The following is a 72089-nucleotide window of genomic DNA, read 5'->3' on the forward strand; positions in this document are numbered from 1 at the left end:
CTGAAGGGGGAAACAGACAGGGAAGAGGGAGGCTTGCACAGCAGAGGTGAGAGGAGAACTAGAAGCCCGCGGCCCATACTAAACAGCAAAAACAGGGCAGAACAGGGCTTACTACGGACTGACACCACCGAGTAGACCTCACAAAGCTGCCTACAATCTATCCACTACACACTTCAACCACCCTCCCCAAAACAGTCTGCACGCACCTCCACAAGAGACCGCTGCATTTTCGGACCCCCACCTTTAACACCAGACCCTGCAGCCCACATCCTGAGAGGAGCGGGCCCAAACAGACACTAGAGAAAAAAGACCTGACCGCACCCCCTCTCCCTCTCTTACTTCCACCCTAAGAGAGCAGACACAGGGACAATATCTTGCAGTGCAACGATTTTCCCACAGGCATAGTCTGAATTTTCTCATTGGGCTCCGGTCACGGAGCCCCTACGAACTGCTTCTACTACTTTGCGCTTCTGGTGCCCCAGCAGCATTGCACTTGTACCACATCTGTGGCCCACAGTCACCCCCCTTGTAACTTCCAAAAGAAAGTAGCCACCATTAACAATTACTCCTCAGTGGCAGCACAGGGCCGCAGCTAATTAATGGCCCCCTAAAGAGGCACATCAGGGGACGGGCCTCATCGTATGACTAAAACCGAAAGCCAACTCCAATGCATTATGGGGAAAAAACAGAGACAGGAGCAGCGACACCCTGAGCACACCCCGACCAGCTAAGGGTCAATCTGATACGCAAAAATTCCTCAAAGAAAGGATGTCCAGATCCTGCACCCCTCTAGCAAGAGGTCACTGAATCTAAAAGACCCAACACCGCTCAGCTCAGAAAGGGATGAAGAGGTCTCATCGGAAGGAGAAGAAACTGAGCAGGTTTCTAGAAGCTTCATGAGGGACTTGATTACCAGAGCACTACGACCAATTGTGTCGGACCTCTCAGAGATCAAAGAAGAAATCAAATCCATGGGCAGAAGGGTCGAGACCCTAGAATCCTCTTCAACCAACCTTATCTCACATTCAACAGAGCTCGCACAGGTAGTCAGAGAACAGCACCACCAGCTAAATTGCACTCTGACCATGCAAGAAGACCTCGAAAATCACAACAGGGGAAATAATATAAGAATTAAAGGTCTTACAGAAACATGGGCGACGGAGGCCCTACCCAAGATTGCCACAGAACTGTTTGCCCTCCTCCTAGGCCAAGAAAGAGCCTTGCATGTCTCTATTGAATGCATCCACAGGTCCCTGAGACCCCCACCTGCCGGGTCGGACCCGCCACGAGACGTAATCTGTAAGCTCTTGGCGTTCCCAGATGCGCAAGCTATACTGGAGGCTTCAGGAAACAACAAAGAGCTACAGTACAATGGGGCATCAATATATCTCTTCCAAGATCTCGCCCCGACAACACTGGCCAAACGTCGCTTAATGAGGCCCTTATTCGAAGCTCTGAGAGCCAGGGATATCAAGTACTCTTTGCTCTTCCCTTTCGGGATAGGAATGAACTTCAGAGGCCGACGAATCAATATCCGCACACCGGAGGACTTGCAAAAATGCTGGCATACCTTAGAATGGAGCCGATTGACATCCCTTCCTGGCTCCCACTTCCTGATCTCCCTACACTCCCCTCGCTATTCCTGGCAGAAGTCGAGCAATCCTCAGTACTCCAGGTCCCCCAGAGGAAAGAAAAAGAAAATTAGAGATGGATCTTTACAAGAAGACACATGAGAAGTTAAAGGATCGGTGACCCCCTTCGAATTGAAAAACTGAAACCTTTGATAGAGGACCATATCATCCTCTTTTGTTTGCCTACCGAGTTGGCAATTTTGATTAATGCAATCATAAAGCTAGCATAAGTCGTTTCTGCGATGGGGCCTGACCTTCTGGGCCAGGCTTAACCAAATTGTTACTAAATCGTTAATAATTGTTTCTTTTTCCTGTTCTCCCTCAACTGAAGGACTACAGGGGCTCCTGTCGGACGCTTGCCGTGCCCATACCCCGGAGAAGGGGCCGTGCAGTCTGTGGCCTTCCGGACAACCCCTCAGTGTCCCTGACCTCTCTAAACTCTCTTCCCGTGTAACCTCGTACTCACCCTCCCATCTCTATCCCTACCCACACCTCCCTTTTAACCCACCTGCTCCCACTCTTCCCTATACCAAGTTCTCCAACTCAAAAACCTTAGTAATAGACCTGAACTCTCGTGCTCCTTGGAAACCAGATATCTCACTCTCTCTCTCTCCTCGTTTGAATTCATAGGTCTAGTGCCCTGCTCGCGAGATCGGAATCGTCATGACTCCTACACATCTCACATCGTTCAACATTCGAGGTCTAAACTCTCCCGGTAAGAGACATAATGTCGCACACCTTCTTAAAAAATGTAAGACCAAAATATTGCTGTTACAAGAGACACACTTTAAAAAAGACAAACACTTCCCCCTCCCAGGGCTAGACTTTCAACAGTATTTCCACAATACCCACCCAAATTCTGCCTCTAAAGGGGTAGCTATAATGTTCCACAAGTCAATTCCATTCAAACTGGATACACTTTTCCAGGACGGCGAGGGAACAGTACTCTTTCTTAGAGGCTCAATCAATAACATAAAATTGACAATTGCTAACCTATAAGCACCCAACTCAGACCAAATCCCTTGGCTAGTCAAACAGCTTGAGACTCTTAAGCAGTTCGCTGTAGGACACATTATATTGGGGGGGGGGACCTAAATGTCACTTTGAACCCATTACTTGACTCCTCAATAGGCCGCTCACAGATCTCCCAGACAAAACTAAAAAGACTATACCGTTCCATGCAGGAGTTGGGAGTCCTGGACGCTTGGTGTTTCTTGCACCCCTCCTCCAAAGACTTTTCCTATTTCTCTCAGGTGCACTCCTCTTTTCAAAGACTTGACTACTTCCTCACCTCGTCCGATCTCTTAACTCATCTGAAAAAGGCTAGCATAAACTCTATCACTGTCTTGGCCATGCTCCTATCTACGTCGATATTTGCCTGCCTCAGCCTGCCCTCATTAAATGGAGATGGCGCTTAAATGACTCCCTTCTAGACCCCCCAGAAGAAGGAGCCAACATAGGGAAGCTTCTGGAGGAATATTTCAAAAACAACTCTGATGGAAACGTCAAGCTGCCTTTGGTGTGGGAGGCTCATAAGGCCTATGTGAGAGGCCTACTGATAGCTCTCGTCTCGAGGGTAAAAAAACAAAATCAAAAGGAAATGGACAAATTACTAACCCAAATAGAAAAGTTAGAATACGTTGCAAAACTCTCACAGACAAAAAGCAACCTAGAAGAGCTAGCCTCCCTAAGACATCAACTCCGATGCCACCTTACGGGCAAATTCAACAAAAAGCACATGCACCTCAAACAGGTCTCCTATGCCCACGGTAACCGAGGCAGTAAACTTATGACCTCACACCTAAAAAAAGGCCAGGACCAGGAACGCGATCCTCAATAAAAAACACAGACGGGAATTTCGGTCTCCTCCACCTCCGAAATCGCTAATGAATTCCAATCTTTCTACTCTCAGCTATATAACTTGAAGGAAAAGGAGAACCCCCTATCTCAACAGAACACTAGTGAAAAAAAAATCGACACGTTCTTGAGATCCCTAAAATTGCCCGAATTGGATGCAACAGAGGCGTCCTCTTTACTAACCCAAATTACAGAAAAGGAAATAGAGGAGGTCTTGAACTCCTTTGCACAGGGTAAAAGCCCGGGACCTGATGACCTGTCGCTAACTTACTATAAAGCCTTCAAGGCACAACTAATTCCCCGACTAACTGAAATGTTCAACGCTCTATTGAATGGAGCCGACCTTCCTAAACAAGCGCAAGAAGCGGATATTACCCTTATTCTGAAAAAAAGTAAAGACAGGGAGCAGTGTAGCAGCTATAGGCCTATTTCGCTTCTAAATCAAGATGTAAAAATCTGCGCTAAACTCCTGGCCAGGAGAATGGGAGAGTTCATCCCAGTATTGATAGACCCGGAGCAAACAGGTTTCGTCAAAGGCAGAGAGGGAAGAGAAAGCTGTCTTAGATTACTCCACGCCGCGAATTACTCTCAGACCCACAAAATACCAATGGCCTTCGTAAGCACTGATGCTGAGAAGGCCTTCGATAGGGTGGACTGGATCTTTATGGAAAGAGTGCTTCTTAGATTTTTTAAATCCCCCCCCCCCCCGCTCTCATCTCAGCTATATTTTCTCTTTACTCAAAACCACAAGCTAGATTAAAAATCCACGAATCTCTCTCGCCTCCATTTGATATTCGAAATGGGACACGCCAGGGCTGCGCTCTCTCCCCCACGCTTTTCATCCTCACCATAGAACCCCTCCTTCAATGGGTAAGACAAGACCCGGTAATTAAGGGCTTGAACGTATTCGCACGCACATTGTCAACGGCCGCGTTCGCGGACGACATAATGTTCATAATCACCAAACCAGAGAGGAGCTTGCCCAGACTTGCCTCACTTCTGCCGGACTTTGGTACTCTCTCGAATTTTAAGGTAAACTTCGCCAAGTCCACGATCCTCAACATCTCAATCCCGAAAGCACGATGCATGCCGCTAAGATCCAGTTCACCCTTCACCTGGTCTGAGACGGTAGTAGACTAATTGGGGATAAAACTTACCAAAAGGCCTGAGGATTTATATTTCCACAACTTCCAACCTCTAACTCCCCTAATAAAATCCGTATTGCGATCATACGACCTTCCGCTCCTCTAATGGTTTAGGAGAAAAAAAACATTCTAAAATCCTACATACTCCCTATAGTCATATACAAACTACGTATGATCCCAATCAACCTCCCACTCTCTCTTTTTAAATCACTACGAATGCTCTTCACGGGCTTCGTGTGGAGGCAGAAGAGACCTAGACTTGCATATAGCTTAATGACGAGAAGGAGATCGGAGGGGGGGATGGATTTGCCAAGCGTCCAGGACTATTATCAAGCCATCCAACTCAGCTATTGGATGGATCTGACATACCCATCCAGAGACCCGCTGTTACAGAAACTCGTGGTGGCCTCACATAGTGACACTCTCCTGGAGGACCTGTGGTTCCCGGCGATGAGCCAGTATAGAGCGAGAGGCTTTAACCCACTACTCAGAGGTCCATATGAGACCTGGGACAAATTAAAAAAAAAAAGCTAGCTCCATCCCCCTCCCCGCTGACACCAATCCGAAGTCTATGCAGGCTGCTGGAGATCCACCCTGATCCTGGCTCCTTAAGCACATGGAAGCAATTTGGGAACAGTAGGGTGGGGAACATTCAGAACCAAGCCCATAAGACACCAGAGGATATCCTGACCTCATTAGCCCCCAGCAACCCCCTCTCCTTCTTACAACTAGCACACGTTAAAAAAGTCTTAAGCGAATTCTTAGCCAAGTTCGCATCCACCAGGCCTAAGACAAGCTTTGAAAACACCTTGGAAGTGAACACCCCAAACTCCAGAAAAATCTCTACTATACGGAAGGGCTTTATAGCCCCCCCCCCCCCCCCCCCATCTGCTAAGCCCACTTTCCTAATCTCTTGGGAAAAGGAGCTGGGGATCTCTTTGTCTACGGCAGACACCAAACTAATTCTAAAGTTGGCATACGGCCTATCCCCATGTGTTCTCATGCAAGAAAGCCACTACAAATTACTAGTCAGGTGGTACAAAACCCCCCAATGGCTTCATAACTATAAAATAGCACCCCACAACAGATGTTGGAGATGTGACACTGAAATAAAATCTTGCCTTCACATTTGGTGGGAGTGCCCGGGCATCGCTATGTACTGGAAGGAGGTGGAGAAGGACCTGAAGGCCCTCTCCCCTGACCTGTCAATTGCACCAGGCACGGTCTTTCTATGGAAACCGTCCGCAAACTTTCCCCCCTACAGGAACAAATTAATAGCCTACTTGATAAATGCAGCCAAAGCATTAATACCCGTGAATTGGCTCCTGCAAGCCCCACCCTCCCTAACCCAGTGGAGAGAAAAAGCTGACTTGATTTGTAACCTCGAAGAGCTAAAGAGCTAGTCAAGGGGCTCCCATGAAGAGTTCATCCTGACCCGGTACCCTTGGAGAGGAATGAGAAAGAAAAACTAGACGCTAGCGCCAACCTTCCCCTAATCCAGCTCAGGGAAGTAGATCGGGAACTCCCCCCCCCCTTTTTTCTTTCATTTGTCGTGTGTTGATGTCCCTTCCGGATGACCATAGGCGCTGGAGATCGGAGTGGACCTCGAGCGTTGAACATGGGAGCAGTACTTGTCTCAAACAAACAAGACTGAAGTGTACAGGGTAAGAGAGAGGGTGATCCATACAGAGTCAACACACAGCCTCACTTTTCCTCCCCTCCTTCCCCCAATCCCTTTACCCTTATCTTTATCTACATTCAATTGATAAATCATTATACCTTACAAGATTTACCCTATTGCAGTCTATGCATTTGCATATATGTTAATTATTGCCTGAGGAACCCCTCTTCCAACATACTGGCAAGTGCTGACTGACCAGCAGCAAGGAGACTATCCCTGTGCTATCGCTTACCCGTCTCTAAGTCTCCCTACTAGTGAGTGCCCACACCCACTCCTTGCCACCCATTGAGTGGAATGTATGGAGACCAGGGTGACCCGATGATCAGCGTGCGGAGAGACGGGTCCTACCTCACCAGTTGCTTGTTATATATTGACAGAAGTGCTTAACTTTTTCACTCAATGTAACCTGTAAATTAGCACGAAAAAATTTCAAAAATTCTATAAAAATGTAACTTAAAAAAAATATATATATATTCCACACTCTGCACAGGTGAATGCATAGCGTGAATAGGCAATTACAGAAAGCTCAGCAACAGCCAATATAGAAATTAGCTCAAGTATGCCCCTAGTTGTAGAGCATACAAATAATGAAAAGACTGCATGTAGCACTAAGAGTGAAGGCAAATGAGAGATGTTAGTGTAATTTCCTGTGAAACTGAGGTAGTTGCTAGTAGCAACCAAATGTCTTCTGGAACTGCAGATAATAAAAAGTGCAAAAGATAATAAAAGAAGACTGCTTTTCTTAAGACAGAAAATGTAGTCAGTGAAAAACATGAGGTCCAAAATGGAAAAGGTGAGCAGTGGCTCAGAGTTGAAGAGGAAGTTGTACAGATACCATCTTACGTGGATATTCTTTTTAAAGCCAAGATGATTGCAGAAGAAGGATGTCAAACTCCAAATAAAAGATATGATGCATAGTTGAAAAGGGAAGTTGCCAGCTTGCACCTACTTGCTGCTAAGAGACAGTCTAATGGCAGAAGAGGAAATAGGAAGGTTCCTGAATGAAAAGCTGTCTGCCATGAATAAAGTTGCACGGTTGAAGACAGTAACTGAGGTCATATTAAAGGACAATGAGCGCCTCAGAAGATTAGTCAAAGCTGATCACAGGTTGTTACTGGAAGAACAAACCCCCAGTGCAGGGAAGACTTGAAGAATTGAGAAGTGAGAAAAAGAAATATGAGGGATATCTTTCAGGGACCCATAATGAGATGCAAGATCTCATAATGCATATGAGAGCCCAGGAGTTAAAGGTAACCCAGATGAAGGAAAGCTCAGATGAGAAAGCTAAAGTGCATGAAGCTCAAGTCCAGGAGCGTAAAACAGAAACATGCCCAAGCTATGGAGGAACGGTCCAAAAAGCTAGAGCAAATCAACCAGGCTTTGGAAGGGGAGTGTAATGAGTTAAGCAATGAGATTAGGGTACTTCTGCAAGACAAGAATGACTCTGAACACAAGAGAAAAAGGAGTAGAGAGTCAACTTCAAGAGCTACAAGTAAAAATCACTGAAGGTGAAAGATTACAGGCAGAACTGTCTGAGAAGACGAACAGATTGCAGGTGGAATTGGAAGCTCACATTCAAGATTCTCTAAAATTGTTGCAAGAAGAAATTAGTCAGAAGCTTGACCTTAATACCAAGGTGAAACAAATGGAAGATGAGAGAATTGTGTTCCTTAAGCAACTAAAAGGAAGATGGAGAAACCAAGAAAATCTTATCAAAGCAGATTTCAACACTTCAGGCTCAGGTGTCAGATATGAAAAAGTAAATGGAGGAGAATACTGTGTCCTTGGACTCTGTTGAAGAGCAAAAGAGGAAAATTCAAGAAGTTAAGCACTACAAATCAATAGTATTAAGAAAAAACAGCTGCTTATGATAAATCTTGAGAAGACTAAAACTAGACTTCAGCATGAAGGAGAAGATATTAGTGTGGAGCTTGATCAATAATGTCATATTGTGTCCAAGTTGGAGAAAAAAACAGAAGTTTGATCAAACTGATAGGCTCCTTTGGTCCCAATCCAGACCAGTAGACCATGGCACTGCACCTGCAAGCCAATCAGGGACTTTTCCTTGTTACTTGAAGACTTGGCAACCAGATGTACACTGGCCTGTACCTTTGACACCTCCAGCAACGGTCTCTCTTGACAACCCCACTTGGCACTTTTAGTCCACAATCAAACACAGTCCTGTCCTCTGCTTGGATGGAAGAACAGAGTTTCTGCTAAACATGCCAACAAATGTGACTGTGTTGAAACGGAGGTGTGTAAAAAATAAACCAAAGTGCTCTCCTTGGTACGTAGCCTGGAAGAGGACCCTGTAATGAATGCTGAGGTAGAGCAGCTTAACAAGCAGGTGTACATGGAAATACAATGCTTAATTAGCACCAAGACAGATGCTGAAAATAGGTATGAGAAAAGTTCAAGAGCGTACTCCAACAGCCAGTAGAGAAATTGAAGACCCTGTTGGGGGATCTTAAAAATTAGTTACAAGCAACAACGCATGCCCAGTTGTGCTTAGAAGGTAGCCTGGGGGCTATAGATAAACAGTTTGTGGGAAAGGTCTTGAAGGAACAATGTGTGCAAAAATTAAATTAGGTCAAATCAACAGAAGAGGGTTCTGTCCTAGATAATGAAATCGTGCAGCTGAATATGCCTCTGTGTGGGATGTCACATGGACTGAAATAAGTGCACATGCAGTAACTGAAGTGCAGACTGAATACATATCTCTTGCAGCAATTGAACAGATGAATGATGTGCAATCTGAAGTCTCCAATGTGGAGTTACTGTTGCAATTAAGAGGCAAAATTATGGAAAAGCCAGTGCTGTGATAAGTGAGTAACATATTGAAGTTCCTACTGTGAATGATGCACACATGGAAAAAAATATTCTGCAGGTAGTTGAGAATGTGTAAGATAGAAAGTTGGTCAAAATGAGAGAGCTAGAAGAAAAGTGTAGTGGTCGACTGAAAAGAAGGCAGAGCGTGGCCATGGTCCCACAACACTGACAAATAAAAGCAAACATTCCGAGCATAGAGTTTTGACCCTGGAGGGTCAAGTGCCGTGATTAGGTCTATGGCCTTTATTAGAGGGGGATATGTGGCAAGGTAGTACACAGAATGGCCTGCAGAGGGCTTGACTTTATGCTAATCAGCAGGAACAGCTGTATGGCAATGTCTGGAGGAGCTAAAACCGCCAAACAAATTAGGTTATACCCTGCTGAGGCTGCTGCTGGAACTACAGACAGCTTAGAAGGAGCTGAGAGGGCTGCAAGCTTGGGGTCCAGTGCGGACCAAAGTAGTGCCACAAGTCTGACAGGGAAGGATGCCCCTAGACTGACACCCGGTTGGGTACGATAACAAGGACATTGCAGGTTGTAAACCCAGATGGAAAGTGTAGAAACTCTCAGGACATTAAACCCAGAGTGGTAAATGAATGGTGTTGATATGAGAACATTAATGCTATGACAGTACCAATGTACTGAGGGATGTATAATATATAGTCAGTGGTCAGCCAAACAGGTTTTGTGTTTCAGTGCATGTGCAGTTTGTAAATACTGTAAATTGGTGCTGTATGCAATAAAGCTGGCAGACGCCAGAGATTTAAAGAAGTCCGGTTGTCCAGTGTCTTTGCAAAAGGGACGCAATTCGTCTTAGGCTTTATTCACATGAGCGTAAATATGCGACCATTTACCTGCGTAAATACGTGGGGCCATCTGAATGAATGCATTAAATCCAATGCATTCTTTTTGATGGCTGGTGTATTAATGCGGGTAAATAGCTGCATATATACGCTCATGTGAATAAAGCCTTTAGGTGAAGAAGATGGCGATCCGCTGAAAATATAAATAAAAAAATCACCCACTGCCAATCAGAGATTATACAAATTATATATTTTGAAACGTCCAAAACAGACCTATTCCTGTACTTTAACATATAGGTTATCTTTAAAATAAAGAACTTTATATTAAACTTACTTTTTGTATTAAAAAAAAAAAAAAAAATGAAGAAAGCTGAAAACTTCAGTGAAAAAAGGTATTAAATGATAGCCCTATATGGGACCGAGAAAAAAGGTGGAAAATAATTTTGGCAGGCCAGGAAAGAAAAAAAGTTAAATAAAAAAATGGGGCCATTAAAGCACCATATCGGGTAGAGATGAGCGAACGCGTTCGTCCGAGCTTGATATTCGTGCGAATATTAGGGTGTTCGGGATGTTCGTTATTCGTAACGAACACCATGCGGTGTTCTGGTTACTTTCACTTCCTTCCCTGAGACGTTTGCGCGCTTTTCTGGCCAATTGAAAGACAGGGAAGGCATTACAACTTCCCCCTGCAACGTTTAAGCCCTATACCACCCCCCTGCTGTGAGTGGCTGGCGAGATCAGGTGTTCGCCTAATATAAAAGTCGGCCCCTCCCGCGGCTCGCCTCAGATGCGGTGTGAGTTAGATGAGGGACAGTGCTGTTTATACCGGAGCTGCTGTAGGGAAAGAATTGGTAGTTAGTGTAGGCTTCAAGACCCCCCAAAGGTCCTTATTAGGGCCACTGATAGCTGTGTGTTGGCTGCTGTTAGCAGTGGCATTTTTTTTTTTCTCAAAATCGCCTCTGCAGACCGTTGCACCTGGCATTAGGGACAGAAGTGCTGCATAGGCAGGGAGAGTGTTAGGAGTGAGTGTAGCCTTCAAGAACCTCAACGGTCCTTTCTAGGGCCATATTTATCCGTGTGCAGTACTGTCCAGGCTGCTGTTGGCTGTGCTGCATTTTTTTTGGGCTTCTCAAAATCGCCTCTGCAGAGCATTCCACCCTCCATTGATACTGCAGGGAAAGAATTGTATAGGCAGGGCCACAACACAGTTATTATTCATAGAATATACGCAGTGCTGCCTTTTGGTGGGAAAAAACTGAAAACAAATCAATTTGTCCAGCCTCTGTCCGTCCTAACGCCTGTGGACACGTGTGAGCTGCGTGAAAAACATTGCTAAATCATACGCACCCAGCTACGCTTTACTGCTGGCTTCGCCATTTGCTTTCCTTAATTGGGAAAAAAAATACCTGCTCTGCCAGAGTTATAATAACTCTGCTACCCTCACGTTCTGTGACACATAAGCAGGGACACAGCACAGTTATTAAACTTCTCATGTTCATTGAATATACGCAGTGCTGCCTTTTGGTGGGAAAAAACTGAAAACAAATCAATTTGTCCAGCCTCTGTCCGTCCTAACGCCTGTGGACACGTGTGAGCTGCGTGAAAAACATTGCTAAATCATACGCACCCAGCTACGCTTTACTGCTGGCTTCGCCATTTGCTTTCCTTAATTGGGAAAAAAAATACCTGCTCTGCCAGAGTTATAATAACTCTGCTACCCTCACGTTCTGTGACACATAAGCAGGGACACAGCACAGTTATTAAACTTCTCATGTTCATTGAATATACGCAGTGCTGCCTTTTGGTGGGAAAAAACTGAAAACAAATCAATTTGTCCAGCCTCTGTCCGTCCTTACGGGCGGTGGAGACGTGTGAGCTGCGTGAAGAACAGTGCTAAATCATACGCACCCAGCTACGCTTTACTGCTGGCTTCGCCATTTGCTTTCCTTAATTGGGAAAAAAAATACCTGCTCTGCCAGAGTTATAATAACTCTGCTACCCTCACGTTCTGTGACACATAAGCAGGGACACAGCACAGTTATTAAACTTCTCATGTTCATTGAATATACGCAGTGCTGCCTTTTGGTGGGAAAAAACTGAAAACAAATCAATTTGTCCAGCCTCTGTCCGTCCTTACGGGCGGTGGAGACGTGTGAGCTGCGTGAAGAACAGTGCTAAATCATACGCACCCAGCTACGCTTTACTGCTGGCTTCGCCATTTGCTTTCCTTAATTGGGAAAAAAAATACCTGCTCTGCCAGAGTTATAATAACTCTGCTACCCTCACGTTCTGTGACACATAAGCAGGGACACAGCACAGTTATTAAACTTCTCATGTTCATTGAATATACGCAGTGCTGCCTTTTGGTGGGAAAAAACTGAAAACAAATCAATTTGTCCAGCCTCTGTCCGTCCTTACGGGCGGTGGAGACGTGTGAGCTGCGTGAAGAACAGTGCTAAATCATACGCACCCAGCTACGCTTTACTGCTGGCTTCGCCATTTGCTTTCCTTAATTGGGAAAAAAAATACCTGCTCTGCCAGAGTTATAATAACTCTGCTACCCTCACGTTCTGTGACACATAAGCAGGGACACAGCACAGTTATTAAACTTCTCATGTTCATTGAATATACGCAGTGCTGCCTTTTGGTGGGAAAAAACTGAAAACAAATCAATTTGTCCAGCCTCTGTCCGTCCTTACGGGCGGTGGAGACGTGTGAGCTGCGTGAAGAACAGTGCTAAATCATACGCACCCAGCTACGCTTTACTGCTGGCTTCGCCATTTGCTTTCCTTAATTGGGAAAAAAAATACCTGCTCTGCCAGAGTTATAATAACTCTGCTACCCTCACGTTCTGTGACAAATAAGCAGGGACACAGCACAGTTATTAAACTTCTCATGTTCATTGAATATACGCAGTGCTGCCTTTTGGTGGGAAAAAACTGAAAACAAATCAATTTGTCCAGCCTCTGTCCGTCCTTACGGGCGGTGGAGACGTGTGAGCTGCGTGAAGAACAGTGCTAAATCATACGCACCCAGCTACGCTTTACTGCTGGCTTCGCCATTTGCTTTCCTTAATTGGGAAAAAAAATACCTGCTCTGCCAGAGTTATAATAACTCTGCTACCCTCACGTTCTGTGACACATAAGCAGGGACACAGCACAGTTATTAAACTTCTCATGTTCATTGAATATACGCAGTGCTGCCTTTTGGTGGGAAAAAACTGAAAACAAATCTATTTGTCCAGCCTCTGTCCGTCCTAACGCCTGTGGACACGTGTGAGCTGCGTGAAAAACATTGCTAAATCATACGCACCCAGCTACGCTTTACTGCTGGCTTCGCCATTTGCTTTCCTTAATTGGGAAAAAAAATACCTGCTCTGCCACAGTTATAATAACTCTGCTACCCTCACGTTCAGTGACACATTAGCAGGGACACAGCACAGTTATTAAACTTAGATTATTCATTCACTAAAGGCAGTGGGGCCGTTCGTTTTCCAAAAAGTGCAAAAATAATATTTGGCCTGCAGTCTTGCGCCAATTTATTTCCTGCCTGTGAAATCAAATCACTGGTAATACAGCATGCTGAGGGGTAGGGGTAGGCCTAGAGGACGTGGACGCGGCCGAGGACGCGGAGGGCCAAGTCAGGGTGTGGGCACAGGCCGAGCTCCGGATCCCGGTGTGTCGCAGCCGACTGCTGCGCGATTAGGAGAGAGGCACGTTTCTGGCGTCCCCACATTCATCGCCCAATTAATGGGTCCACGCGGGAGACGGTTATTAGAAAATGAGCAGTGTGAGCAGGTCCTGTCCTGGATGGCAGAAAGTGCTTCGAGCAACCTATCGTCAACACGCAGTTCTGCGCCGTCCACTGCTGCAAATCCGAATCCTCTGTCTGCTGCTCCTCCTTCCTCCCAGCCTCCTCACTCCACTACAATGACACCTGCTCAGGAGCGGGAACACTCCCAGGAACTGTTCTCGGGCCCCTGCTCAGATTGGGCAGCAGCGGTTCCTCTCCCACCAGAGGAGTTTATAGTCACTGATGCCCAACCATTCGAAAGTTCCCGGGGTCCGGGGGATGAGGCTGGGGACTTCCGCCAACTGTCTCAACAACTTTCTGTGGGTGAGGAGGACGATGACGATCAGACACAGTTGTCTTGCAGTGAGGTAGTAGTAAGGGCAGTAAGTCCGAGGGAGCAGCGCACAGAGGATTCGGAGGAAGAGCAGCAGGACGATGAGGTGACTGACCCCACCTGGTGTGCAACGCTTACTCAGGAGGACAGGTCTTCAGAGGGGGAGTCAAGGGCATCAGCAGGGCAGGTTGCAAGAGGCAGTGCGGTGGCCAGGGGTAGAGGCAGGGCCAGACCGAATAATCCACCAAGTGTTTCCCAAAGCGCCCCCTCGCGCCATGCCACCCTGCAGAGGCCGAGGTGCTCTAAGGTCTGGCAGTTTTTCACAGAGACGCCTGACGACCGACGAACTGTGGTGTGCAACCTTTGTCGCGCAAAGCTCAGCCGGGGAGCCAACACCAACAGCCTCACCACCACCACCATGCGCAGGCATATGATGGCCAAGCACCCCACAAGGTGGGACGAAGGCCGTTCACCGCCTCCGGTTTGCACCCCTGCCTCTCCCCCTGTGCCCCAACCTGCCACTGAGATGCAACCCCCCTCTCAGGACACAGGCACGACCGTCTCATGGCCTGCACCCACACCCTCACCTCCGCTGTCCTCGGCCCCATCCTCCAATGTCTCGCACCGCACAGTCCAGCCGTCGCTAGCGCAACTGTTGGAGCGCAAGCACAAGTACGCCGCCACGCACCCGCGCGCTCAAACGTTAACCGTCCGCATCGCAAAATTCATCAGCCTTGAGATGCTGCCGTATAGGGTTGTGGAAACGGAGTCCTTCAAAAGTATCATGGAGGCGGCGGCCCCGCGCTACTCAGTTCCCAGTCGCCACTACTTTTCCCGATGTGCCGTCCCAGCCCTGCACGACCACGTCTCCCGCAACATTGTACGCGCCCTCACCAACGCGGTTACTGCCACGGTCCACTTAACTACGGACACGTGGACAAGCACAGGCGGGCAGGGCCACTACATCTCCCTGACGGCACATTGGGTGAATTTAGTGGAGGCTGGGACAGAGTCAGAGCCTGGGACCGCTCACGTCCTACCCACCCCCAGAATTGCGGGCCCCAGCTCGGTGCTGGTATCTGCGGAGGTGTATGCTTCCTCCACTAAAGCACCCTCCTCCTCCTCCTCCTCCTCCTCTGTCTCGCAATCAAGATGTGTTAGCAGCAGCATGTCGCCAGCAGTCGGTGTCGCGCGGTGTGGCAGCACAGCGGTGGGCAAGCGTCAGCAGGCCGTGCTGAAACTACTCAGCTTAGGCGATAAGAGGCACACGGCCCACGAACTGCTGCAGGGTCTGACACAGCAGACCGACCGCTGGCTTGCGCCGCTGAGCCTCCAACCGGGCATGGTCGTGTGTGACAACGGCCGTAACCTGGTGGCGGCTCTGCAGCTCGGCAGCCTCACGCACGTGCCATGCCTGGCCCACGTCTTTAATTTGGTGGTTCAGCGCTTTCTGAAAAGCTACCCACGCTTGTCAGACCTGCTCGTAAAGGCGAGCCGGCTCTGCGCACATTTCCGCAAGTCCCACACGGACGCTGCCACCCTGCGCACCCTGCAACATCACTTTAAGCTGCCAGTGCACCGACTGCTGTGCGACGTGCCCACACGGTGGAACTCTACGCTCCACATGTTGGCCAGGCTCTATGAACAACGGAGAGCTATAGTCGAATACCAACTCCAACATGGGCGGCGCAGTGGGAGTCAGCCTCCTCAATTCCTTTCAGAAGAGTGGGCCTGGTTGGCAGACATCTGCCATGTCCTTGGTAATTTTGAGGAGTCTACCCAGGTGGTGAGCGGCGATGCTACAATCATTAGCGTCACCATTCCTCTGCTATGCATCTTGAGAAATTCCCTGCAAACAATAAAGGCAGCTGCTTTGCGCTCGGAAACGGGGGCGGGGGAAGACAGTATGCCGCTGGATAGTCAGGGCACCCTCCTGTCTATTTCTCAGCGCGTACAGGAGGAGGAGGAGGAGCATGAGGAGGATGAGGAGGAGGGGGAAGAGACAGCTTGGGCCGCTGCTGACGGTACACCGGCTGATTGCCTGTCATCCTTTCAGCGTGTATGGCCTGAGGAGGAGGAGGAGGAGGAGGAGGATCCTGAAAGTGATCTTCCTAGTGAGGACAGCCATGTGTTGCGTACTGGTACCCTGGCACACATGGCTGACTTCATGTTAGGATGCCTTTCTCGTGACCCTCGCGTTGCACGCATTCTGGCCACGACGGATTACTGGGTGTACACACTGCTCGATCCACGGTATAAGGAGAACCTGCCCACTCTGATTCCCGAAGAGGAAAGGGGTTCGAGAGTGTTGCTATACCACAGGACCCTTGCGGACAAGCTGATGGTAAAATTCCCAGCCGACAGCGCTAGTGGCAGAAGGCGCAGTACCGAGGGCAAGGTAGCAGGGGATGTGCGTAGATCGAGCAGCATGTACATCCCAGGCAGTGCAACAGTCTTTAAGGGCCTGGCCAGCTTTATGGCTCCCCACCAAGACTGTGTCACCGCTCCCCAGTCACGGCTGAGTCGGCGGGAGCACTGTAAAAGGATGGTGAGGGAGTACGTAGCGGATCGCACGACCATCCTTGGTGACGCCTCTGCCCCCTACAACTACTGGGTGTCGAAGCTGGACACGTGGCCTGAACTCGCGCTGTATGCCCTGGAGGTGCTTGCTTGTCCTGCGGCTAGCGTCTTGTCGGAAAGGGTGTTTAGTGCGGCTGGGGGAATCATCACAGATAAGCGTAGCCGCTTGTCAACCGACAGTGCCGACAGGCTAACACTCATCAAGATGAACAAAGGCTGGATTTCCCCAGACTTCTGTTCTCCACCAGTGGACAGCAGCGATACGTAAGCAATACGTAGGCTGCACCCGCGGATGGAAGCTACGTTCTCTCTCACCATCCAAAACGGGGACATTTCTGCTTCATCAATCTGTGTCTAATATTCCTCCTCCTCCTCCTCCTGCTCCTCCTCCTGAAACCTCACGTAATCACGCTGAACGGGCAATTTTTCTTAGGGCCACAAGGCTCAGTCAAATAATTTTTCAGAACAATTTTTAAAAGTTTCAATGCGCTTAAAAGCATTGGAACTTTAACTTGAACCAATTTTTCGTTACACTGGGCTGCCTCCAGGCCTAGTTACCACTTAAGCCACATTAACCAAAGCGATTAATGGGTTTCACCTGCCCTCTTGGCTGGCCATGGCCAATTTTTGGGATGTACATTAGTACTGTTGATACAGCAATTTTTGTGGGCCCTCGCCTACAGTGTAATCAAATTAATTTTTAGCCCACCTGCATTACAGCTGACGTAACCTCAGCTGTGTTGGGCAATGCAATGGGATATTTTTATGTACCGCCGGTGGGTTCCAGGGAGCCACCCATGCTGTAGGTGCACACGGAGTTTTTAATACATCTGTACACTTCCAAAGAACCCCAGTCTGACTGGGGCATGCAGTGTGGGCCGAAGCCCACCTGTATTACGCACAACATTACTACCTCAGCTGTGTTGGGCAATGCAATGGGATATTTCTATGTACCGCCGGTGGCTTCCTGGCACCCACCCAGGCAGTGGGTCCACAGGGAGTTTAACCTACATGTGTCCACTTGTAAAGAACCCCAGTCTGACTGGGGCATGCAGTGTGGGCCGAAGCCCACCTGTATTACGCACAACATTACTACCTCAGCTGTGTTGGGCAATGCAATGGGATATTTCTATGTACCGCCGGTGGCTTCCTGGCACCCACCCAGGCAGTGGGTCCACAGGGAGTTTAACCTACATGTGTCCACTTGTAAAGAACCCCAGTCTGACTGGGGCATGCAGTGTGGGCCGAAGCCCACCTGCATTAAGCACGACATTACTACCTCAGCTGTGTTGGGCAATGCAATGGGATATTTTTGTGTACCGCCGGTGGGTTCCAGGGAGCCACCCATGCTGTAGGTGCACACGGAGTTTTTAATACATCTGTACACTTCTAAAGAACCCCAGTCTGACTGGGGCATGCAGTGTGGGCCGAAGCCCACCTGTATTACGCACAACATTACTACCTCAGCTGTGTTGGGCAATGCAATGGGATATTTCTATGTACCGCCGGTGGCTTCCTGGCACCCACCCAGGCAGTGGGTCCACAGGGAATTATAAATGCATCTGTTTCCACTTATAAAGAAACCCAGTCTGACTGGGGCATGCAGTGTGGGCCGAAACCCACCTGCATTAACCCTTTCCAGTCCACTGTGTGACCTGTGAAGACATTAGGGTTTAAGGCTGTACAGCTCCGTTGTTGGTAGACGTCCGTCGGTGTTCTCTTACTGTATATTGCCAGCCTCTCTGCTGTCGGAGCCTATCCTACGTGTCAGCTCATGCAGTACTGGCTTTAGCCAGCATATAGCGCCGTTGTATAACGGCAGAAAAAGAGTAAGCCCCCTAGGAAAACCATATACAAATTGGATTGGAAAGGGTTAAGCACAACATTACTACCTCAGCTGTGTTGGGCAATGCAATGGGATATTTTTGTGTACCGCCGGTGGCTTCCTGGCACCCACCCATGCTGTAGGTGCACACGGAGTTTTTACTACATCTGTACACTTATAAAGAACCCCAGTCAGACTGGGGCATGCAGTGTGGGCCGAAGCCCACCTGCATTAAGCACGACATTACTACCTCAGCTGTGTTGGGCAATGCAATGGGATATTTCTGTGTACCGCCGGTGGGTTCCAGGGAGCCACCCATGCTGTGGGTCGACAGGGACTTCACAATAGGGAGTTGTACCTGCCTGTGTCTATGAATTAAAAAGCCCGGTCTGACTGGGGCATGCAGACACCTTGACAGAATGAATAGTGTGTGGCACATAGGTTCCCCATTGCTATGCCCACGTGTGCAGCTCCTGATGGCGGTGGCACAGGATTCTATTTCTCATTGCTTCTGTACAGCATTGTGGGCTATCGCTCCGCCACTTTTAAAGAGGGACGCTGCCTAGCCGTGCCAACCTCTGCAGTGTGTGCCTGCGGTCCCTCGTCATGGCTGACGCAATTCTAAATAGACATGAGCGTGGTGTGGCATGAGGGCAGCTGAAGGCTGCCCAGGGACACTTTGGTGTGCGCTGTGGGGGGGAGGGGGGGCGGTTGGTCAGCATGTAACCCAGGAGAAGTGTCAGTGGAGTGTCATGCAGGCAGTGATTGTGCTTTGTTGGAGGTAGTGTGGTGCTTAGCAAAGGTATGCCATGCTAATGAGGGCTTTTCAGAAGTAAAAGTTGTTGGGAGGGGGGGGGGGGCCCACTCTTGCCGGTATTGTGGCTTAATAGTGGGACCTGTGAACTTGAGATGCAGCCCAACATGTAGCCCCTCGCCTGCCCTATCCGTCACTGTGTCATTCCCATCACTTTCTTGAATTGCCCAGATTTTCACACATGAAAACCTTAGCGAGCATCGGCGAAATACAAAAATGTTCTGGTCGCCCATTGACTTCAATGGGGTTCGTTGTTCGAAACGAACCCTCGAGCATCACGGGAAGTTCGTTCCGAATAACGAACACCCGAACATTTTGGTGTTCGCTCATCTCTAATATCGGGTCAAAAAAAAAAAAAAAAAACACTCTACAAAAAGGGTCTGGTTCTTTAGGACTGAAACCCTCTGGTCTTTAAGGGGTTGAATATACCAAGGGGTGTACTATACCAGAGAATGTGGATGACTGAACGATTGTTGTTAACACGTAACGAGTTGTGAACAAGCTAACAATTTAATTTATGCAAGCATAAAAAATTATCGTTTGTAGTTCAATAGTCAGCCATGTTTACGCTGAATGATTGTCTTCCAAATTCGCGCAATACAACAATTTTTTTGACCGATAATGGTTCCGTGTAAACGGGCCCTTACTCAGCAGGAAGACATAAAAATGAAAAGGCAAAGCCCAAGATGGATGTGCAGCTGAAGACATAATGAGTATAGATTTTCTTATTGGTTAAAAGAATATAAAAATTTATTATCACGATATACATATAACACTTTTATAAATATTATATACAAACATGTTCTGCTGCATGGGAACAACCACCATCATGCTATAAGGTAAATTGTGACCATCATTTTTTGGAAATGAAAGTTAGAAAATACATGCAAGTGTCTCTGTAGCTGCTATGTAATACAATACTTAAGTTTCTTTACATTAGTTTCTAGAGAAATTCAGACTGTACCATGGAAAGAAACAGTTAACTATACAGTATAGTAGACGAAAGTGCTTAAAAGGAGTACCCACTATTTTTTAATCTACAGAATAGGCGATTCCAAGCATTTTTGTTATGTTTTATCAGCCTATTCTGTACATTTTTCTTTAAAAAGCCCTCTTCTACTATGCAGTTAAGTGAAGACAGGGCCAAGAAATCAGTCTTCGTCTAGCTGCTTAACACTAGAGGGCTTTTTTAAGAAAAATGCTTAGAATAGGCTGATAAAACATAGCAAAAATGCTTAGAATTGCTTATTCTGAACATTGAAGAAGAAGTGTGGGTACTCTAATAGTGACTTTGCAAAGAAATATCAAAATCTCATGAGTGATGTCTTCTGCTCAGATGTTACTCTTGAGTACGAAAGATTCAAATGTCCAGTTCTTGGAACCTTTATGTTCTTCTGAATTTGTTAATGATTAGAAGAACAACTCTTTTGTAACCATCACGAAATTGTCGGTTCATGGCCGCATACAATATGGGATTGATGCAGCTATTTAGCCATGTGAGATTTGCCGCGATCATGTGAAGAACTTGGGGTGCTGCGTTTTTGGCATCAAAAATGTTGAGCAGTAAGAAAGGAATATAACTGATCACAAAGAAGAGAAAAACCACAAAGCACATACGGGTGACCTTTTTGAAATCTGAACCAGAGTCCTTTGGTTGAGGCACTGTGGCGGGGGCTGATCTAATCTGATCAGTAGAATGGGAAGTCACTGTAGTTTTTGAAGAACTTAAATGTTCCGAGATGATCTCACTTGAAGCTGCCGTGTCTACACCACTGTCTTCCGCCTCATGAAATTTGTTGTTTAGACCGGAGTTAGTACTGGAAGCTTTTGTCTTTGTGGTTTTGGTGTTGGCAAGTTTGTACTGGTCCAAAGCCTTGGAGGCAGATTTAACTTTCAGATGGATGAGTAAATAGAAGACACCAACACAGCTTAGACCCACCACGAAGTAAAAGCCCATTAGAATGGTGGTATAAGGTCTTCCTTTTATACGATCAAAGCTGCATGTACAAACTTTAGGGACTAATACATAGACTGGCCAAAGTGGTGCAAAGCTAGCAAATCCTGCCACCCAGGTGGCCAGGAGAATTAATGTTGAACCCCACTTGCAAAAAATACGGTCAAAGAGTTTATTGTTGGTGATGAGAATGTAACGGCTGACGGCAATGAGGCACAGATTTATGATGGATACTGAATTAGAAACAAACAATAGCATCCCAAAGATGCGGCAGAAGAAAGCTCCACTCCTCCAATGAAGGTGTAGATAGGAGTCCACAGAGAATGGCTGTAGGAACGTACAGTACAAGATGTCCGCCACAGTTAGATTGATGATGAGTAGATTGAAACGGGTCTGCAGTTTTTTATCTAGTGCATAGGCAATTACTGTCAACACATTGCCAACTGTACCCACCAAAGATACGATTATACCCCATGTCACACCGAAGTAACGGTAATCCACAATAGATGGGTGATAGCAGGAGAAGGGATCTGTAGCATTTGTTATGGAATCATTCATGGTGATTTATGGACTCTCCAGAGCACTGGTTCTTTCTGAAGGGGTAAAAGAAAACAAACATTCAAATTATTTCATCATCACATCAACCCATTTTAGTTACAATTTTATACTATATTTATACTTTTTTTTTACATTCTTGATACATTGACAAATTATAACAACCTTTCTTTTAAGATACGACCCTCATTTCACATTTAAGACTATATTAGTTGTCGAAGTTAGGAACTGCCATGCCAATTATGAGTAGTAATAAGTTGAATAATCCATTTGTGTTGGTATCAGGCTGATTTCACAAAAATCATCATGAATCAGGATGGTCAATTGCGACTCCCATTAAAGTCAATGGGAGTACAAATTGGGTTCCCTAATTAACCCTCCAAAAGAGGTCCCCAATGCAGCGAAAGCATCAAATTACATGGATATGCAGTCACACATCTCCGGAACACTGTGCTCCTTCCACTAATTGGTCAAAATAGTGTACAGTGGTGTAGGGTTCAATCGTAGCACAGGGGTGTCACTGAAAGCAAAAAGGACCACATTGGGTGTCCTAGACCAAAAACGGCGCAAAGGGAGACAGCAGGAATGCTGCCTGCTTTAAAAGTGATTTCTAAAATTTTACAAGGATTCATTCTACCAGCCAAACTCAGGCCTTCTCCATGGAAAATCTGTAGAGCTACAGCTGTTTCTTGTGCTTTAGAAAATGTTCATTTTGGAAGGAGGATGAGGAGAATGGGACAGTCACAATTTACTTCATTTTCCCTAGTAGTGACTTTTCCAAAAAGTTCAGTTTGGTCTGGTTTAGTTAAATAAAACATTGTAGAACACTGTTGAAGAGCCATAAAAGCCCTGTATAACAATCTAAGTAATATCCAGGACTTCTATTGGCCCTAGGCTCCATTCACACAGGCGAGTACGATATTGGGCTCAGAAACTTGGCCCATATTACGCTTGGCGACGTGCGATTTTCACGTTGATGTGAAACGCTTTTGATTTTAAAATGGATCGAATTACTTCTGTGAAATTGCAATCCTCACACACATGCAAGGGGCGCAAGTGTTTCCCATTGACATCAATGGAAACATTGCATCGCACTTGCATGCACATTGCTTAGCACCATCTCTGAAAAGGCATTTTTTGGGGGTTGGGGGGGGGGGGTTGGTGTTGGAGTACAGTGGGCTGTAGCTTCACACATTGTTAAATTATATTGCCATTCACTTTCCCTTTGCAATTTTTAGTATCAGGAGAAGAGAAGAGGTTAATTTCACTTATTTTTATTTTCTTTGACATTCTATTAGTTTCTTAAGATTATTGCTCTCGGTGGGAAAAACTAATCTTGTAGATATGATACCTTTAACAAAACTTATTTTTACCAATTAGCATCCTGTTCATAATAACCACACACTGGGTATACAGGTCATAAATCCGATAAGATCTCAGGGACCTATTTATAATGTTGCGGCCTGTGTCTGTGCAAACGGAAGCACTAATCATAAAATGTAGACTTATCAATGCCTTTAAAGGTATTTATAGTGATGTCTTTAAGGTGTGGAATGCATTTCTACTTGTAATTGCATTCATTATGTCTGAGGAGGTGAATTTTCACAGTATCCTGTATGGCCGGTTGAAGCCTGTATTGTATTTCTCTTGCTGTGATGAAATAATATACTCAACAGAATAAAATTACAGAACACCTTAACCACGGCTGCATTCGTAATACATACATTGCTCAATATGTGGTCTAAAATTAACCATCATTAAAGCAATAGCTCCTGGTAAGTATACAATTAGATTGTGTGGGGAGTTTCTGCCTCCTTTGTCTTGCTGATCGGTGGATGCTTATAAGGTTGTATTATTCTTGATCACTCACTTATTGACCTATCCTAAGTTTTCCTGAAAATACACTTTAGAACTTCTTGCATAAACACCTTTTTGTAAACTTTTTTTTTTTCTTTTACCCAGAAAGATATTCAAAAAGTAGCATTTTCCTGGTACATGTATTTTTAACAAGCGTATTTTGGGTAGCAGTTTTTTTATTCAGACATTTTTTAACATGCTTTTTTTCTGGCATATTTAATGTCCAACAGAGAAGCCTATGCAAATGCCATTCAAAAAATAATAATAATCTTACAAACCAACAGCCTGCTGTAACCAGAAAGAAAGGCACAAATGAAAAATATGTCCCTAGGAAATGCACTGTAGCAAGTTTAATATTTCTCTATTGACTTCCAGCTAACATCTAACTGTGGTATCTTTTGAAATATCAAAACAGGGAAGAAGGTGGACCCAGGAAACTACAGGCCTGTGAGCCTGACTTCTATACCGGTAAAAATCTTTGAACAAAATATTAAAACAGCATGTATGCGAGTACTTGGATGAGAATGACGTAATTAACCAGAGTCAGCATGGGTTTGTAACAAACAAGTCATGCCAGACTGATCTAATTTTCTTCTATGACAGAGTCACCGACTGGGTTGATCAGGGAAATGCGGTGGATATAGTATATCTTGACTTCAGTGAAGCATTTGACAAAAGCATCTCATACCATCATTATTGAAAAAATTACCAAGTGCCAAATAAACAAGGCAAATGTTAGGTGGATTCACAACTAAGTGATTGTACTTAGGGCTCCTTCACACTCGCGATAAAAATCGAATGATTTTCGCATGATGCAAGAGTGAGTAAAAACGCACAATTAAAAAAAACCAATGATTTTCATTTCCATTTGTGACGTTTTCACTTATGCAATGTGGTGTGAAAAAAAAACCCATTGCATGTCCTATCTTACTGGGTTTCGCATTTTTTTCTAGTCCATATTTCCCTATTGAGCCTCCTTTTTATTGCATCACAACACACAAACTAGCGATTTTTGTGCAGTGCTTTTTTAACATTAGAAACTCCTATTCACTTTCATCCGAGTAAATCGAAGGTGGCAGCAGTGTGCGATTTTTCACAAGAAAAGCATCGCTGAGACAAAAAAAAAGTGGTCATAAATGGCTGCCCATCAAATTCAAAGAATTTGTCAACTGGGATACCACAAAGCTCTGTCCTGGGCCCAGTATTCAACATTTTTATAAATGATATAGAGGAGGGAACTGAGACAAAAACTGGTCAAATTAGCAGAAGACACAGAGGAGAAAAAGCCAACACTAGGGAAAAGAGAGTTCAAAAAGATCTAGACACGCTTGAACAGTGTACTGTAACTAACAGAATGGTATTTAACAGGGAGACATGCAAAGTCTTACATCTATGCAAGAAAAATAAAAAAAGCACATACAGAATGGGAGGAAGTGGGCTAAGCAGCAGAACGTATGAAAAAGACTTGGGTATACTAATAGATCATTGACTGAACATGAGTCAACAATGTGATGTAGAAACAAAAAGCAAACAATTTTGGGATGTATTAAGAGACAATTGGGTTCTAGATCACGTAAAGTAATTATCACTCCTCATCTGGAATACTGTGTCCAGTTCTGGGCACCCTGCTTTAAAAAAAAAAGACATAGACAAACTGGAGCAAGTTCACAGAAGAGTTAGCAAGATGGAGAGTGGTCTGCAAATCATGTCCTATGAGGAATGGTTAATGGATCTGGGAATGTTTAGCTTGCAAAAAAAAAGGCTGAGAGTAGCTGTCTACCAATATCTGAAGGACTGTCACAGTGCAGAGGGATCTACCCTATTCTCCTCTGCACAAGGAAAGACTAGAAGCAATGGGATGAAACTGAAAGGGAGGAGACACAGATTAGATATTAGACAGCGAGGGGGATCAATGAGTGGAACAGGTTACCACGGGAGGTGCTGAGTTCTCCTTCAATGGAAGTGTTCAAACAAAGGCTGGACAAATATCTGTCTGGGATGATTTAGTGAATCCTGCATTGAGCCCCGAGGGGTTGGACCTGATGACCCTGAAGGTCCTCTCCAACTGTACCATTCTATGATTGCACTTTTTATTGTACTAAATAGCATTTGCAGGGCTGTATCGGTGGTTCTCCCCAGCTGTATGGTTTCTTTTTAAACTGCAAAGAAAGTCGTGATTTTTACCAAAGACAATCGCCGATCTCGTTATGACTCAGTCTGTAAGTCTTAGCTTAATTATGCCCAATATGTTACATTTTTTCAGCTACATTGTACACTCTTTAGGTGAAGCTGTCTCTATGTGCCGACTAGGAAACCTCCCAATTTGAAGAGCTCTAGACAGCACTATCAGCTCTTGGCAATACTGTTTTAACAGGATTTATAAGGACCATGTTATCAGTAAAAGATAATATTCTTGGAGTGTAAAATTTCATTTCTTTATATAACCGGATCAGTGCAATAGAATGATAGACGCAATAGCACAACTGCAATACATTGTGTGAAATCTACCATATACTTACATGGGGTTTTGATATTCATAGAGTATATGGCAAGTAACTGCTCAGTACCAAGTAAATTAGATATTTTATTAAGAGAATGGTTTTCCATAAGTTCAACTACGGCACGTGGACATTACTGGTCTGGATCGCGCAACTCTGCAGTGCGATTTATTCACTCTTCTGAGATGCTGCATAATGGAAATAGTTTCTTTGCATTGACCTGGAAAATGAATTCTATGCTCATTGCATTGTAGTCTGTCTGATCTGACTTCTGAAGTTTCAATACACCAGAGTGTGTTTTAACCCTTTCCAATCCAATTTTGGATTCAGGGTTTCCTAAAAGGCTTTCTCTTTTTGCTGTTATACAACAGTGCCATCTGCTGGCTAAAGCCAGTGTGTGTGCGCCAGAGAGGCTCCGACAGCAGTGCTGGCAATAGACGGTAAGAATACCCTGTCGGATGTCTTCTGACATTGGAGCTGTACAAGCTTCAATCAGAATGTAGGAAGACGTCAGACAGTGGATTGGAAAGGGTTAAAGGTTTCTGAAATGTCCCTTCGTTACTTCATTACTGACAAGTTTTCATAACTTCAATTAATTATGCCTAATATCCATGGTAAAGTATTCCAGCTACATTTCATATATCCTTCAACCATTAGGTTAAGTTGTCTCTATGTGCCGACTAGGAAACATCCCAATTTGAAGAGCTCTAGACCACCTCATAAGCTCTTGGAGATCCTATTTTACCAGGATTTATAGGGAAACGTGTTATTAAGAGAAAGACTTGTTGTACAAATCAAATTTAAAATAAAACCTATTTTAAAAAAAAAAATCTTAAAATTCTTAATTTGCCATGTCACTGTCTAAATAATTTTTTTTTTAAAAATCCCAAAACTAAAATCCTGCAGTTTTTACACTGACCATTAAGCCTAATAATGATATGGCAGACAATTTTTTCATTAGAGTCATCTTACTATCATCACAGACAGGATTACAATAAAACATAATACCTATATATAGACAACACAGGATCCAACATTCAATTGGTGATAGTCACAGCTTACCTCCTTCCCCTTCCTGCACAATGACCTCAGCGCATCGCTCGGAGCTATAACAGTCTACTGTTATAGCTCAACTACTGCAACTCACTATTCAGTTGCCTTCCCCTACCAGACTTGCTCCACTCCAATCCATACTAAATGCAGCAGCTAGGCTCATTTTTTTATCCAGTCGTTACTCAGATGCCTCTGTATTATGCCAGTCGCTGCATTGGCTGCCCATCCAATGCAGAGCTAAATTTAAACTCCTCACCATCACCCATAAAGCTCTCCACGGCACCGCGCCAGCATACATCGCCTCTCTCCTGTCAGTACACCACCCAGCCTGCTCACTCCGATCCGCTAACACACTCAGACTAAACACCCCTGTAATACGAACCTCTCATGCTCGCCTACAGGACTTCACCAGAGCAGCACCCATCCTCTGGAACGCTCTACCCCGAGGCATCCGGACAATTCCTGATGCACAAAATTTCAGATGCACCTTAAAAACGCACCTCCTCAGGGAGGCATACCAAATCCCTTGACCTAGTCCCCCCGCCCCTCCCTATGCCTCCCCACACCTTCCACTCTGCTTAAAGGGGTTGTCCCACGAAAGCAAGTGGGTCTATACACTTCTGTATGGCCATATTAATGCACTTTGTAATATACATCGTGCATTAAATATGAGCCATACAGAAGTTATTCACTTACCTGTTCCGTTGCTGGCGTCCTCGTCTCCATGGTGCCGTCTAATTTCAGCGTCTAATCTCCCGATTAGACGCGCTTGCGCAGTCCGGTCTTCTCCCTTCTGAGTGGGGCCGCTCGTGCTGGAGAGCTGCTCCTCGTAGCTCCGCCCCGTCACGTGTGCCGATTCCAGCCAATCAGGAGGCTGGAATCGGCAATGGAACGCACAGAGCCCACGGTGCACCATGGGAGAAGACCTGCGGTCCACCGTGGGTGAAGATCCTGGCGGCCATCTTCGCAAGGTAAGTAAGAAGTCACCGGAGCGCGGGGATTCGGGTAAGTACTATGCGTTTTTTTTTTTTAAACCCCTGCATCGGGTTTGTCTCGCGCCGAACGGGGGGGCTATTGAAAAAAAAAACTACCCGTTTCGGCGCAGGACAACCCCTTTAATGCATACGACCTCTACCCCTGCACCTCCTTACCGCCCCACCCAGTTTGCTTCTTAATAATTGACTTCCACATGCAATTCCCATAGTGCCTGTGTCCTTGTGTCCCCCTCACCACCCTTGTACCTCCTGTATCACCCCCACTCTATTTGTTTCAAACTGATTGTACATCACATGTAATTGTTGTATTGTCTGTTTTTCTCCCGGGCTTGTAAGCGCTGCAGAATAAGTTGGTGCTATACAAATAAAGATATTATTATATTATTACTACTATAGAAATCTGTGGGTCAGCTCTTGTATATTAGGTGAATGGTCTATGATTTCTGCTGTAAAGTATTTCTAAATGCGGTTAACTGCAGCAGAGGTAAGATGGACTCCCCCATAATCATGTACAGAAAAAAAAAAATGAAAAAACTAAAAAGTGGAATGTTTTACTATCTAGTTTTAATTTGTACCAAAAAAACCCCCAACAACCCATAGGTGACGAATTCCCTTTTAAATTAATGTAGTAATACTAATTCTTCCCCTCGTCCCAGAGGTTTGCAGATTCGGCATCAGGAGTGGAAAAAGCTGGGTGACGACCTCTAATAGTGTGCATTCAAGAAGTGCTTTTTAATGCAAACACCTTGCAGATTTCACTTTTTTTTGCAGCAAATATGCTGTGGCCAGATGTTTGATGTGGATCAATAGGACATTAAAAAATGCACTACTAACATTTCTTATGGCATTTTCCTCACTCTTAACAGCTTTTTGTTTGTTTTTTTTGGTCCATAGAGTTTTTTTTTCAAAAATACAGCATACTCTACGAAAGATTTTTTTTTCATAGTAAGAGGAAAAGCCACCAAAAGAAGCTAATAAAAATACATGAAATCCTCAAACTGTGCGTGAAGGAAGCCTTAGGATAGTTTTACATACAGCATGACGACAAATTTAGATGGCATACTTTAGAGGGTTTTTAAAATCACCAATACTTTAAAGTGTCTTTTAGATTGTAAAGTTAACATATAATGCGTTTTAGTTTTTGCCATTTTGAAGCATTATTGAGGTCAGTGGCTTTTTCCACAACACAGTACACTCTGGTATAGCGTTACTCCATAGACGACCTTACAGAATTTCAAAGATGTCAAATTACAAACTAAAGCAAATATATAAAATGCTACCAATAACGCTAGTAAAAAGAAAGTTATATTTTTAAATGTGACTTAAAAATAAATAAAAAGGATATGTGAAGATGCCCCAAGAGTTATGGTGGTCATTAGTGGTTTTGAAAAGAAAGAATAAGCTACAGTAACAACTAAGAGCAGAAGAATTATATTTACCGGTCAGCTTTAGTTTTAGCAATTCAGTTTATGTATCAGGCTCATGCAAAACAGCATCAGTCTCTGTCAGTTCTGGTACAGTCAGCTTCATTATTAGTAAAAAAATTGGATGATGGATGAACAATATGATGGAAATCTTAAAGGTGGTTTCATATCTGCGTTGGGGATTCCGCTTTCCTGCTCCGTACGAGCTGCAAAGGGGAATCCCTGCATGGCGGAACGGCTCCGTCTCTGGACAGAACCGAACAGCACCATCCGGAATGGAAGAAAAAGTGAAGGTTCCGACACAAATGTGAAACCAGCCCAACCTCACCCACATGTTAAAAATAAAGGAAAACCTAAAGCAAAATACACAAACTTGGAATCCAGCAGTAACTGTTTTGGTATATACCCCAACCATACAAGAGTAGCTATATATTGAGATGCAATAAAATGATTACGGTGGCAGCATCATAACAAGGATGCAAGATAATGATAAATTCAGTATAAAACATATCAGATATTGCAGGACATACCAAATGCAGAGTCACACTGGCTTCTGATGTCCGATCATATGGAACAGCTCTCTTTATATAATGTCGTTCCTCAAAAGCTCCTCCTTGCTCAATGCTTTCCAGTAAGTATGGTAGGTTAGTTCTCTTTTTTCCTTTTTTTTTGCTGAGTCTACTGCTAAGCCTTGTTCTTCTAGGCTACAGGTCTCATCTCATGCAGCATCTCAAAACTGTACCACAATTGTTAGACTGAGAGCCTGACACATTTATCTCCCCCCCAGACCACACTATGCTACATCTATAAAGTGACATATACCGTAAAACCTCTAATAGACAACCCCTGGTGATTATCTGTTTGCTTGGTTGGTGTGTTTGTGCACTGAGCAGATTTCTGCAGGAAGCAAACAGCTCCGTTCCCACTGTAGTGGCCAAGCTTGTTATTGCAGGCAAATTCTACATTGAATTAAATGGGAGTTTTCCCTGTAATACTGAGCTTGGCTACAACAGTTGGAACAGAGCTGTTTGCTTCTTAGAGAAATCCGCTTAGGGCATATAGCCCTCTTGCCTGGTGAACAGCTGTTCAGTGGGGATCCTTGGCGGCAGACCCACACTATCTACTATTGATGACCTATCCTAATGATAGGCCAACAATAGTTTACAACTAGACAACCCCTTTAAATGACTGACTACCTTTATGAGAAAAACCACCAACAGATATAAGTGGCTGCATTTTTGTCCTCTCTCAAGTAGCTACAATCTGCCAATACAGCTGCCAGGGAATGTCACTCAACATTCCTCCGATCCTGAAGAGTTGGATTGAACGCCTGCCGAGATTTGTGAGTAATGAGGTTTTATTGCATCACTGGGCATATCAGGAGTTTTCACAGACTAGATAAGGCCTCATGTCCACCGGAAAAATATGGTGCACGCAGATTTCTGCAGCGGATGCACTTTAAATTGTCTTTTTTTTTGCGTGCGGGAGATCTATTGAGATAGAGGACAATTTACCCCACCAGCGCGTGATCCGCGTTAAAATGGAGCATGCCGTGTTATTTTTCCTGCATGTGAAATACACACATCACTTAAAATACCCTCCGTGGCTTTTTATTTAACCGTGGATGGTCAATGCTTTCCAATGGGATACGGGTATGCGGATGTCACGTGTGGGAGAACTGCACGGATTTGCTAAATATAATTTCCCTGTGGAGATGAGGCCTAAGACCCTCTGGGGAGCTATAATAACAGCATTTTAAGTTGTCAGCCAGCTTTCTCAAAACATATCCCGTTATTATAGAAGTCTGCCCTTATATTACAGTATTTACTTTTCTTTCAGGACAGATATAGCTTTATCCTAAGCAATCTTATTAAAATTATATATAATACTAGCTGATATATCCGGCTTCACCTGAGTTAATTTGGTACAGGTGTTTACCTGTTCTCACAGAAAATTTTATGAAGTCCTGGTTAGTTCAAAGGAACTGAGGAATAAAATACGTATAGACATAGAGGAGCGTTAGATTCTCCTCAGACTGCATGTACCGATGTTACTCTGCAAAATATGCCACCCCTCCCTCTCTCCACACTTTTTACCCTTATAAGTTAACACCCCTTTTATTCAAATTTACCCCCAACTGGAGGTTGCAGACCCTTCTTAGCCTTAAAAGCATGCTCTATCTCTGCAGTCCATGGCAGCTTCCTTTTGTACTTTACAGCATTTCGGCATATGCACAGAGAGGCGAGGTCGATTCTCCTCGGCATATGCACAGAGAGGCGAGGTCGATTCTCCTCGGCATATGCACAGAGAGGCGAGGTCGATTCTCCTCGGCATATGCACAGAGAGGCGAGGTCGATTCTCCTCGGCATATGCACAGAGAGGCGAGGTCGATTCTCCTCGGCATATGCACAGAGAGGCGAGGTCGATTCTCCTCGGCATATACACAGAGAGGCGAGGTCGATTCTCCTCGGCATATACACAGAGAGGCGAGGTCGATTCTCCTCGGCATATACACAGAGAGGCGAGGTCGATTCTCCTCGGCATATACACAGAGAGGCGAGGTCGATTCTCCTCGGCATATACACAGAGAGGCGAGGTCGATTCTCCTCGGCATATACACAGAGAGGCGAGGTCGATTCTCCTCGGCATATACACAGAGAGGCGAGGTCGATTCTCCTCGGCATATACACAGAGAGGCGAGGTCGATTCTCCTCGGCATATACACAGAGAGGCGAGGTCGATTCTCCTCGGCATATACACAGAGAGAAGAGGTCGATTCTCCTCGGCATATACACAGAGAGAAGAGGTAGATTCTCTTCGGCATATACACAGAGAAGCGAGGTAGATTCTCCTCGGCATATACACAGAGAGAAGAGGTCGATTCTCCTCGGCATATACACAGAGAGGAGAGGTAGATTCTCCTCGGCATATACACAGAGAGGAGAGGTAGATTCTCCTCGGCATATACACAGAGAGGAGAGGTAGATTCTCCTCGGTATACAAATCATTTCCCCAGGCTTTATGGTTTCTGAAAAAAGAACTCTCCTGTATCATGGATTTTCAGTTTTTCACGATTAGAATGGCATATTGAAGTTGCGACCCCTTTATATTTCTTATTTAGGACATAAAAAAGGGTTGTGGCAAATTTCATGTTTGTGCAATACAGATGTTATTAGTTACATTACATAAAGGGTCACTTACTTTTGAGTTTATAATTGAATAATCAAATTGCGACCCCTTTACTTTCCCTACTATAACCTCAGGAATGGTTGTGCCACATTTTAAGTTTGTACAACACCAGGAAGTTAGAGAATTAGTGGCAAGTCAGTTAGTGAGTGAGGGCTTTCGCTATCACCACAGCTCTTCAGATAGTAACATTTGCAGGGAAACCCAAAACATTTTTTGGCATTGTAGATAATGTGATGTCATGACACCAGTGCTATATAGCACAATAGTTAGATGAGAAGAGTCAGTAATACGCAGAGGCGAGGGGTTATGAAAATATTAAAATAAACCTTCTTTACCGGCCTCGGTCACCTCTGGGCAGTCTCCCAGCTATCAGGCGCCTTTATACCTTACATTGCGTATACAGAATCACAGAGGGGCTTAGGTTAATCCCTCTCTACAGCTCTCACTTGCTCCATGATCTGCCTCCTCAGTCCACTACATCTCTCCACCGGCTCCTCACTTCAGTGCTTTATTACACCAACTCACTGCTCTCCACTAACCACTGACTATCTCCTTAGACAAGCTGACTAAAACTCGACTGTTCTCTCCAACCACATTCTCTAAACTAACATTCACTTCCTTTTGTGTCCTCATGCTTGGACTCTGGCATGGGCGAACCAATTGCGGCCTGCTTCTCAACTGTCACCCCCTTGTTAGGCCACTCCCACATGGCCCCGGCAGAGCGCCGCAATTTTACTTTTGTTTTTGTCGGCAGCATTCCTGCCTCCGAAGCAGCTTTAGCGCAATCCATCATTGATGAGGTGCGCTAAACGCAAAATATAGAGCAGACAGCGCCACATTCGAGCTCATGTCTGTGAGGCTGGGAGAATGGGAGTGTTATATCGCGGCATTCAAAACACCGCGGTAATCGCGGAAAAAAGCGTTTGTGTGAGAGTGGCCTCAGATAGCCAATCCTATTGTTAATCTCTCCAGACAGACAAACTAGCCAATTAGAGCTCACATTGCTGGCAGCCAATGAGAAATAGCCAGTTGCCGGGCAAATTAATTTTTAGCTCTGTTGCAGAGCAGATTAACCCAAAATTAATACTTGCATGCCCTGGGGAAATTGCAAACCTACATAAAATTTGCTATAGTGCTTTTGTAGGACCCTACTGGGCTATTCCAAATCCCCCCTAGGCCATATCCACAATATAAGAAATAAATATATATTTTTTCAACAACATGCCAAACTCCCATATTCTGGCATAGATTATAGCAGGAAAACCGCCGGGTGAGACAGATGTATTGCACCGCTTAACATATTTGTTGCTTGCAGCTGGACACAGGCCTACATTTCATTCTGAGTTAGAGTGGCTTCACACAAGCGTGTATTTGTGCGTGCATATGCGCGCCCAAAAACACGCTTCTATTAGTACTAATGCATTCCCTATGGTGTGTTCACATGTCCGTGCTTTACAGGCAAAGATAGGACATGCGTGCACCATAGGGAATGCACGCATTGTTTTCAATGGAACCGCAGCTGCTGCCGGCGGCTCCATTGAAGACAACTGTCTGCCGGCAAAAGGAGAATTTTAGTGTAAAAAAATAAAAAAAAATAAAAAAAAAATACTTACCTGTCCGCCGCTGCAGTGTCCCTGCGGGGATGAAAAGCACATCTGCCCCATGCGCATCCGCATTCCTTCATCAGCCCTTCCCTGAATTCAGGGGTGCTGGCAGACCATTGCCTTCAATGGAGCCGCCGACAGCAGCTGTGGCTCTATTGAAGGCACTGCACGGACCTGCATACACACGTGTTTTTGCACGTTTGTGGGTGCGCACACTTATGTATGCACACGCACGTGTGAAGCCACCCTTAAGCCTAAGTAAATAAGCCAAAATATGTGAAACCAGCCTTGGGCCACGCACACACACGCTTTTTTCAGCATTTTACACGCTAAACACTGCCAATCACTACCACGGATTTCAATGGGGTTTCTCAGGCTAATGTTCTATTTTCCTGCGTTCCTGCGTTTTAAAACGCAAGGCTTTGCCCATTGAAATGCATTGGGGACGTTTTCAGTGCTGCAGAGAACGTGGTAGAATGTAGTTACTGCGTTTTTGAATATTTTCAGCTGCATTTTTTCAGTTCTGGCATTATCATCTTGCATGGCTGCCTTTATAACTGTGGGGAAAACAGTCAAACGCTGCCAAAAACGCATATCAACGCAGTAAAAGCAGCGTTAAAAAAACGCTGCGTTTTTTCAAGCACCTGTGTAAGAGTAGCCTTAGAGGGGTATTCCTACTAAAAACAAAAAATTATGGGATACTCATAAACTCCATTAAAACTTTTTTCAGACTGCAGTCATTGAACCACATTTCCAGATAGACAAGGCTCCAGGCGGTGAGACCTTCACCTATCAGGCATTTATGACATACTGTATCCTGTTAATATGTAGAAGATTGAAAGGTAACTGGAATTTTTTACAAAAACACTACTTTTATAGTAGGGCCAAAGAGGACTTCTATGTGGAAATACTATTGCCTCATAATTGATGAGTCTATACACGTTTTTTCATCCATTCTCAGAAAATAAAGAACATTCATGAATAAGTCATTCATTCATATTTAAATGGGGAGAATCCTTGTGAGGATGGATACATTGACTGATGTGGTGGTAATGATTTTAACATTATTAGTCATATCAGGATTTCATCGTAGCAAATAGAAGTCATAATATTGTGTCAGCCCGATTTCCTCTTTTCCACTTTCCTTCCTTTATTTTCTAGGTTAGGGCCACATAGTAACATTTTCAGCATGCCTTTCTAAACCTGCTGAAATTGTCATAATGTGACATGGCAACACTGACCCCAAACTCACAGCTCCGGAACTACATTACAGTCCAACAGTGGTTCAGAAAGATAGGAAACTACTGCTACTTTGTAAGCAGGCAATGGGCATCCTATAAAAGGGGGTAAAAAGAGGTTAAGTATTCAAAGTGGTCAATGAAATTAAACTTTCCCTACTCAGAGGTCTCTGGAGGGCATTCTGCTACTCCAAATGAGACGAAATTCAGAAAAAGGCCACTTCAGACAAAAAAAAAAAAAGTCACCGTTGGGCGTTGCTGTAGTTACCAAATCGCGCTAAAAATATTCAACAAGTCCTGAATGCGTGCCATTCGCAAAGCCATGATTACCCCTGCTAAACACAGCGATTCAGCTTTAATCGCTACAATATGCCAGTGAATGCAGTCATTCAGATATGACACTCATGCAGGTCTGTCATGGGAGATCTGGTCCCCTACAGCGCCACCTATTGGAAACTTTTTTACTAACTTTTTTCATAAATGGCAAATTTCTTCTGATTTGGAGCAGCAGACCGTTCTCCAGAGGGCTCCAAGTTGGGGGAAGTTTAATTTAGCTAAGTCTGTACTTTAGGACATGTTAGACATGACATGAAAAACCAATTAACGGTATTTATTAGCTACAGTGAGCACAGTCTGATAACCTCTCCATTATGGGAAAGGATAACCTTACATTGGGATCAATAGGAGTCTTAGCTAGAGATGAGCGAGTATACTCGCTAAAGGCAATTGCTCGAGCGAGCATTTAGCCTTTAGCGAGTACGTGCCCGCTCGAGACCAAAGGTTCGGGTGCCGGCGCGGGGGGAGCGGTGAGTGGCGGCAGTCAGCTGGAGGGAGCGGGGGGGGGGGGGGGGGGAGGGCGGGGAGAGAGGGAGAGAGAGATCTCCCCTCCGTTCCGCCCCGCTCTCCCCCGCAGCTCCCTGCCCGCCGCCGGCACCCGAACCTTTGGTCTCGAGCGGGCAGGTACTCGCTAAAGGCAATGCTCCCTCGAGCAATTGCCTTTAGCGAATATACTCGCTCATCTTTAGTCTTAGCTATCTATATATATATAAAGACGAAAGCCCTCACTGACTCACTGACTCGCCAAAAGTTCTCCAACTTCCCAATGTCGTAGAAACATGAATTTTGGCACAAGCATAGATTATCTCCAAAATAGGAAAAGTAATTGGGTCCCAACTCGATTATTCAATTCTAGCACAAAAGAATTAGCGTCGAAATTTAACGTACATAATCTAAATCTCTCACTTCCCAATGTCATAGAAACTTTTAATTTGGCACGGGCATGGAATATGTCATAAATAGGAAAAGCTAATGGGTCCCAACTCGATTATTAAATTCTATGCGCAAAAGAATTAGCGTCCAAATTTTACGTACGGAATCTAATTCTCTCACTTCCCGGTGTCATAGAAACTCAAAATTTGGCACAAGCATTGATTATGTCATAAATAGGAAAAGCTAATGGGTCCCAACTCGATTATTTAATTCTATGCGCAAAAGAATTAGCGTCAAAATTTTACGTACATACTCTAAATCTCTCACTTCCCAAAGTCATAGAAACATGAAATTTGCCGTAAGCATTAAATATGTCATAAATAGGAAAAGTTAATGGGTCCCACCTTGATTGTTCGATTCTAAGCGCAAAAGAATTAGCGTCCACATTTTACGTACGAAATCTAATTCTCTCACTTTCCAATGTCATAGAAACTTGAAATTTGGCACGAGCATTTATTATGTCATAAGTAGGAAAAGTTAATGGGTCCCAACTTGATTATTCAATTCTAAGTGCAAAAGAATTAGCGTCCAAATTTTCCGTATGGAATCTAATTCTCTCACTTCCTGATGTCATTTTATATAAAGGAAATGTCGCATGGTTACCTCCACATGGTGTTTCCTGGGTAACGCAGAGAACTATGCAAAATGGTGAACATATGTTTTTCCGGTATCTCCAAAGTAACCACGACTTCATAAGATTTTCCGTGTGAACACCAGATAAACACCAATACCAAATTAACTCGGGTGAAGCCGGGTATATCAGCTAGTTGTTACATATAATAGCTTTCACATATATATGGTGAGCCACAAAAAAGTAGCCTGCCTCCGATACAATCATCATTACCTCCTCTTTGGAGGAGGCCATAGCCCCTTGCACCCTGCCTGGCAAAGTTGTATCGCCCTGTATTCAGTGTTCTGGCTTTATTTTACCCTACTATTTAGTCCTTCTGTGCCCCCGCAACAGAATGATTATTTTCTTCCTGCAACAGTGAATAGTTATTGTGTAACCACTTTTTAAATGTTGAATTCACAGCTAGAAATGGCACGAAACTGATATCTGTCACAAACACGAAGAAATAGAGGCCTCTGTCAGCGCAGACATCCAAAATCATTAAAAATACCCCTCAAACTGTACTTCACTCCGTGCCAAATCCCCTGCATCCTCTGAAGCAGTCCACATGGATCAGTCTGAGGAGGTCTTTGATCATTCAGGGTCATGGCAGTTCAAACAACCAGAGGAAGAAGACCGAGACATTGAATACACCAACGCCCAACCATTTTTTTTCTTGCGGTCATCCCTCCACAGGCAATTTGTACTCAAGGGGGGGGGGGGGGGGATTGGAAACGGAGGTTACTACTAGTCACAACAGCAATATCAGACCCACAGCTAGGTAGTCTACTCACTGGATTAGTAACCGCACGTGATGACAGAAGCGCAGTCATCTGTAAGATCTGCAGTAAGTGTTTAAAATGTCGCAAGGATGTAGACAACCTCAACACAACGTGTATGAACAACCACAGGAACTCCACCACCCGCCGTCTTGGAGAGTTAACCCGGGCCAGAGGGCAAAGAGTCAGCCTCATCCTATTCCCTCTTCTGATGCAGCAGCTGCTTCTTCTTCCATCTCCCTCCTTAGTCATGCAGTAGTTTCTGAGCACAGAGAGGCAGTTTTATATAGGGGCAACAGTAGCCCACCTGCTTCAGGCAAATCCTCCGAAGTTGACGATTGGGTTGCAGGCTTCAAAGCCAGGAGGGGGAAACAGAGCATAAGTAGAGCAGCCACCATCACAGACATTGACATCTACCCCATATTCTACCACCATGCCCCAGATAATCAGTTAGCCCTCCATCCCCTAGTTATGCAAACATAATTTTAAAAAAATTACACACACACACACACACACACACACACACACACTACTCCAACCATCCATGAACACAAGCAATGCACAGTTGCTTGCGATGGAAAGGCTGCCCTGCAGGCTAAGGGACACAGATGCCTTCTGCAATGTAATGTTCTCTGCTAACCCACAGTACCAGATGCTCAACCACTGTCTCTCTGTCCAAAAATCAGTTCCTGCCCTCCACTGTCGTGTGAGTGATACCGTGTCTCTGGCATTGAAGAATGCCATCAGTGGTAGGGTGCACCTGAATACGGACACACGGTCCAACAAGCATGGCCAGGGGCATTACATATTCTTAACAGCACACTGGGTCAATGCCCTGCACATGGGGCATGAAGCTGACACTGGTGGTCTATGTTCCATGGTACCCCCAAGAGTTGTGGGACATTCATCCTTGTTTGCCCCCTCCTCACTCCCCCCCCCCCCCCCCCCCCCCCCTCTTTCCACCCAAAAAAAAATTGAGAATTTTCTAAAGCATTGGAGAAGGCCCTTACTTGGTTATCCTGTTCACCTGGTAGAATTTGTCCTTTACAAACTTTAAGACATTGCTGTTAAAACAAGCAGCACACTGCTGTGTCTCTTGTTGTTATTTTTGGTAGCTCTACTGCTTTTCCTTGGAAGAACAGGAGGCCCGTGCTTCAGAGTTATGTTCATCTTGCAGAATCTCTCCTTGTAAAATTTTTGACATTGCCTTTAAAACAGGCAGCTCGCTTGATGTCTTCCTTGCTATGATTTTTGGCCAATCAAGCCAGTAGAACCCGGTTTCAGGTCAAACTTTGCTAAAGGAGAGCTAAACAGAGCTTTTAGTAAAGTTCTACCCGAAACAGGGTTCTACTGGTTCCATTTACTCAACACTAGTCCCGAACAGTGATTAGAACACTAAGAGTCATAAAAGCCCTGTATAAGGGTGCCTCCATAATTATGCTGGAGAGTCTGCTCTCCTGCTCTATTCAGGGAGCAGGAAAGGGGAATCCCACAACTGAACGGCTCCTTTTCTGGACGGAACCAAACATCGCCAGGTGGAACCCATTGATACTTTCTGCCGAGCTGCCCGGTTTTGGGCTCCCGCATGCGGAATCCAGCTCTATCATGTTCCAGTGGCCTAACACCTTCAGCGTGTCATACAGGGCTTTACCAAACTTAGGGGTGCTGATCAATTTCCAGTTCAGTTCAAACTGAACTTTTTGCAAAAGTTTTACAAACTGCCGAACAAGAGGTTTTCAAAATTCGCTCATCGCTGCTTAGGAATATCGGGATGGCATAAGGAGTTATTTCAGGTAATATTTCGGTCACTTTTTATTGCATGTAAGGAAAGTCCCATATTTTAAAATTTTGTCAAGCAAGCTGGTTCAGTGGCATCCTCATGAGGAACTTTCACAACTTTCACTGTTCCTTACTGGTATTTCCACACTGTCACAAGATTGCCAGCTTTTAAAAAGCAACATTCTGTAGATTTACGTATAGCCTGCCTGTGTTACTGGAAAATGAGAAATAATGATGCAAAAAGTCAGCTAAAAGTACAAAATGTTAATATTTAACAGCTTTTTTTTCCATTAGAATGTTAGTATTGTACTTTAAAAAAAGTCAGGATAGGGGGAAGTAGTAGGGTGATGTGATCTGTGCCTACCGTGTCCTTCTGTATGTATAGAAAAACATATGAAAAATATAAGATTTTCACTCTTGACTATATTCTTACTTTTCCTCATGGATATCTTTCCCGTATATATTACCTTCATCCGAGGAATTCCTGACTTTTAGTAGTTTACAATTCTGTATATTTACTGATAACAGAGACTAATGGCGGTAGAGTTGCTACAATACAAAGTCAAACTAATAAAAAGCAGCAGTAGGCAGCTGGCAGAGGCAGAACATCTCCGTAGCATACTTCTCCAAGAACATTCATTCTTTAGTCATATCTTGCCATTACCAAGTGGCAGAATGAGAATACGGCAACTGCAGGTCCAGAGCAAACAAAGCCGGTAAGTAATTTTTCAACGTTAGAATAAAAAACAAATCAAAGAGGATCAATTTTTGGGTGATTACTAGATTGTGAGTGTGTGGTAGACTAATGCTGGCTTTACACAGACATATTTGCATGCAAAATTTGCACATGTAATATGCAGACAATAGAATCCTTTGATTTCAATGCAAGGAGAGGTTGAAACACTGCGCAATTCTATTGGAAGAAGAATACATCTGAAAGCCATTAAACAAATTAGCCAATTCAATCGGTTCATCTTTGCTTCCTGTGCACAAATCACTATGCCCTGCCGACAGAAAAAAAATACAAGGATTTATGCTGAAAAGAGCACAAAAAAGCCTCACAGCGCAAAAACAGAGCTAAAGCATGCACAATTGTGCATACGCTTGTGTGAAACAGGCCTAGGACTTGCGTCACACCAACGTATTTGCACACAAAATTGTGTGTGTGCGCGCATTATACAGAAAATAGAACCTATTGATTTCATTGTGTTCATTCACAAGCCAGCACTTTGCATGCACAAAACAAAACAAAACAAAAAAAACACAGCATGCTCTGATTTCCTGTGCATTTGCGCAGGAAAAAAACACATCTTGAAGAACACTAATTGTCCATGTCAATGATGGAGAGCATCGGTGCCTTTTTATTGCATACACAATTGTGCATGCAAAAGGTACAGTAAAAAACGATGAACGCTATATGCAGTGCACGCAAATATGCAACGCCTAATTCGCATATGTTCGTGTTACACAGGCCTACGGCTAGGTCTACATGATGACTTTGACCAAGACAGATGTCATGTGACTAGAGATGAGCGAGTATACTCGCTAAGGCACATTACTTGAGCCAGTAGTGCCTTAGCCGAGTATCTCCCCGCTCGTCTGTAAAGATTCGGGGGCCGGCGGGGGAGAGCGGGGAGATCTCTCTCTCCCTCTCTCCCCCCCGCTCCCTGCCGCAACTCACCTGTCACCTGCGCCGGTCCCCGAATCTTTAGAGACGAGCGGGGAGATACTCGGCTAAGGCACTACTCGCTCAAGTAATGTGCCATAGCGAGTATACTCACTCATCTCTACATGTGACCAAAGATTTCCTGCAAACTCACACTGCCATTGAGCTCAATGGAGTCACAGCGTGAATTGCAGGTTGCTACAACTACAACTCACAGTGACTACTTTGAGTTCAATAGCGGTATGAGTTGGCAGAAATATTTAGTCGTGCGACAACTGTTGCTGACATTATTTTATGTAAATACAGCTTAATCACTGTGTAATGAAGAGTTGTGAAAGTTTATTATATATTTTGGTGGCTGAATATGATAAATCAAAATGAGTGTGCATAGAATGCTAAATGTGACCCAACTCGCGGGACACTTATGTTCCTTATGTCATCTGGTGGATTTTACACCAATATTTTCGGTGAAAAAAATGGCAGCTCATTAATAGATTTGGAGCTTGCCATTTACACATAAATGTCACCCTTTTTATTTCAATTCTTCATCATTTTCAAGACCATGTTTTGCTGTCAGTGGATAACAACCATTCTTGTGACATCCTGAGACTGAACTCCATCTAGACAGCCCTGCTCTCAATTGACAGTAGACAGTTGTATCCAGTCTAGCCAATCATCCGTCGGCTGAACGATACATTTAGAAAACATGTTTCTTTTGTAAGCAGGAACATCAGTTTCATTACTATTTATCAACACATTACATGTTTACAATATGTAGAACGCCTGGTTTACTCCCGTCTTGTAAGCTACCTATCAGAGCACTCTCTCCTAGACCCCCTACAGTCTGGCTTTCGACCTCAACACTCGACAGAAACTGCCCTTACAAGGGTATCCAATGACCTACTGACAGCCAAATCGAGGGGCGACTACTCCCTACTGATCCTCCTTGACCTTTCCGCAGCATTTGACACTGTTGACCACAAACTCCCTCAGTATGCTGTGCTCCATTGGCCTAAAGGACACTGCTCTCTCCCGATTCTCCTCCTACCTATCTGACTGCTCTTTCAGTGTCTCCTTTGCTGGCTCTACCTCCTCTCCTCTTCCCCTCGCTGTTGGGGTCCCCCAGGGCTCGGTCCTCGGCCCCCTCCTTTTCTCTATCTACACAGCCCCTATTGGACAAACCATCAGGAGATTTGGCCTCCAATACCATCTCTACGCTGATGACACCCAGCTATACACCTCTGCCCGTGACATCTCTGCACCCTTCCTCCAAAACATCACTGACTGTCTGTCTGCTGTCTCTAACACCATGTCCTCTCTCTCTACCTAAGGGCGCCCACCCACTGGCGTTTGCGATTTCCGTGCGTGAAAAACGCAGCGTTTTCGGCGTGTTTTTCGCTGCATTTTCGCGGCTTTTTCGCGGCTTTTCCGTTAATTTCCATTGACATTCATGGGTGCATTAAGAGAAAAATAAGGACACATATGCAACTGACAGTTCCTATGTTAAAAATTGCAACGGACCGAAAAAAAAAACGCCAGTGGACAGGAACACATTCAAAACTAATTGCTCTTGAGAAAAAACGCTAAACGCAAAGGGAAAAAAAAAAAAAAAAAAAAAAAAAAAAAAAAAAAAAAATCGCCAGTGGGTGGGCGCCCTAAAACTAAACCTCTCTAAAACTGACTTACTGGTATTTCCACCCTCCACTAACCGACTTCATCATGACATCTCCATCTCAGTGTGTGGCGCCACCATAACTCCTAGACAACATGCCCGCTGCCTTGGAGTCATATTTGATTCTGATCTCTCTTTTACCCCCTACACCCAATCTCTGGCCCGAACGGGTCAGCTGCACCTCAAGAACATCGCAAGAATCCGCTCTTTTCTCACGGTGAACACGTTAAAAACGCTTACTGTTGCACTCATCCACTCCTGGCTCGATTATTGCAATTCGTTGCTGATTGGCCTCCCCTGCACCAGAGTCTACCCTCTCCAATCCGTCCAAAATGCGGCAGCCAGGCTCATCTTCCTGTCCAGCCGCTACTCGGACACCTCTGCCCTGTGCCAGTCACTGCACTGGCTGCCCGTCAAATACAGAATTCAATTTAAACTCGCCACCTTCATCCACAAAGCCCTCCACAGTGCAGCGCCCCCCCCCCCCTATATTGCCATCTCATCTCAATCCATCAACCAGCCTGGGCTCTCCGCTCTGCTAACGAAACCAAACTGAGAGGCCCGTAAATTCGAACTTCTCATTCCCGCCTCCAAGACGTCTCAAGAGCAGCACCGATCCTCTGGAACGCACTACCAAAGGCTACCCAAGCAATCCAGGACTCGCAGAACTTCAGGCGTGCTCTAAAAACGCACCTCTTCAGGGAGGCATACCGCATTCCCTAAACAAACCCCTCTGTACGCCACCTGATAACATGCTCCCTGACCTACTGACTGCAATCCCTGCTAGCCACCATAAACCGCTCCTGCAGTCATACCGATTCTGCAGTCACACGGCTAAATGTCTGACCATTGTCTATGTGTATAACATCGCTCACTCTCCACCTCGCCATACCGTGCACATCTCCAGTCCCTTTACCTTCTGTATCATCCCACTATTCGTAGTATGTAAGCTCGTTGGAGCAGGACCCTCACCCCTATTGTTTTCATCAATTGATTACTATTAGAGATGAGCGAACGTACTCGTCCGAGCTTGATGCTCGGTCGAATATTAGGGTGTTCGGGATGCTCGTTACTCTTAACGAGTACCACGCGATGTTCGGGTTACTTTCAGTTTCCTCTCTGAGACAGCGCGCTTTTCTGGCCAATTGAAAGACAGGGAAGGCATTACAACTTCCCCCCTGTGACGTTCAAGCCCTATACCACCCCCCTGCAGTGAGTGGCTGGGGAGATCAGATGTCACCCGAGTATAAAAGTCGGCCCCTCCCGCGGCTCGCCTCAGATGCCTTGTGACTGAGTTAGCTGAGAGAAAGTGCTGCTGCTGGTGCTGCTGTAGGGAGAGTGTTAGGAGTAAGTGTAGGCTTCAAGAACCCCAACGGTCCTTCTCAGGGCCACATCTATCCGTGTGCAGTACTGTGGAGGGTGCTGTTAGCAGTGTTGCACAATTTTCTTTTTTTCAAAATCGGCTGTCTGCAGAGCATTGCGCCCTGCAGTAATAGTCCAGGGACAGAAGTGGTGGTTAGGCAGGGAGAGTGTTAGGAGTGAGTGTAGGCTTCAAGAACCCCAACGGTCCTTCTTAGGGCCACATTTAACCATGTGCAGTACTGTGCAGGCTGCTGTTAGCAGTGTTGCATTTTTATTTTTTTTTCAAAATCGGCTGTGCAGAGCATTGCGCCCTGCAGTAATACTACAGGGACAGAATTGTGTAGGCAGGGCCAGAAGACATATATTATTAATTGAATATAGTCAGTGGGCCTTTTCTTTTAAAAAAAAGGGAAAAATTCTATGTGCCCTGCCTCTGTCAGTCCTCAGCGTTCTGTGTACGTGTGTGGTGGGTGGAGATAGTAAAAAATTCATACGCAGCCAGCTACGTTTAACAGCAGGCTTGCGCCAATTTATTTCCTGCCTTCCTGGGAAAAATCACCGCTCTGCTGCACTTCATATAACTGCATTTCTGTGGAACAGATTTCTTATCTGATTGAATATAGTCAGTGGGCCTTTTCTTTTAAAAAAAAAGGGAGAAATTCTATGTGCCCTGCCTCTGTCAGTCCTCAGCGTTCTGGGTACGTGTGTGGTGGGTGCAGAACGTTAACAAAAAACATACGCAGCCAGCTACGTTTAACAGCAGGCTTGCGCCAATTTCTTTCCTGCCTGGCAAATCACTGGTAATACACCATGCTGAGGGGTAGGGGTAGGCCTATAGAATGTGGACGCGGGCGAGGACGCGGAGGCCCAAGTCAGGGTGTGGGCACAGGCCGAGCCAGTGCGGTGGCCAGGGGTAGAGGCAGGGCCAGACCGAATAATCCACCAACTGTTTCCCAAAGCGCCCCGTCGCGCCATGCCACCCTGCAGAGGCCAAGGTGCTCTACGGTGTGGCAGTTTTTCACAGAAACGCCTGACGACCGACGAACAGTGGTGTGCAACCTTTGTCGCGCCAAGATCAGCTGGGGAGGCACCACCACCAGCATGCGCAGGCATATGATGGCCAAGCACCCCACAAGGTGGGACGATGCCCGTTCACCGCCTCCGGTTTGCACCACTGCCTCTCCCCCTGTGCCCCAACCTGCCACTGAGATCCAACCCCCCTCTGAGGACACAGGCACTACCGTCTCCTGGCCTGCACCCACACCCTCACCTCCACTGCCCTCGGCCCCATCCAGCAATGTCTCTCAGCGTAGCGTCCAGACGTCGCTAGCGCCACAGTTTGAGCGCAAGCGCAAGTACGACGCCACGCACACTCACGCTCAAGCGTTAAACGTGCACATTGCAAAATTGATCAGCCTAGAGATGCTGCCGTATAGGCTTGTGGAAACGGAGGCTTTCAAAAGCATGATGGCGGCGGCGGCCCCGCGCTACTTGGTTCCCAGTCGCCACTACTTTTCCCGATGTGCCATCCCAGGCCTGCACGACCACGTCTCCCGCAACATTGTACGCGCCCTCACCAACGCGGTTACTGCCAAGGTCCACTTAACAACAGACACGAGGACAAGCACAGGCGGGCAGGGCCACTATATCTCCCTGACGGCACATTGGGTGAATTTAGTGCAGGCTGGGACAGAGTCAGAGCCTGGGACCGCTCACATCCTACCCACCCCCCGAATTGCGTGCCCCAGCTCGGTGGTGGTATCTGCGGGGGTGTATGCTTCCTCCACTAAACCACCCTCCTCCTCCTCCTCCTACGCAACCTCTGTCTCGCAATCAAGATGTGTCAGCAGCAGCACGTCGCCAGCAGTCGGTGTTGTGCGGCGTGGCAGCACAGCGGTGGGCAAGCATCAGCAGGCCGTGCTGAAACTACTCAGCTTAGGAGAGAAGAGGCACACGGCCCACGAACTGCTGCAGGGTCTGACAGAGCAGACCGACCGCTGGCTTGCGCCGCTGAGCCTCCAACCGGGCATGGTCATGTGTGACAACGGCCGTAAGCTGGTGGCGGCTCTGCAGCTCGGCAGCCTCACGCACGTGCCATGCCTGGCCCATTTGTTTAATTTGGTGGTTCAGCGCTTTCTGAAAAGCTACCCCCACTTGTCATACCTGCTCGGAAAGGTGCGCCAGCTCTGCGCACATTTCCGCAAATCACACACGCACGCTGCCACCCTGCGGACCCTGCAACATCGGTTTAATCTGCCAGTGCACCGACTGCTGTGCGACGTGCCCACACAGTGGAACTCTACGCTCCACATGTTGGCCAGACTCTATGAGCAGCGTAGAGCTATAGTGGAATACCAACTCCAACTTTCGCGGCGCAGTGGGAGTCAGCCTCCTCAATTATTTACAGAAGAGTGGGCCTGGTTGGCAGCCATCTGCCAGGTCCTTGGAAAGTTTGAGGAGTCTACCCAGATGGTGAGCGGCGATCCTGCAATCATTAGCGTCACCATTCCTCTGCTATGCATCTTGAGAAGTTCCCTGCAAAGCATAAAGGCAGACGCTTTGCGCTCGGAAACAGAGCCGGGGGAAGACAGTATGTCGCTGGATAGTCAGAGCACCCTCCTGTCTATATCTCAGCGCGTTCAGGAGGAGGAGGAGGAGCAGCATGAGGAGGATGAGGAGGAGGGGGAAGAGACAGCTTGGCCCACTGCTGACGGTACCCATGCTGCTTGCCTGTCATCCTTTCAGCGTGTATGGCCTGAGGAGGAGGAGGAGGAGGAGGATCCTGAAAGTGATCTTCCTAGTGAAGACAGCCATGTGTTGCGTACAGGTACCCTGGCACACATGGCTGACTTCATGTTAGGATGCCTTTCTCGTGACCCTCGCGTTACACGCATTCTGGCCACTACGGATTACTGGGTGTACACACTGCTTGATCCACGGTATAAGGAGAGCCTTTGCACTCTCATTCCCGAAGAGGAAAGGGGTTCGAGAATGATGCTATACCACAGGGCGCTGGTGGACAAACTGATGGTAAACTTCGCATCCGACAGCGCTAGTGGCAGAAGGCGCAGTTCCGAGGGTCAGGTAGCAGGGGAGGCGCAGAGATCAGGCAGCATGTACAGCGCAGGCAGGGGAACATTCTCCAAGGCCTTTGCCAGCTTTATGGCTCCCCATCAAGACTGTGTCACCGGTCCCCAGTCAAGGCTGAGTTGGCGGGAGCACTGTAAAAGGATGGTGAGGGAGTACGTAGCCGATTGCAGCACCGTCCTCCGTGACGCCTCTGCCCCCTACAACTACTGGGTTTCGAAGCTGGACACGTGGCCTGAACTCGCGCTGTATGCCCTGGAGGTGCTTGCTTGTCCTGCGGCTAGCGTCTTGTCAGAGAGTGTGTTTAGTGTGGCTGGGGGAATCATCACGGATAAGCGTACCCACCTGTCAACCGAACGTGCCGACAGGCTAACACTCATCAAGATGAACAAAGCCTGGATTTCCCCAGACTTCTCTTCTCCACCAGCGGACAGCAGCGATACCTAAGCAATACTTAGGCTGCACCCGCGGATGGAAGCATCGTTCTCTCTCACCATCCAAAACGGGGATATTTCTGCTTCATCAATCTGTGTATAATATTGATCCTCCTCCTCCTGCTCCTCCTCCTGAAACCTCACATAATCACGCCGAACGGGCAATTTTTCTTAGGGCCACAAGGCTCAGTCATATAATTTTTCTAAACAATTTTTATACGTTTCAATGCTCTTAAAAGCGTTGAAACTTTAACTTGAACCAATTTTCAGTTAAACTGGGCTGCCTCCAGGCCTAGTTACCACTTAAGCCACATTAACCAAAGCGATTAATGGGTTTCACCTGCCCTCTTGGTTGGCCATGGCCAATTTTTTGGATGTACATTAGTACTGTTGATACAGCAATTTTTGTGGGCCCTCGCCTACAGTGTAATCAAATGAATTTTTAGCCCACCTGCATTACAGCAGACGTTACATCCGCTGTGTTGGGCAATGCAATGGGATATTTTTATGTACCGCCGGTGGGTTCCAGGGAGCCACCCATGCTGTGGGTCCACAGGGAATTATAAATGCATCTGTTTCCACTTGTAAAGAACCCCAGTCTGACTGGGGCATGCAGTATGGGCCGAAGCCCACCTGTATTAAGCATGACATTACTACCTCAGCTGTGTTGGGCAATGCAATGGAATATATTTTTATTTACCGCCGGTGGCTTCCTGGCACCCACCCATGCTGTGGATCTACAGAGAATTATAAATGCATCTGAAACCACATCTAAAGAACCCCAGTCTGACTGGGGCATACAGTGTGGGCCGAAGCCCACCTGTATTAAGCACGACATTACTACCTCAGCTGTGTTGGGCAATGCAATGGGATATTTTTATGTACCGCCGGTGGGTTCCAGGGAGCCACCCATGCTGTCGGTCCACAGGGACTTCACAATAGGGAGTTGTACCTGCCTGTGTCTATGAATTAAAAAGACCGGTCTGACTGGGGCATGCAGACACCTTGACAGAATGAATAGTGTGTGGCACATAGGTTCCCCATTGCTATGCCCACGTGTGCAGCTCCTGATGGCGGTGGCACAGGATTATATTTCTCATTGCTTCTGTGCAGCATTGTGGGCTATCGCCCCGCCCCTTTTAAAGAGGGTCGCTGCCTAGCCGTGCCAACCCTCTGCAGTGTGTGCCTGCTTTTCCTGTGGCAGACGCACTTATAAATAGACATGAGTGTGGCGTGGCATGAGGGCAGCTGAAGGCTGCGCAGGGACAATTTGGTGTGCGCTGTGGACACAGGGTCGTGCAGGGGGGGTTGGGCAGCATGTAACCCAGGAGAAGTGGCAGCGGAGTGTTATGCAGGCAGTGATTGTGCTTTGTTGGAGGTAGTGTGGTGCTTAGCTAAGGTATGCATTGCTAATGAGGGCTTTTCAGAAGTAAAAGTTTTTGGAAGGGCTTAATAGTGGGACCTGTGAACTTGAGATGCAGCCCAACATGTAGCCCCTCGCCTGCCCTATCCGTTGCTGTGTCGTTCCCATCACTTTCTTGAATTGCCCAGATTTTCACACATGAAAACCTTAGCGAGCATCGGCGAAATACAAAAATGCTCGGGTCGCCCATTGACTTCAATGGGGTTCGTTATTCGAAACGAACCCTCGAGCATCGCGATAATTTCGTCCCGAGTAACGAGCACCCGAGCATTTTGGTGCTCGCTCATCTCTAATTACTATGTAACCGTGGTTCAGTAATGTTTGTACTTTTGTCTTTCTGTATCCCCCTGTCTATGTAAGCGCTGCGGAATATGTTGGCGCTATACAAATAAAGTTTATTATATGTATGTCACGGTACAGGAATTGTATTCCAACACCACAAATGTCAACTTTCTGTTATTTTTTGTTTATTATAAAAGCCAATAAATATTATAGAAAAGAAGACATTGTATATTGATTGATTATTACAAAGTATCAGAGAGTTTGGGTCTGCTAAAGGGAGTTTTCAATCTCTGAATGCAAATGAGGAGGTTTTCATCCACTGACAACAAACAGAGGTCTAGAAAATGCCGGTGAATTAAAAAGGTTTATTATTAACCCTTTCCAACCAATTTCTATCCTGGTTTTCCTCGGGGGGGGGGGGCTTACTCCTTTTCTGCCATTATACAATGGCGCTAGCTACTGGCCAGTACTGCATGAGGGGACATGTTGGATAGGCTCTGACAGCAGAGAGGCTGGCAATATACAGTAAGAGAACCCCGGCGGATGTCTTCCAACATCAGAGCTGTACAGCCTTAAATCATAATGTCTTAGGACATCAGACAGTGGATTGGAAAGGGTTAATACTAGCACACTAAGCAAGTGGTGCATCACCATGTTCCCTGGGCACCATGTTAGCCGGTAGAGCACATGCCCTGTTGATGCCTGTGCTGTGGGATAAAAACAAGGGGCAGAGAGTTTCGTAGACACATGTAGCACACCGGGTGCCACAGCTGCATGACATTCGAGAAGTCTTGTACACTGGTCCGTAGAAGTAGAATAGGACTTGTGCACAAGACTCCTCTGTACCCTCTGTGCTACATGCGTCTCTCCACATTTGATATAAGATCAGGTGGAAGAGCAACATACAAATGACTCTTTTACCTTAAGGACTTATTTAGACAACCGTATATCGGCTCGGTTTTCACATTGAGCCGATATACGGTGTCCTTGTCTGCGGGGGGGGGGGGGGGGACGATGGAAGAGCCAGGAGCAGGAACTGAGCTCCTGCCTATTACCCCTATTTGCAATGGGAGGGGCGGGATGGGGTTGGAGCTAAGTGCTGGGACTTAGCTCCGCCCCCATCTCGCCACCTCCTATTGCAAATAGTGGCAAGGGGCAGAGAGGGGGCAGGACCTCAGTTCCTGCTGCTGGCTCTTCCATCCCCCCCCCCCCCCCCCCCCCCCAGCAGACAAGGACACCGTATATCGGCTCGGCGTGCAAATTGAGCCGATATACGGTCATCTAAATAAGCCCTCAAATACATGAAAGTAGGAAAACCCCTTTAATATATTTTCGATATATAATAATCCTATATTAAAAGGTCCCAAGCACAATACTCTCTTGGTTTTGTACGGTTACCTGGTGAACTTTACCACCCGTTTCATCTCTCAACAACCAGTCTTCAGATTGTAGCATTGGAGGGATGCTTTAATACACACACATTATATATGTCTTAGGGCTCCTTCACATAAGCGTATGCATTTTTCAGAAATGACGTGAATTTGCATGAATGGACAATTTTCAAACTTTTTACCCACAATATATAGCCGGTGTGGATTTTGGTCGCGTATGTTCCATTTTATAAGGTGCAACGTTTTTATGTGAACGAATGCATTGGAAACCAATGCCTCAGATGGTCACTTATATCGGACGGCCGTAAAAACGCACCTACATAGCGGCATATATACGCTCATGTAAATAAAGCCCTAGGGTGCCTTCACACTCTTGAGAAAAATTGTGTGTTTTGAATTATGCGAGAGTGAGTGAAAATGCAGAATTATGAAACCAATGATTTTCAATGGTTTCCCTCACATTTGCGATGTTTTCACTAATGCGATACTTCAATGCGGCATATCCTTTTTTATCTCCCATGTTTCCCTATGGAGCCTCTTTTTTCTTGCATCGCAAAGCACAAACTTGCGATTTTCAGGTGATGCATTTTTAGCATTAAAAAGTCCTATTGACTTTCGTGTAAAAAAACGCACGAGAAAAATCGCAAGTGTCAGTGATGTTTTTGCGAGAAAAATCAGCAATGACGCTCAAAAATCACTGGAAAAAAGTCCTGATTTTGCCTTGTTTTTTTTTACAGTAATATCACGATCGCCAGTGTGAAGGAGCCGTTAAAGTGGTTTAACACCTGCACTGGGGATTCCGCTTTCCTGCTCCATTCGGGGAGCAGCAAAGGGGAATCCCCATGGCTCAGTCTCTGAACGGAAGCTAACAGCGCCGGATGGACCCCATTGACTAGAATTGTGTCAGTCCGTTTTCACTCAGCTGCCCAACTTTTGGATAGAACAAAAATCCCAGCATGTAGTGCCTTTTCTTCCGGTATTTCCGACGCAGATATGAAACCGGCCTTATAAGTTCAGAACTTTATGGCGATACTTTGCAGGCAACGTGTACCAATATGCTACCAGCGATCGTAATTACAGAGGAGGAGGCGATATTCAATTGGTCTTATGAGATCACCTGTGATTTAGGCGATCACTACATTTCAGATGCATGAGGTCATGCAAGTCGTATAGAAATATATTACTTGCCATATCGTAAAGCATCTTCCCAGGCATTCGCACATGCGATTGTTTCACTTGCATTTTAGCCATGCTTTCACAAATAACTAATATCTCATATAAGATTTTATAGTCAAAGTTTTCACCAATAGAAGTATTAAAAATGTTTTTTTTTTAAAAAGCACAAACTAATAGAAGCTATTTCTCCTGTTGCACACACCTGTCCACACACCTACAAGACTCACCTCCCAGCGGTATGGCGCTCATGGACCTTGGATCCTAGACCGGAGACTTCCAGCTGCGCTGTCTCTTACTGCTCTTCTGATCGGATGAAAGCTCTTTGCATTCCCTGAAGGATAGTGGGAGGAAATACTTCCAATACCATAGTGAAGAATGGGCAGGTACAGAAGCTGGAATGGAGAAAGCCTATGTTGTAACACTATTAACCCATTCCGCTTCAGGAAGTGAAGGTAAGATTCAACAGGGAGTGTTGCATGCAGTCTTATCTGACTCACATCTTGGGAAATTCAAGGAGACTATTTTTGAAGAGTCAATTCTGATGTGGGAAGGAAGGTAACTTATTTGTGATGTTTTTGCATAATAGTGTCTGGTCTAACTGGGGAATGAGTCAGTGACTCAGGTGCAAATGGAGGTTATAGAGGGGTGGGGGAGAGAACATTACAGGGGAAATTCCGAATTAGGTTTTCTTTTCTTGGCTCAGCTCTATGTCACTTTATGTATAAGGCCGGTGTCATATAGATGTAAGTGCATTTACTTGCGCTGCATATTTGCAAAATGGACGTTGCATATGTGCGCGTATCTGCGTAATTTACTGTACTTCTTACGGTTGCGAATCATGCACTTTTGCATGCACAAGAAAAGACACAACCATGCTCCCATTCATGGAAATGGGCAATTAGTGTAATTAGTTCAGTATGTGTTTTTTCTCTGGGCAAAAGCGCATAAAAATAGAGCATTCTAGGCATTATTTTGTGTGACCGAAATACACGCACAGACTACATGCATCTGTCTGAACCCATTGAAATTCATGGGTTCTATTCACTGTGTATATTGTGTGTAAAACACAGTGCAAGTACGTTCATGTGACACGGACTTAAAGCCACTTTTTCACTTGTGTCTTTAAGGACTGTCTCCCATGTGCATTGCGATTTTCGGCTACTGAGTTTCGTGGCCGAAATTTGCATGAACAAGAGAAGGCCGCTACCAAGTCACGTCTAAATCTCCCGTTTTATCGCTCATTCAGATGGATTGCGGTGTTTATACGCCACAGCCTGTGAGAGGGGGAGAGACTTGAGCGCTGCTAAAGTCTCTCCTTTTCTTCGCTGGCTGATCACAGCAATAGAAGCTCCCATAGAAGCCTATGGGAGCTGCCGGCAAAGCAAGGGGGAGGGGCTTTAGCAGCGATTACCATGCTAATTTCCCTTCCCCTCTCTCCTCAGCATGTGGGAGCTGCCGTCATTGCGAGCCGCTGCTAAACTCACTCCCCTTTTCTGATGGCTCTCATAGGCTCCCATAGGACTCTATGGGAACCGGCTGCGTATTCTGGCAAAAAGATAGGACAAGTCCTATCTTTTCCAGCCACGCTGCGCACCGTATGTGCTATCTTTTCCAGATGATTTTCCAGCTATCTTTTTATGTGCCTGGAAAATTGCCTATCTGAACGAATGCATTGGAATCCAACGCTTCAGATGGTCACAATTTACGGCCGGCATTTATCACGGCAAAATAGCCATGATGAAACGCTTGTGTGAAATAGGGCTTATTCAGACGACCGTATATTGGCTGGGTTTTCACGCTGAGCCGATATACGGTGTCCTTGTCTGCTGGCGGGAAAGGATGGAAGAGCCAGGAGCAGGCACTGAGCTCCCACCCCCTCTCCGCCCCTTGCCACTATTTGCAATGGGAGGGGCGGGATGGGGCGGAGCTAAGTGCAGTTGCTTAGCCCCGCCCCTCCTATTGCAAATAGTGACAAGGGGAGGAGAGGGGGTGGGAGCTCAGTGCCTGCTCCTGGGTCTTCCATCCCCCCCCCCCCCTGCAGATGAGGACACCGTATATCGACTCGGCGTGAAAACCTAGCCGATATACGGTCGTATGAATAAGCCCCTACTCAGGATTATGCATGAGCATTTATAAGACAAAACCAGGATTGGATCCTAAACATGGAGGAGATGCAAATTTCCTTATTATACTTTCCTCTGTATTAGACTGCTCTCACACCTGCGTTAGGGCTCAGTTTAGGGTTTCCGTCCATTTTTGGTGGAGAGAAACTGATATAATATGGTTCTGGGTTTTTTTTCAGTTCGTAAATCTGATGGAATGAAAGCAAATTGAAGCTTTTCAGTTTTATTTCCGTTTTTTTTTTTAAACTTCATTAAAATTGATGGGGGGAAAAATGGAGCAAAGAGACGGAACCCCTGAACTGAACCCTAATGCTAATTCCACACAAACGTGAATCTTGCGCGGATATGAACTTCATTGTTTTGCATAGAGTCTTACACGCGAGTGATGCGTTCCCTCACAGCGATGCTGCAAGGTAAATAAGTTGCTGCATGTCCAATGTTTTCGCTTTCCTCGGACCGTGTCACCCACTGTTTTCAATGGGATCTTAAATACATCACATGGCCCTTGTATGCCGTGCGATGTGCATGCGAATGCGATGTCAGGTTTCCCATTGAAATCAGTGGGAAACACTCCCGATTGTCTATGGCACGAGAAACACGCAAGAAGATCAGAATTTAATAGGAGTGATGTAAGGCGCTTTTGCTGAGTTTCGCGGCCCGATATCGCACTCGCTTGAGTGAAACCAGTCTAAAGCAAGTGTGAAAGCAGACGAATTTTCACTTCTGCCTTAGGTCTATAAATACTAATGTAAAATACATCAAGCATAAGAAAGTGAGGTTAATAAGGGGTTTTACCTAAATCTCTCCTTACAGCTTTTATAGCAAATAAGGCCTCTAGAACACGGATGGATTTATATTGCGAAATCCGTAGTGGCAGCAAATCCAGCCCATAGCATGCTATGGCAATATGCGATTTTTATGTCCACGAGCGGAAATTGATTGCGAAATCACGCATGTCAATGGAAGCCTTATCTGCAAGAATAAGGCTAAATGCCCACGGACGGATTATCGCTGCGAAATTCGTGGCCAGATGCCCGCATCAAATTCCGCAGCAATGTCCGTCCATAGACATGCTATGTTAAAAGCTTCTCCCCTGCCCACGAACGTAATCAACTGTGATTTTCCGCTAGTGGGGGAGAATCACAGCATGTTCTATTTTGCTTGGAAAATCACACAGACGACTACTATTGCAGTCAACGGAATCCTCCTGTCCCGCGATACTTCCGCAGTGCTCAATCCGCTTCGTAGCCCAGTGCCGGCGCGTCATGTGCTGCACTGAGCATGTGCAACGGTGCAACTCACCGTCCAAGACACAGCGGATCCAGACAGGTGAGGATAGGGTCTCTGTGGGGCGCCAGGTCTGATTCCGCTGTGCTATTTCGCAGTCTTCCAAAAGTCAGGCAGAAAGTGGGCAGACCCCATTATAGTCAATGGGGTCTGCCAGAGCTATTCGGATTTGTCCAGAGACGGAGCCATTTGGCTGCAGGGATTCACCTTTCCTGCTACCCAAACGGATCAGGAAAGCAGAATCCCCACACCGGTGTGTCTTCTACAGTAAGTGGTAATACTCATCATGTGTACTGTACAAGAAGTTACACAACAACATGATCCATTACTAAACTGCCATAAAGTGAGTAATAATGAAACATCTGTCTGAGATGAATGACATCTATATGACTTCCTTTTTTCAACACTGACCTGTCACTGTATCATATGAGTAAAACATAGAACCTTAGATGGCTTGTCCAGGTGCAATATTTTATTATTTAATCCAAACGTATTAAAACCAGCGGTACTTACCAGTCCTCACCCCGGTGATCCGGCGCTGCAGCCCTGTGGCCTTCTGAATCTTTGATTTGAAACGGCTATCACCTGAACTCTACAGCCAATCGGAGGCCATGACAGTCAGGTGCCGTTCTCCTAATCACCGCTCAAATGTAGATAAAGTCAAGAAAAACTACTGCACAACTTGTCATGATGAAATGAAAGTCCAGTGCTGCCCAACGAGGACATATTCCACCAGAAAAAGCCCACGGAAATCAATGGGACCAGTAACAGTGCAAAATAAAGTATAAAAACTGAGATCAGAACCTTATTTTTGAAATGATTGGCTGTTTACTTGGAAGACATTAGGCAGAAGCAAAACTTGAAGTTCTTGAGTACCGATACAAAATCTGTAACAGGAACCCTCCACCTAACATGTCCTATTTATAATACTGGTGCTATTGTATTGAAAGAGGGGTCTTTGGGCCTCTTTGGCTACCAGAGCTCAGGTACGACTGCTAACTGTGCACCCCCTATAGCTAACGCCTGAATTTGGGATGTTCGTTATATAATTTGGATTTATAAAGTGCATAATAAAGACAGGAATACAGTCCCAGCATTTATTGCAAGGCCCGGGCATTCTTCACCTTCTATGCTAGATAAATCACTGATGCATAATTAATTACCACTCCTGGACGAGGTAAAATACTTATTTAGACTTTTAGAACTGTGTTGTGTCAGCAATAGATTATACATGCTGCCGGCAGGATTAGATCAGTTGTATTGCTGTCCAAACTGGTCCTTAATGGTTGTTTTTCACTTTCCAAACTAGTCCTTGGTGACTGACTTTCACTGTCAGGCTTTTAATAATTAGTTCTGGTCTGTAAATGTTTATAAAGCTCATTATTCTGTCATCAGAGGATCATTGGGACTGATAAATGAGATTGAACAAACAGATGATCTTGTGAGACCAGGGAGTAGCTACACTCAGATTTAAAGGAGAACAGTATGTGAACACTTGTGTTTATATGTTCTTAAGTGTTAGTACACTCATTGTAAACAAAGATCCTTCCCTAGAAGAGGTTGCCGGAATGGAATGAAACTTTCTCTGTGTGATTGTAACACTGATGTAAGTAGGTGATTATTACAATATCAGAGCAAAAGGTATGATACGGACGGGCATGGGGACTCTAGTATCCTGCTGTACCGCCTCTACTTTCGATACAAGATGTGATACGGGCGGGCATGGAGGCTCTAGTATCCTTTTGTACTGCTTCTAGCTTGGATACAAGATGTGATACAGGCAGGTATGGAGGCTCTAGTATCCTTTTGTACTGCTTCTAGCTTGGATACAAGATGTGATACGGGCGGGCATGGAGGCTCTAGTATCCTTTTGTACTGCTTCTAGCTTGGATACAAGATGTGATACGGGCGGGCATGGAGGCTCTAGTATCCTTTTGTACCGCTTCTAGCTTGGATACAAGATGTGATACGGGCGGGCATAGAGGCTCTAGTATCTTTTTGTACTGCTTCTAGCTTGGATACAAGATGTGATACAGGCAGGCATGGAGGCTCTAGTATCCTTTTATACTGCTTCTAGCTTGAATACAAGATGTGATACAGGCAGGCATGGTGGCTCTAGTACTCAGGCATACCACCTCTAGCTTGAATGCAAGATGTGATTCTGGTGGGCATATAGGCTCTAGTATCCTGTTGTACCGCCTCTAGCTTAGATGCAAGATAAGATACGGGCAGGCATGAAGGCTCAAGTATCCTGTTGGGCCACCTCTAGCTTGGATGGGATATGGGAGGGCATGGAGGCTCTATTACCCTGTTGGGCCACCTCTAGCTTCGATGCAAGATGTGGTATGGGTGAGCATGGAGGCTCTAGTGCCCTATTTAACCACCTCTAGTTTGGATACAAGATGTGATTTGGGCAGGCATGGAGGTATACAGGTTCTGTATGGTATTCTGCAGCATATCAGTCGAAATTTACTGTAATTGAGCCTCTAGATCGTACAAACTTGTAGGGTGTGGAAGTTGGCATCTCAGATAGTCTTATACACATTCTTTTGGCAATAAATCTGGCGGGGACATTCCTGTGACCCCCTTGTGTGTGCGGCTGAGCATTATCCTACTGGAAAATGCCTCTTGGAAGCCGCCATGAGAAGAACACACATGGCTGCAGGATGTCCTGAGCATGTCGATGAGCTATCATTGTCCCTCGTACCACTGCTAGGAGTGACCAATCACACCTGGACTACTGCCCCCCCAGACCATCACACCAGCAGTGGGGGCAGTGAGCCGCTCCACAGCAAAGACAGGATTGAGGTACTCACCTCTAGTTCTCCAAATATGAACACGGCCATCATTTGTGACCTAACCTGGGTTTGTCACTGAAGACAACCCAGTTACACTCCATGGAAGTCCAGTTTTGTAGTTCATGACACAATTGCAAATGGAGGTGATGGTGGTTGGGTATCAAAGGCAGTACACGTAATTGGAGCTGTGACCTCAAATGTCCTGCAGCCAAGTGCCTGGAAATGGTTCAGACAGACACAGGCGCCTATAACAATGGTGCCACCTGTCATCAGATGGTGGACAATGAAACGATTGGAGCTGCTTATGCTTGTCAGACGATCCTCTCCACTAGTGGTAAGTTGAGGGTGTCCTGAGCCCGGTCGCCTTGTGTGCCCTCACACATCCACTGGTCCCAACACCTCCTAACAGTCTGGTCAGAACTTCCCAGGTAGTGTGAAATTTGTTAATACAACTATCCAGCTACTCGCATTCCTCCAATAATCTGCACCCTCTCAAACTCTGTTAATCGGATGAAATATCTTCGATTGCAAGAAGGCAGGAGGGGTAGCGGTGGCGCTACATAAATCTTTACAACACATCGTTTTAGACCAGGAGATAGATCAAATGGGACAAGACGTTTTCTTAAAATTAGAGGTCACGGGAACAGTATTAACTTTTGCTAATGTTTATTTCCCCAACCAGGGCCAAGTCGCTTTTGGGACGTCCATACTGAGAAAATTGGACACCTTTGCCGCCGGCTCCAGAGTGATCCTGGGGGGTGACCTCAATATGGTGATAGACCCGGAGATGGACACGTCAGTGGGTAAGTCCCCCATCTCACACACAGCACGGAGGGCACTAAAAAGGGAACTGGAAAGGATGCACTTGATAGATTTATGGAGGATCTTGCACCCGGGTGTCACGGACTACAGCTTCCATTCAGCAGCCCACAACAGCTATAGCCGCATAGACCACATCTTAATATCGCATAGCATCCTCGACCATAGACCGGCGTGCTCGGTGGGACCCCTCTTGTGGTCAGACCATGCCCCAATTTATGGGGAACTCGCGGATATGGGTAAACAGATCCACACGAATCAGTGGAGACTAAATGAGAATCTCCTCAATGACGCACTGTGCATTGACAAAATTAAAAAAACAATTGCGGACTTTGAGGAGACACATAGAAATGACACTACAGGTCCCCCTATCAAATGGGAGGCCCTTAAATGTGTTTTGAGGGGGGTTTTCATCTCCCATGGTACCAGGCTCAAGAAAGACAGATCTGCTAAACTCCAGAAACTTATGGGAGAGCTGGCCATAAAAGAAACCCTAAACAAGGGCCACCCACTAGACACAACCAAGGCGGAGATCTCCGCAATCAGACACCAAAGCTTGCAAATATTAGATCAAAGATCGCTAGGGGCTAGGGATAGACTGCGCAGAAGTGTCTTTGAGTACGGAGACAAGTGCGGGAAGTGGCTGTCTAGAACGCTGCACCCAAGAGCTCCCATAAACCACATCCCGAAAATACAGACACCAGGAGGAGTGGTCCACTTAACCTCTGAGATCCTGGAGACGTTCCGCTTATACTATAATAAACTCTACAACCTAAAGCAGGAACCTGAGCCAACTAACAGCACAGGGGACGATGGAACACAAGAATACCTCAATAGCCTCGCCCCAAAACAGGTGGACCCATCCGAGTTCGGAGACCTGGAGGAGGATTTCTCACTCCCAGAGCTGTCTGCCCTAATGAAAGAACTCAAAACGGGTAAGAGGCCGGGCCCGGATGGGTTCACCTCTAAATTTTACAAAATCTTCAAAAAGGAAATCTCCACGCTGATGCTGAGGGCCTTCAATGAAGTGAATGGGGGTCGGGCCTTCCCATCCCAGGCGCTACAGGCTCACATAGTGGTTATACCTAAAACGGGGAGGGATCCCACGGTCTGCAGCAATTACAGGCCTATATCACTCATAAACATAGACATTAAGCTTTTCGCCAAATTAATCACGATTCGTCTACAACCCTTCATCTCGAGGCTAATCCACAAGGATCAGGTGGGGTTTGTCCCGGGAAGGGAGGGCAGAGATAATGTGATTAAATCTACGTCTCTAATATCGAGGGCAAGAAACATGGGGTCCCCGCTCTGCCTAATGGCCATCGATGCGGAAAAGGCCTTCGACAGGGTGAGGTGGAGTTTTATGGAGGCCACCCTGTGAAGCGTGGGACTGGGACTGCGTATGAGGGAGTGGATATCAACCTTATACAAGGACCCAACAGCTAGAGTGAGGGTCAACGGGATGCTATCGGACACCATCCACATACACAATGGAACAAGGCAATGGTGCCCGCTGTCGCCCTTCCTCTACATTTTAACGATGGAACCACTCGCCAACGCTATTAGGGAAAATGGGTCCATCAGAGGGGTTAAGATGGAACGCTCGGACCATAAATTATCCTTGTTCGCAGACGACCTCCTGGTTTATCTATAATGCCCAAATGTGGGAATCCCGGTTCTCCTGCAGGAGTTCAACAGGTTTAGTAAAATAAGCAAATTCAAAATAAACTTGCAGAAGACTGAGATACTAAATGTAACCATACCTCAAGCTGAAGAACTGAGGCTGAGAAAGCAGTTCCCATTTAAATGGCAGAGCAAGGCCATAAAATATCTGGGCATCCAGCTCCCGGCCGACCCCACCCACACATTTGACCTAAATTATAAACCATTTCTAACGAACATAGAAAAAGACCTAGACAAGTGGAATCCCCTATTTCTATCATGGAGCGGCCGGATCAATACGGTCAGGATGGTATCGCTCCCAAGGTTCCTCTACCTTTGCCAGGCCTTTCCCATCAGACTAAACAGACACTATCTGATGCATATACGATCCCTAATTACCAAATTTGTCTGGCGAGGGCGCAGACCCAGATTAAAATATAGTCAGAGCTAAAGATCGAGGAGGTCTCAGTTTACCAGACTTCTCCCTATACTACAAGGCTAACATAGCCAAATGCGTCCTCAACCTCCTTATACACAGCGAATCCAAACTGTAGGTTGAGCTGGAAACTGAATTGGAGCCGGAGGTGGTACAGGGGGTCTTCTGGATACCGGGAGGCCTGATTAAAGATTGCCCCAAAGTGTCTCCCCTATTGAGGCAGCTGGCGGAGGCCTGGTCGAGTTTCGCTGGACGAAACGAGTTGGTCTCAATCCCGGGACCCCGCACCCCAATTCTGGCCAATCCCCAATTTAAGGCCCTAGAATAAAACAAAACCTTGATACTAACGCCTGCGATAAGATCACCACGGGTGAGAGATGAAATTAAACCCCTGGCGGAGTTTTTTGCGGGGACACGGGCACCGCCGGGAGCTTGGATGATATACCTACAGCTGAGGGGCTCGCTGGCCTCCCTGACACCCGGGTCGAGCTGGACTAAAGCCCTTACTACTTTTGAGGAATTGTGCATGTCACCAGAATCCCCTGGACATCTAATCTCTCTACTATACAGGATAATGCTGGACCGTGAGATGGGGGATGAACCCCCGGGGTTTACACGAACCTGGGAGAGCGAGCTAGGTAAAGGTTTCTCGGCGGACCTATGGCAGAGGTCTTCCATCCTAACCCACAAGGGTACAGCCCACTCCAGGCTGCAAGAGTTGAGCTATAAGGTCCTGTCACACTGGTACACAACCCTGGAAAAGATGCACAAAATGTTCCCTCAATCTTCCACTCTGTGTTGGAGATGTTCTGGTGGAAGGGGCAATATGTTACACGTTTGGTGGGGATGCCCTCCGGTGGCGACACTATGGAGGGACGTGGAGTCGCTGTATAACACTCGGTGTGGGACAGGAGTAGTGTTTACGCCCGAGATGGCACTGCTGTCTATGTTCCAGGGGCCGGTTGCCCGGGCGAGAAAAGGTCTTTTGCGATTCTTCATACTAGCAGTAAGACACATTATCCCAAAATTCTGGCGAGCTACCTAGGGACCCACTAAGATTCATTGGGTGAAAGCAATTAACATGCTTGCAAGATTTGAGGAGATGAAAGCAGAGGAGGAGGCTGCAGTGGTGGGGTTCTATGCAACATGGCGGCCATGGTTGGACTTTAGGTCATCCCCCAGAATGGGGGAGTGGATCTCCCAGATCACAAGAGCGCCATAGGCTGGCAATGCTCCGTGAGATAACTGAGGAGTGACGCACCCCCCCCCCCCCCTCTCCGACACAGAGGGGAGGAGGCACGGCTAAAATGAAACCCGATCCCCTCCTGGGATACACACTGCACGATGATGGGCACAAACAAACAAACAGAATAGCTTTGAGATGTCATAACCTCGAACTCTAGTCAGCGGCACCTCACCTCCCCCTTCCCCACACCCAATCTCCTTCTAATTACCCGTTTTAATATCTCTCTTGTTTTCCCCCTCTCTCTCTCTTTTGGTTTGTTCTATACCTCCTCCTGGACACCTACCCTGAGGTGGGATAGGATTGAGTTTCCTGTTTTAAAGAAAATGGTGGACAGAGAGAAACCTTCAGTAGGCTTTAGAGATGAGCGAGCACCAAAATGCTCGGGTGCTCGTTACTCGGGAAGAAATTATCGCGATGCTCGAGGGTTCGTTTCGAGTAACGAACCCCATTGAAGTCAATGGGCGACCCGAGCATTTTCGTATATCGCCGATGCTCGCTAAGGTTTTCATTTGTGAAAATCGGGGCAATTCAAGAAAGTGATGGGAACGACACAGCAATGGATAGGGCAGGCGAGGGGCTACATGTTGGGCTGCATCTGAAGTTCCCAGGTCCCACTATTAAGCCACAATAGCGGCAAGAGTGCCCCCCCCCCCCCGCACTGTCAGCATAAAGATCGTTCTCCTCTGCCACAGCAGTAACAGCTGTGGCAGAGAAGAACGATGTTAGCCCATTGAATTCAATGGAGCCGGCAATACAGCAGGTTCCACTGAAAGCAATGGGCTGCCGGCGTGCGCGGGAGGATTAAATATAGAAGCCCTTCCCTGCAATTCATCCAGAAATGTGTAAAAATAAAAAAATATACCGTATATACCGGCGTATAAGGCGACGGGGCGTATAAGACGACCCCCCAACTGTCACCTTATACGCCGGGAATACAGCGGAGCAAAAAATAAAAATCATTACTCACTTCCCCCGGCGTTCTGCGGCACTGCTGCAGGATGTCGCTCCCTCCTGGTCCCCGGCAGAGCATTGCTTTCTGGACGCAGGGCTTGAAATCTCCGCCAGAACGCCGGGGGAGGTGAGTAATGATTTTTTTTTTTTGACACTTTCATTTTTTTGTATTACCGGCGTATAAGACGACCCCCAACTTCAGAGCAGATTTTTCGGGGTTCAAAAGTCATCTTATACGCCAGTATATACGGTATATACTTACCTTGTCCCGGCAGACGGAGTTCAGCGCGGCCGGCCTACAGTGGGTGTGAAGGGGGTGTGAGTCAGACCTGCCCCCTGATTGGCTCAGCGCTGAGTCTGACTCACACCCCCTTCACACCCACTGCCGCCCGCCGCGGCTGAACTCCGTCTGCCGGGACAAGGTAAGTATATATATATTTTTTATTTTAACACATTTCTGGATGAATTGCAGGGAAGGGCTTCTATATTTAAGCCCTTCCCGACAATTCATCCCGCGCACGCCGGCAGCCCATTGCTTTCAGTGGAACCTGCTGTATTGCCGGCTCCATTGAATTCAATGGGCAAACATCGTTCTTCTCTGCCACAGCTGTTACAGCTGTGGCAGAGAAGAATGATTTGTCTTCTATATGTTCTCAATGGGGTCGGCGCTGCTGCCGCCGGCCCCATTGAGCGCATATAGAGAAGAGAACAGAAATCGCAGATCGCACATAGGTGCGATCTGCGATTTCTATGGCCTAAGAAGGACCGTTGGGGTTCTTGAAGCCTAAAATCACTCCTAACACTCTCCCTATAGCAGCTCCAGCATCAGCAGCACTTTCCCTGAACTATGTCAGAATGCATCTGTGGCGAGCCGCGGGCGGGCAGATTTTAATACTCGGGTGACACCTGATCTCGCCAGCCACTCACTGCAGGGGGGTGGTATAGGGCTTGAACGTCGCAGGGGGAAGTTGTAATGCCTTCCCTTTCTTTCTATTGGCCAGAAAAGCGCGCTAACGTCTCAGAGATGAAAGTGAAAGTAACTCGAACATCGCGTGGTACTCGTCTCGAGTAACGAGCATCTCGAACACGCTAATACTCGAACGAGTATCAAGCTCGGATGAGTACGCTCGCTCATCTCTAGTAGGCTTCATAAAGGAAAGGTCTTGGAGCCGGAATAATGGGTGCATCATAAGACGTTTATATGTTTTGTATGTAAGAATGAAAAGCACCTAAGAATGTATATTGTCATTACTCTGTTACAATAAAATCCTTTTGAACCGAAATATCTTCGATTGCGTCGTAGAGCCGTCTAGTGGTGAACAAGTTCTACACAAGCTGAAAACACATCACTACAGACAAGGAGCCTCCAAGAGCCTCTTATAGACCAAGGGGGGGGGACCACTTCTAGGGCCTCAGGTGGCAAGACCGTTCATCTAATCATTTGCATATCTACCTGAGATGTAACTGCATGCTGAGTTTTCAAGCAAAACGACAACTTCTTCTAGGGGATGGATTGATTGATTTATGTAATGTTTATTTGCACTTATACTGCCATTGCTGTCCTTGCAGAGACGTGCTGACTTTATGATGTTTTGCTGAAGAGTTTAGCTATTGGTGGCAGTTGTCACATGGCAAACGCAGACACGGAAACAAGAAGTTTTGCTATGAAACGCTCATTTCCGCTAAGGAGGAAACATATTGCTACGCAGCATGGCCTGGAAGCAGAACTCGGCCTACGACTGTTTGGATTCAGAGCATAGCTATGCCCATATCTGGGAATCCGGAGTATCTCTGGACCCTATCAGTGCACTATGCTCAAATCACTTTTGTTTCAACTCTGTCTGGGACTGCCTTGTGCCTACCGCTGCCTGGGAACACTATTTTCTGGTTCCTAAAGTTATTGTTGCTGCATCACACCTCCGGTCAACCCAATGTATTGCAAGTTAATAAAGAGTTCAGTTATTGCTGCAACTATGGCTGAAGAATTTATTACGTCTAGAGACAAACCCCTCTTGTTATTACTGCAAGGACTCCACTATGGCCCTATGAGCCGGGCCATTAGCGCTAATCTTCTTGCCCTTCCTTAGGAGGAAAGAAGCCTCTCTCCGCAAATAATGGCTTTCCCGAAAAATGAGGAAACTACCTTATCCCCACCAGTAAGTCTCAGCCTTCAAATCTGAGTTGCGCCTTGATGTCAACTGGGACTCTCTTTCATTCTGTTCATTTAATTCTGGCCCCCTTATAGGCCTACGGGGCTATAAACAGATGTTTTTTTTTTCACATGGATACAGCATTGTTACTGTTCATTTTATAGGCAAGAAATAGGACATGCCAATGCATGTCAATGTGCTGTGTCTGTGTATATCAGCGTCTGGATAGGAGTCTCAAAGGTGCAATTTGCAATATGGCTAGTATGCACCTAGCCCAGTATGGTGTTTTATATGACCAGTGTGTACTATATACAGAGGGATTGTAGAAATGGCGTACTTGCAAGTTGTTTAGTAAAGTAAATTTACTTTAAGATACCCCCTAATCCATCATACTGTTTTCATAATTAATAATCCCTATATACCCTGGGCTATATGCGCCAACATTTTTTCCAGGTGCCCATACATGCGCAATTTACTAAAAGTGATACAGCTGCTGATGGACGCGTATGCACCATCTTGAAAGAGCTCCTGGGTTGTGAACATGATATCAGTGGAAGTTTGAGAAATCTGACAGCTCAAACATGTGATCATCCAGCAGATAGGTGGAACAGGAACACCAGCAGATAGGTGGAACAGGAACAAGCCCTGAAGAATCAGCATGCATACAGATGAGGGACCCCAAAAACAAATAGTATAGGAGGACTTGGTGCTTGTTTGCCCATCATCTTCTCCATTGCATGAACCATAAGTTGATTCCCCACCACCATGTTTGGGGATGGGCCGACTTGGGTTAGGCCCCCTCCAGGGGTCAAATAGCAGTTGTATGGTATACCTCTATGGTTACCTCTGTCGTATGTATGGTCATTAAGATCTCTTTTTATATTGTGTCCTATGATTACCATATTTTATTATTTATTTATTTTTTGCATAGCTGATAGACTTGTTCCTGCTTGTCCATGGCAGTAATTACTTATCAAACTAGAACAGTCTGGAACAGGAAAGACATTTGTGTTGTGCTGCTCATAGGGAATTGCCTAGACGTATACATAGTAACAAACTATTACCTCTGTGCTGGTTTTAGGTGATGATGTGTCCTGTATTATTAACACAGATGAGGGAAAGAAAAAAGAAGGGAGGAGTAAAACCCGTATGGTCATGTTGGTGAAGAAAATTTATTTATGAAGAATAGGATGAAGGTAGCAGTTGTAGAGGTGCCACCTACCATATAACACACCACCTGGGTGGGCGTGAATGAACAGAATAATAGAACTGAAAGACTGATGGTGATGGCACAACACTCCAATGCTGCATTTCCACGAACGTATATCGGGAGAGGCGGAATGGGGGCAGGGCTAATTCTCGAAACTTAGCCCCACCCCCATCACGCCTCCTTTCATTGCAAATAGTGCAGGGGGGCGGGAGCTCAGTTCCTGCTCCTGGCTCTTCCACCCCCCCCCCCCCCCCCCCGCACACGGGGACAACGTATATCGGCTCGGCGTGAAAACCGAGCCGATATACGTTCGTGTGAACCCTAAGTTTGAAATTATTAATAGTATCAATGTAGTGCAAAAATGTCTCCTCTTACTAAATAAGGTGCTTGGCCAACATAAAAAAGCGTGTTTTTGGGGATAACCCCTCTGGCAGTTCAGCTGCTTAGTGTATGCAAACAATTGGAGGATTCCGAAGGGTTCAAAGGAGATTCTGTTTGCTTGTATGATGTGGGCCTTCTTCTGAATACCACCATGTTCCCCACTTCATTTTCTACTTTACTTGACACTTATTCATATGAACAGGACAAGCAGAAGATCACAAGACTTAAAAGAAGAGGGCTGTGATGGACCATAGCTTACACAAATGTGTGGCCAGACAGCTGACTAAATATGGACTTTGTTTTAAAAATGTACTCTGCTTAGCAAATGGAACTTTTAATCATCTGTTTTTTATTTGAATTGATCTTCTATACATATATTTAACTATGTACATCTTAACTAAGCTCAGGAATGCTTCTAGATTACCAGTTAAAGACCTCAGAGAGTTGGCAAACAACGCATGGCCAAGAAAGCAATGTCACTGCATGTGCCAAGTTTAATAATCAATAATAAAGAGGTGTAACAAGTTAGGTCAGGTGCCCTTTAGTCTTATTCTCAATGTATTTGTCTTAAAGGAATATAAATTCTTTGGCTGGTTAACAAATAAAGGGAATAATTTACACAAATGTTGTGTGGCCTGTGATTCTCTGAGCAGCTCGTACTAACCCTGATTTGGGACACAAGAATATACCTGTAGCGCTTCATTGCACTGACACAGACATCTGTGCAATGGCACAGCAGATCACCTAGAATGAGATAAAGAGTATGAGAAAGAGGTAGTTGTAACAGGACAAAGCCTTTGGTAAATTGACGTTTTGGTGTCTCCGAACAGAGATGCAGCCCTGACGGGGCGAAACAAAACCTCTACTTTGTGAAATGGATTTGATATTACAAAAATCTTTTTCACAGTGAGGGTGATCAATGAGTGGAACAGGTTGCCATGGGAGGTGGTGAGTTCTCCTTCAATGGAAGTCTCCAAACAGAGGCTGACATATGTCTAGGATGATTTAGTGATCCTGCACTGAGCACGGGGGTTGGACCCGATGACCCTGGAGATCACTTCCAACTCTAACATTCTATGATATTGAACAATGGCTGTTATGAGCGTCTAGGTGACCTGCTGCAGTCAGTGCTTAAATACAGTGTATTATGTTCGTGTAAGTGATGAAGAAGCCTGAAGGGAGTGCAATGTAATGAGTAACCTCTAAATGTACGGGACAGCAAGGCATTTCACTATTGTGCCACACGCTTGTTATGATGACAATAGTGATTACTTTTCTAGATGGTGAAACTCTGTTTAATGTGCAGGTGTTTGCACCTGTGGTGTTTTAGGCTACAGTAGTGATGTGGGACTGTAAAAAATATTGATGCTGCTGAGCAACAGTGAGATTTGAAGTGCATTGCTTCCCTGATAGAACACCAATGTAGTTTGTGATGATTTTCAAGTTAATGCAACCTTTAACTACAGTTACCCTCCTATGCAATGCTGAAATACCAAGTACAGTGATATCTTGGCTAACTTACAAGCTTTTTGACTTGAGAGCAGACTCTCTCCCGAATTTTTGCTTTGATTAAAGAGCAAAAGCTTGGATTAAGAGCTTTGCTCTCAATGGGGCCGCTGCTGCTGCTGGTGGCCTCATTGAAAGCAATGGCCTGCCGGCAACCCCTGCAGTGATTTTCGGGGAAGGGCTTGAAATATAGGCCCTTACCTGAAAATCATCCCTAGCTGTAGTAAAAAATATATACTCACCTGTCCACTTCTGCAGGGGCTCAGGCGTGTCTAGCCACCGCTTGTTCTCCCTGCATTTGTAATCCCCGCCTGATAAAAATCTTCAGAGCAGTGCAGGGAGAACAAGCAGCAGCTAGACGCGCCAGAGCCCCAGCAGACAGGTGAGTATATCTTTTTTTACTACAGCTAGGAATGATTTCAGGTAAGGGCTTATATTTAAAGCCCTTCCCCAAAAATCACTGCAGGGGCGCCGGCGTCCTATTGGTTTCAATGGGGCAACGCCATCCCCATTGAAATCAGTGGGAGAGCTTCACGATCTGAAATGGATTAATGGCTTTTCCATTCATTTCAATGGGGAAACTGGTTTTGAGATAAGAGTGTTTTGGGTTAAGAGCTCCATCTGAAATGAATTAAACTCTTAACACAAGGCACCACTGTAGTTAAGTAACATTTGTTATTTAAAAAGAAAAATCTGGCCTCTGTCTCAGTTTGTCAGCTGCTGCATCATCACATCACTGGAGAGACCTGGAGCCACCAGCTGGGATGTACAGGGAGTGTAAGCTCTTTATTCTTAATTTCACACAGGGGACTTTTTTTTAGAGAAAGAAGTTTTCTTGGACAAGCCGTAAATTCTCTAATAACATCCATAATCATACCATGCTTTTTTAGATTTCTTGCTACCAGGTGATAGTGTTAATCATATAGTTCATACTGCTCTATATAAAAAGGAAACTGCAGGTGATAAAATTCTGAAATGCTCTAAGTAATGATCTAAAACACACCATAAAAGCCATTCCAGTAGATGAACTCATGACATAAATGTCTTTGATCAAGTGTGAATACACACCATAAACAATCTAAACAAACATACCAGAGACTTCATCCTAGAGGCTATCCCAGATGAACTCTGGACTGGGCAACCCTTTTAGTTGATAATTAATCTCTGCATGATCTTTTATGTGATAAGATTGGTATATGAAAGGATAGAACAGATGTTAGAGAATCAAAATGGTGGCGCCCAGTGCAAAAGTTCTCATCCAATTTATTCTGGACGGATAGTTGTATAGAAATGGATGCAGAAACCACAAGGATGTATCAGTCAAGTGAGTGCAAAGCCAGTTCTCTGTGTGATGATTATTTAGAAGCATGTATAAGTAAACCCCGTAAGGACAGGATGTTTTTTTTTCCCCGCGATTTAATTTTTTATCTCTCAAAAGCCTAAAACCTTTTTAATTTTCTGTCCCCATATGAGGTCTTGTTCATTTTTATTGCTACCATTTTGGAGTATATACAGTATGACTTTCATCACCTTAATTTTTTAATGATGTGAAAGGCACAAAACAGCGATACTAGAGATGAGCGAGCACCAAAATGCTCGGGTGCTCGTTGCTCGAGTCGAACGTTCCGCGATGCTCGAGGGTTCGTTTCGAGTAACGAACCCCATTGAAGTCAATGGGCGACTCGAGCATTTTTGTATATCGCCGATGCTCGCTAAGGTTTTCATTTGTGCAAATCTTCAAAATCTATGAAAGTGATGGAAACGACACAGATACGGATAGGGCAGGCGAGGGGCAACATGCTGGGCTGCATCTCAGGTTCCCAGGTCCCACTATTAAGCCACAATAGGGGCAAGAGTGAGTCCCCCCCTAACAATTTTTACTTTGGACAAACCCTCATTAGCAAGGCACACCTTAGCTAAGCACCACACTACCTCCAACTAAGCACAAGCACTGCCTGCGGGACACACCCCTGCCTCTTCTCCTGGGTTACATGCTGCCCACCCCCCCCCCTTCCCGCACGACCCAGCGTCCGCAGTGCACACAAAAGAGTCCCTGCGCAGCCTTCAGCTGCCCTCATGCCACACGCTGGCTGCATAGCCACACCACCCTCATGTCTATTCATAAGTGCGTCTGCGTTGAGGAGGAACCGGAGGCACACACTGCAGAGGGTTGGCAGGGTCAGGCAGCGACCCTCTTTAAAAGGGGCGGGGCGTTAGCCTACAATGCTGTACAGAATCAATGAGAAATTGATGTTCGATCTTCATTCCAATCCTGTGCCACCTCCGTCAGGAGCTGCAAATGTGGGCATGAGTTACATAGCTATGAGAAATCCATGTGCCCACACAGTATTCATTCTGTCTAGGTGTCGCATAGCTCAATCGACACCGCAAGGGGAAAGCCATCTGCACTCTGCCCCCTACCCAAGTCAGTCAGTGTCTTTGTGCTAGACAGGTCAAACACCGCGATGGGAACTAAGTGTGCACCAACAGCACAGGTGGGTCCTAGGCAACCCAATAAATAAACCCAACAATAAATAAATCAGAGCGGCCAAACATGGAAGACTTGCACTGCGCCGACGACATAGGCCTTGGCCCACAGCTTTAGCAATTGTAGGTAGGGAGCAGACTTTCACTGCACCCAGGACATAGGCCTCTGCACAAACCCTCAGCAATCACGGGCCTACAGTGGACTACAATGCTAGCGTAGCTGTGAACGTCTCATTAGCGCTGTATTTTTGCTCTAGTTTGTCCCAATGCAGTGCCCCGGATAGCTGAGCTAACGTGAGATAAAGTATAGGTTGGCTTCGGCCCACACTCCATGCCCTAGTCAGTCTGGCCTCTTTTCATAGTAACAGGCAGGTACAACTCCACTCTGGGAAGTCTGTGTGGACCCACAGCATGGGTGGGTCCCAGGAAGCCACCAACGGTA

At 45.9% G+C, this 72089-nt stretch overlaps 1 protein-coding gene across 1 annotated transcript; it reads right to left on the reverse strand.

The window, feature by feature from the left end:
• Nucleotides 1-20517: 20517 nt before the first annotated feature.
• Nucleotides 20518-52999, reverse strand: LOC136584275 (G-protein coupled receptor 84-like). The gene is made up of 2 exons (XM_066584300.1): nt 52816-52999; nt 20518-21838 (listed from the first exon to the last, which is right to left on the reverse strand). Exon 2 carries the CDS (start codon nt 21801-21803, stop codon nt 20676-20678), a length of 1128 nt encoding a protein of 375 aa, XP_066440397.1. The 5' UTR covers nt 21804-21838; nt 52816-52999; the 3' UTR covers nt 20518-20675.
• Between the last annotated feature and the right edge of the window lie 19090 nt (nt 53000-72089).

The sequence above is a fragment of the Eleutherodactylus coqui genome, chromosome 1 (genome assembly GCF_035609145.1).
Source record: "Eleutherodactylus coqui strain aEleCoq1 chromosome 1, aEleCoq1.hap1, whole genome shotgun sequence".
NCBI lineage: Eukaryota > Metazoa > Chordata > Amphibia > Anura > Eleutherodactylidae > Eleutherodactylus > Eleutherodactylus coqui.

Bases quoted from the DNA above. Each gene is read 5' to 3' on its own strand.
- LOC136584275 (XM_066584300.1), bottom strand. From the start codon at position 21,803: ATGAATGATTCCATAACAAATGCTACAGATCCCTTCTCCTGCTATCAC.